Source organism: Rhea pennata, chromosome 1, assembly GCF_028389875.1.
Source record: "Rhea pennata isolate bPtePen1 chromosome 1, bPtePen1.pri, whole genome shotgun sequence".
NCBI lineage: Eukaryota > Metazoa > Chordata > Aves > Rheiformes > Rheidae > Rhea > Rhea pennata.
In genome coordinates this window covers 75,745,275-75,797,548 of record NC_084663.1, presented here as the reverse complement: position 1 = coordinate 75,797,548, position 52,274 = coordinate 75,745,275, and the positions used below count along the sequence as shown (strand labels likewise).

The following is a 52,274-nucleotide window of genomic DNA, read 5'->3' as shown; positions in this document are numbered from 1 at the left end:
AGGGAACAGTGCTAGTAGATTTAAGGGGCCCTTACGAACAAGTTGAGTCCTGCCTGGGTGTCTGACCTGTACCTCCAGCAGCCTCCCATTGGTGACCCTGCCTCACTGTTCCCGGGGCTCCCTGTGCAGCTTGCAGTGCAAGTCCTTAATTAAACTGATCCTGTTTAAACCCTTATGAACCTTGAGTGTCTCTCCCTGATGGTATCGGACCATCTCTTGTCTGCCTTGTGGTCACAAAGGGCGTATAGCATGCTGAACCAGAAAGTACAGATGTGATTAAGTCTGTTGACAAAAGGTGAGATCTGTCATTTGGCAGTGAGGTTAACAGTCAGCTGAGCATTGGGAGCAGTACAGCAGCCACCTGTTGCAGAATGGGCAGTAGATCCAAGATAGCAGCACACGGAGTGGTATTCTGCTGATACTTTCATGTAGGCATGTTATCTTGTTATCATATGACAGTATGCTCCACTGATTTTATATCTGTTGTAAAAGATATAAGCACTACAAACATGATTGATGACTATAGGTGTCACCATGACAGCTTTGAAAAGCATTAAGAGAAAAAAAAAGCCAAATTCTGACTGGCAGCAAAAAAAATCAATTACTGCCTTTTTCAGCTAACAGTAAGCCATTTCTGTAACATGGGAAGTTACCCTAACTATGCTTCAAGAAAGTTACAGCATCACTTTTATCAGACAGCATGTATCACGGGGGGACCGCTGGGACAGCGGGGCAGGACAGCTGCACGGGCTGGCACCTCACAGACAGTGCTGGAAGGCCAAGTTCTCTTCCTTGAGAGTGAGACTAGTGCTAGTGAGTTCAGCATTGCTGAAATTTTCTGCTTTCATTGCAAATACATATGTAAAGCGCACTAATAAAACTTAACAAGCACTTTGTCTGAGTAAGAACTGCATGGCTTAAGCACCATAAACTCATTTAAGCACATAAACTGATTGAAAACAATCAGGATAATATTCTGCAGTAATCTTCTCTTTATGGATTATCTTCTAATACCTATTTTTTAATGAGGGGTTCGCAGTGGTACCCCTGGGTTACTGCCCTGGGACCACCTGGATGTAGGCCGCAGAGGAAGGACGATCGCTCCCAAAAGCCTCACTCTGCGCCCTGGGAACTGTGGCAGCAATGCAGGAGCCGTAGGAGGTGGCCTCTGGTCCCTGCACCAGGAAATACTCCTGTTAGGCAGGAGTAGGAAAAAGTGGGGTAAGCTGGAGGCTTAAAACCACTGGATGCCTGGCTTTGTTTTACCATTAGTTAATGAGGTCTAAATGCATCCAGCCCACTTGGAGCTGCTTCTGTACCTCGGAGCCTTAGCTGTTCTTCATGCCAGTGGTTCTGACTATGCTTTAGCGTTACTCGGAGTTTATAAGCCTCAGGTCAAGCTGTCCCAAGACTTGCAGAGGCGCAACAACTCACCCAAACAGCCTGGAAGCACAGACAACTGGCCTGCAGCCAGAGCTCCCAACAAAAGTGAGGAGGAAGTGCAGCTAAGCACTGAGAAGGCACCTGCCCGTACTTGGCAAAAACGAGAATTATGTAAAGGTCACACCGCAGCAAGAGCACGTTCCCCTTACCTCTGGACAGGGCATGCTCAGTGTGGTTCTAATGAGCAAAGAAATGGAAATCTATCCCTACTTATTTGATTCATTTGGGGGAAAAAAGCTGAACTTTTTTTAAGGTAATAGTCTCCTTATGACTTAACTGTAAAATATTATATTTTCTGGGAACTTTCTCATTTTTATGAAGTCACCTGGCAGAAAAGAAGCAATTAGTTCAAATTACCACAAGTAAACAGTCCCAAACGTGAGACATTTGTTTCAGTGAGGAAAATGATGCAGCTGTCAAATTGCCAACAGCCTTTTAACTCAATATGGGCTGTGTAGAAGCATAGCATGTTGTGCATGGATAATATGCCACGATGTGCTGAGTCTATAGCAAAGGTAGAGAGGAAGGAAGGGTAGCACTGGGAACTTTTTGCCCAGTAGGCAAGATCCCTCTGAGGACTGGTACATGATCAAGCATTCACATTTTACCATACCAGCGCAAAAGCACTACCACAGCCCTCCTCTTCTTCCAGACCACACTACTAGTAAAAACATCCACAAACTCAGAGCACCATGGCAGAAACCCAACTAAGGAATGCTGGAAACGCAACTATTTTTTGATCTTGTGCTGTTTAATCTGATAGGTCTTCTTAGCAACATCCTAGTAAAGCCTTTACGCTGGCAAAGCATGGGAACACAACCAGAGCATATGGTGTGGCAGAAAGTCTCAGGCAGAGGAAGATTTGCCTGCCATTTACTATTCAGATATCCAATCTAAGGATTGCGCTAGATTCTCAAATGCAGAATGGTGAAGTCCAGTTGGAGCATGTAGGCACAATTTTTAACCTCTTTCTGTGTCTGGCCAAGTTGTAGTGACTCTTTGATATAAGACCTTCCTTCTGAGAGCTCTGTGATTACGAGGAGGGAGGGATTGCTGCTTTGGGTACTTACTCTGTATGGGACATCAGTCTGGCAATGCAGGACAGGGCAGCAAGCACAGAAGCATTTCTCGAAAAGGGCGTTCATGCTTGTTCTCCAAGGATCGAGCTCCGTTGATCTGGAGGCTTTCTTGACTAATTCCTGAGCCTAAACTCCTATTGCTAGCCCCTAACAGGGTCATCAAAAGATAGACACTGCAAATCCCATTCCCACATCTGCAGTCCAGGATCTTCACTGGCTGCCATTTAACTCCAAGTGTGTAAGATGCCCTGCTTGCCAGGCAAACTCTCTCCCACAGCAGGGCTGTGCCGTGCCCTGCTGTTACAAGGAACAGGAGGATCTGAAATGGGATCCTCGCTGGATCTGAGGACGGGCTGCCAGGAAAAGCCGTTTCTGCAGTCCCCAGAGCAGGTGTTCCCCACAGCGGCAGCTCCTGGGCAGCCAGAACAGCAAGCCCAGCAAAGCTGCACCACACCGTCAGTTCGTCCACCCGCTCATCCGGTGCTCGGGGTGGCTGAAAGGGACACGCTCCCCACTAGCTCCCCCCTCGCAGCGTTAAACCCAACCTGGGTTCAGAGCAGCACTACCCACAGAGTTTAGCGAGGCCTCCAGTTAACCTGGGTGAGGCTATTCCCGACTGAATCCGAGCAGGAATGGATTTTGTCAGGAATTTCTGAATGACCCAACAAAAATACCACGGAGCTGCCTCCCTGCTACGGGTGCTTGCAAAATATCACACCTCCCTTTTACACTGACCGATGGATGCATTATTGAAGAGAGACCTAGATGTTAGAAATTCACCTGTTAGATTTACCAAAAAAAAAAAAAAAAAAAAAGGAAAGGAAAAAATTGCTGCGCTTGCCACCGCCTGCAGTGCCCATTTTGGCTGGGACATTCCCAAAAAGCCCAGTAACAGCGAAACGCTGGAAAACCTGCACAAGTTGCTCAGAAGCCCTAAGCGTGGCTGGCAACACGCTAAGAATGCTATTAAATATATATATATATATATTAAAGGCAGAAGAACCCAGTACAGGCCGTGGGCGCCCACGGGCGCGCCCCCACCGTAACGGACCTACTCTTCCCCAGGGGGGTCACCCCGCCGTGAGCGGCGCGAAGCGGCCAACGGCCGCGCAACGGCCGCCCCGCGCGCGCCGCGGCAACGCCCCCCACGGCCCCACCCCGCCGCGCGCGCGCAGCGCCCGCCCCCCCCCCCCCCCCCCCCCACCCGGCATGCCCCGGTCCGCGCCCGGCCCGGCGGCCACAGAGGTAGCGGGGCTGCGCCATGTCCGGCGAGGGCGAAGGGGAGCTGTCGGCCTTCGTGGCCCTGCACGGCGCCGCGCTCCGTGCCTCGCGCGTCCCCGCGCGCTACTGGGAGAGCCTGTGCCGCAAGCTGCGCGGCGAGGTGGGTGGTCCCGCGCGCGCGCGCGCCCACGGCCGTCGGTTGGGGGCGGGTGAGCCTGGCGCGCGCCGCGCCCGTTGGGGGTTTCCCGCCACTGGGTTCCCTCCGCGGCCGTTGCCCCCGCGCTGGGCTGGCTGCGGGTCTGCGAGGGGAAGGCGCGGGGTGTCCCCGGGGGCGGCCCCTTCTCTTCCCCCGTGCTGGGGCGGGGCAGGTCGCTTCCCCCCCCCTTGCGAGCCGCCATGCGGGGCAGGGCCTGCTTTTCGGGCGAGCCGCCCTGTGGAGCGGGTCTGTTTTCTCCCACATGCTGCCGTCTGGCACAAGTGCCCCTTCTCATCCTGGGAAAGGAGGGGAGAAAAATAAAAACAAAAGGGGAGATTGCGTTAAAATGATGGAAGAACTCTGGGCTGGCTGGGTTACCAAAGCTGTGGTGAGGGGCTATAAAGATACTATGTGTACTGTGTGTGTATTTGCCGTTTATTATGGTGAGCACGAAGCTTGAAAGAGGGAAGTCCTGCTGGCTAGAAAACATGTATTTATTGGACAGAAAAAACGGATATATCATAAAGCCTTCAGCCTTTTTGCCAAAGAGAATTTAAGAAAAGTGGCAGCAGTGGTACTGAAGTCAAGATGTTGTCAGATGTTAACACATCATGATTTAGGTTGCTTTTATCTGGTCCTCTTTTCTTTTTCCTAACTCTCTACAATTCGATGCTGGTCTGTCCTGTTCTCAGTTGCTTATTACTGTGCAGAACGAACTCATTCAGCTTGTTTTGCACGTGCAAAAGTTATCTGCCTCAGACTGAGGTACACAGTGGCCAGTTTTCTGGGAGTACTTCTGGCTTGCTGGTTATCTCAGTTGTTCCTAATCTGAGCAAAAGCTGTTCAGCTGTCCCAGAGAGCAGAGACAGCGGTGGAAGAGTCTTCTGACTGTGTTTACAGCAGTGATAACACAAGCACCATTTTGTAGAGCATCTTGGCATGTCTGTGCTCTGTAGGTTTTTTAAATGGGCTAAATTCTGAGCAGCTTGTAAGTCTGTGTAAAACCACAGCTGTCAGTCCTAAAAAAGCAAATTTGGAGGCATTGCCCTTTGTGAAAATAGTTGAGTTCCTCTGCAGTAGTCCTGACCAGGCTGTGCACAAACCATCCTCTTGCGAGGGCTAGGTGGGTTTCACCTCAAGCCGAAACCAGAAGGACTCCCAACCTGCTCTGAAAGTCACAAAGGGATGAAGGATCTCTTTTTTTCCCCCATGTTTTTAGCAACCTTCTGCTTGTCATCTGGAGCCTGAGAAGGGAACTGGCAAGGGGATGGAGGAGGCCCTGGGGGAGGTGAGGAGAAAAAAGTTTGAGCAGGATATAGAGGAGACTGTAGCATAACACACATGCAAAAGTAGAAAGAAGATACATATCTAATTATTTGACCACTTTCCCCCCCCCCCCCACTGTAGTGCTGGGGCAGGAGACGAGACCAGTAAGTCGTGATACAATGTGATGGTCTGTGGCACATATATTGAAAACGTCTGAATTTATTTCCAGTGCTTTCTAACTGTTGGGTGCCTGGCACTGCAGTCTTACTATGTTTGTATTCCAGCTACTAGCATGACTGAAAAAATGTCCTCATCAACTCCAGCACTTACCTAATTACAAACCTTTTGTTATGCTATACCTCCCTCAGCAGGAATTGGTATAAATGACTTGCAACGGGGGATATCTGTTTCCTTGCTTAAATGAGAAAGCAAAAGAAGGAATAAATTGGAGCAGGATGAAAGAGGAGGAGGCATAAAGTTGGAAAACAAAAAAACTCAAAGTTGCAAGCTGTTACATTGCTGCATGTCAGTATTAGAAAGCTGAAGGCAGCTGGTAAACTGTGGAGCTAGGCTATAACGTAAAGCAGGCTTATGATTTGTGTGCTGTGGCCAAAATCCTTTCCTGGTGCCAACTTTGTCAGGGAGAGAAAGGAAGGAGAGGAGGGAAGAGAGGAGAGTGAGGAAACCTGTAGCTCTGATGCCTTTAGAGAAGCCAGGATGGGAGGCGTGCAGGGTGAAGCGAGTGTGCGCCCAGAGGTGGCAGAACGCACCTTTCGCTTGCAGCAGAGGCTGAGCCTGCTCTTGTGCTCAAGCGTGTGTGTGTGTGTGTGCAGAGAGAGATGTAATGACTTCAGTGTGCTTAGGAAGATAAATTAGGCTGCTGCTGATGCTTGTCTCTACTGCTGCAGCTTCTAGCCTTTGCCCCGGAGGAGGGCCAAAGGATATGGAGGAAACTGGGAAGTCCAGGGAAAATCAGTGAGGAGTGGGATAAGTTCTTGGGGAGGTAGATTCGGAGCTGCAGTACTTTACTTAGAACTGTATTATTTGGAGAGGCTGGAGGAGTGGCAATAAAGACAGCAAAGGAGATAATTGGGAAAAGATGAGCATGTTTTGGCAGTCTAGGTCAAGAATAACTGAAAAAATCCCCAGTGAAACACAGAGTTCCCTTGCTTCATGTATGAAGGTGGGAGGAATGAATTCTTCATTTGTCTTGACCTGTTAGCAAAGACAACATTCTCTAGCATTGTACAACTTGGAAAACTTGCATCCAGAATACAGATAAAATCTTCTCTCTTACATCAGTACCTCTGCAACCCAATCCAAGCAGCTGTTTTCCAACACACACACACACTCTTAGGCGCACATAGTGAATGTGCCCTCCCTCTTACGTGTATGCTGAAGCCCGCAAGAGAAGTGGAGGATTTGTTTTCATTCACCTGGAGATTTGCTGGAGCAGATTTCCTTTTAACATGATTGAAGCTTTCCTTAGCGTGATGGAAGCTGTGAATTAAATTGTATCACTAATTCAAAATATGGCCTATCTGCTAGATCAAGAAATAATGCTTAAAAAGAAAAAAACTTTTGCATTTCTCTGTTCAGTTTTCTCAGTTTCTCTGTTGGGGAGCAAACCTTTCAGAGTATCTGGCAAAAGCTGGCAAAATATATACAAGCATAATAGTTTATTAGGAGATCCTAAAATTCTATTTCCAGTATAGTGTGGGTTTTTTTCCTGCAGAAGGTTCGTCTAGTCTGGTTAGTAACCCATGCTTATGTGACTTACATAGTAAGCCTGGGAAATACAGTGCCTACATCTAATTTAATCCATAATAATTTTCCTATTGCAGGCACTTGTTACGTGATGTGGCCAGGCTACTGTGTTCTGCAGCCAGGTTTTTGTGGCTCTGAGATGGAGCTCACAAATGACTACTTACAGTGTCGTTCCAGTTAGAAATGGAGGCTTCTAATTAATCTTTAGAAGGAGTGCAGCATGATCAATACTAATAGCTTGTATTTTCCATTCAGAGAAGGTCAGGCTGTTGCTCACAAACCTTCAGAAAAGCATTTGGAAATGCGCCTAGCAGGAATTTGCTGAAGGTGCGTGTGCACGATGTAATTGTCATCGTGACATTGGCCTGCTCCATGTATCACACCCATTTCATACGGTAGGTTTGTTGCACAGGAATTGCACCTGAGTGTGGAGTTGCTTTTGCATGTCGAGGTGTTTACTGCCCCTCTGTTATGAGACTGTTAGAAAATCAGAGGCAGTAATTTTACTCAGCCATGTTTTACTTGCAATATTTTTGCCACCAAAAGGTTCACTGTCTTTGAGAGGTTATTATACATCTCCAGAAGCACTCTCTGGGGGAGTAGTAGAGCTCTGCCTGCTCTGCTTCAAGAAAAAGTTTATACCTTTTAAAATGGTGGTTTGAGCTTATCCAGCTGACTTTTGCCTTAAGCAGTTTATGACGCCTTCAAGCTGCTTGCTTAGTAGAGTCATAGGAGTGACAGCTTGTCTCAAAGGGTGGGAGGGAGAGAGCAGGACAGCAGTGTCTTCCACCCCACCCTGCTCCATCCCAAAGATGTTGCTGACTAGACGCTTCTACCCAACTCTCTACTGTAGTGTTTCTTATCAATTTGAATTTAGGGAACAAGAAAGAAACTGATAAAAATCATTTTGAAGGCAGCCTCGGGCTGCTGCTCTGAGAAGTGTGAATTGCTTCAGATGGGGAAATTTATTGACACCTGATTCACTTCAAGGTTGTCCTTTTTTTTAAGGGAGAGAGGAAATAATTTTTGGAACAATGCTGCAGAAAAAGTATTAAAGGAGAGATTACCTGCTAAATGCAACATGCCACCAATGTCAGTTGGAGGGAGAGACTGAAACATTGGCTTAGAGGATTTGGAGGCTGTTCTGCTTAAGTGTTCAGTTCACGTTTGGTGAAACATAAAACCAACAGCTTCCTTTAGTTGTTGAAGAACTTGATACAACATTCATTGTGGTGGTTTGGTAAACGAGTGGAGCCTGTGGCAAGGGAAGGTTAATCTCAAAGACAGCAGCTGCATATCTGTGCCCATCCAACTACTTAAAGTGTTAAGTATAAAAAACATACGAAGTGCTGCACTGTGTCAAGTGGCCTCCGATGAATCATACTCACAGCTTTATTTTCCTAAGGATTGCCAGTCATTTAGCTGCTGTTTGTCCTGCCAGCTAATGAGCCTGATTGGGAAAGCTGCTCTCGATCTAGCAGCAGGAGGAGCAAAACATCACTTGAGGGAGAAGTGGAACGTGTGTGCCCCAGTGCACTTTTTTACTGCCTGCCAATTTCCAGGATTAGCATGTGTGCGGTGAGCCACATCAGGAAGCAGATCCAGTGGAGAGCTAACCTGATGATGTGTGGGCAACCAAGCAGAGACTTACAAAAGTGTTTGTGGCCCCTGTTATAACAGCAAGAGGTTGTAATATTGCTTGCTGTTGCATAGTGGTATCCTGTTTGTTCTAGCAAAACTGAAAAAACTAGAAACAAATAAGAATTTCTAGCTATTTTGGTGCCTGATGAAGTGGGTGATATTAAGTTTATTTCTTAATTTTTTTAAAAATAGATGCATGCTTAATCTCCAGTGAGGTCGCTTTGCAAAAAATAATTTTCTTTACTCTATGAAAGGTGCATGTGTGGAGTTAGCCAACACATTGTGGGCATTTCCTTTTCCTATCCCCCAGCCCAAAGGAAAATACTACCCCTGTTCCTGAAAAGCAGATTTCAGGTATTTCTCCCTTTGAATCTGCACTGTGAGACTGTGCTGTAGCTTAAAATGTGAATTAGGTGTTTCTCCCTTCCTCTTGCTAACTGTCTTTTGGCAGCTATTTATTTTGACTAGCTTTTTTTTTTTTTTTTTTTTTTTTTTTTTACAAAAGGTGAATTATTTTCCTCACCCTCCTGCTGGAGTTTAGCAGAAATAATTATTCTGAAGCAACACTCACTTGGAAAGAACAAATAAAAGCTTGTTGCTACCTCTGTACTGTTACATCTACTAAGTTGTCAATGTACAGAAGTAGTAACTTGCACTAATGCAGCATCAGAGGTTACATATGCTCAGGCTTGATGTGAGGTTACATTTCTGTTTCTTTCCCCCTCTATACTACTTCCTAGTGAAATTGAGAAGTATGTTTTGGGGACATGACACCTCTACTGATTTGTCTGCATCTGCCTCATTACATAGTGTGTGAGTGACTTTCCAAATCTTTTTATAGGGAGTTATTTTTCGAAGTCTTTTGAAACTTCAGAATGCTTTTTTTCCTCCTCCTCCTCCTTTTTTTTTTTCAGAGCATAAATTGACCTTGAAATCACAAAAGTTGATGTGTTTCAGTAGCGTCTTAGTTTACAGAGAGTTTACAAGCCTTCCCTTTGGTGAGGTTTTGGGCAGAAAGGAAAGTTGTGTAGTGACCTACTGGATTTATAATCTGGATGTTACAACTAGAGTAGGAAAAATTGAGAACAAACCTCTTTTAGCATATTGATAGAGGTAAGTGCATAGATTTTAACTTGTAGCAGTGTAAGCAATCTCCAGATTCATCTAGAGATAAGTAAACATACGTATTTCCTTGAATAAGAGAGAAAGAGGGAAAACATACTGGGATTTCTTAATTGCTTCCAAACTCAGTTGATAAAAGCTCTTTTTCTTTTCTAAGGATCTTAGAATGATAGAATCAGTAAGGTTGGAAGGGACCTCTGGAGATCATCTAGTCCAACCTCCCTGCTCAGCAGGGTCACCTAGAGCATGTTAGACAGGGTTGCATCCAGGTGGGTCTTGAAGATCTCCAGAGAAGGAGACTCCACAACCTCTCTGGGCAACCTGGTCCAGGGCTCTGTCACTCTCACAGTGAAGAAATTCCCCCTCACGGTCAGGTGGAACTTCCTGTGGTTTGGTTTCTGGCCACTGCAGAGATTAATACATTTCAGCATAGTGTGGTGCCTGGGTAACAACTGGATTTGAGCTTTACATGCCATAATATGAGACTGTATTTTTGCAAGACTTAAATTGTTGATTTTAGTAAAGTTGAGCAAAGACTCTCTATATTCAGCTTTTAAAGAAAGGGTTAATAGGCTATCATCAGTAGACTCATTGGTACCAAAAAAAAAAAAAAAAAAAAAAAAAAAAAAAACAAATCTTCCTGCCAGTATTAACTGAAGAAATTTCCCAAGCAAACAGTTCTGTTAAAACATGGAAGAATTAATGCTATAATTGATTTATCTGTTAAGTTCAAAATGCCAAATGCTTATCGGATTGCAAATCAAAATTGTTTACAGGTGCCTTTCAATATTGAATTATGCTTGTCAGGATACTGCTTTAACTAACTGCATGGAATTCTGCACACTTCTAATATCAGGTGTTTGATGCTGGTGACTACTTCGGGATAATGCAGGTAGAAGAGGTGGAGGAGGAGGAAGAAGCTGATGAAGAAATGGAAGAACAGTTGAAAAAGAAACCAAATCCTGGAAACGAATCTTGTTTCAAAGTTATCATAACAAATGAGAATGGGCTTCAAGCCTCTGATCCAAATAGGTGAGCAGTGATTTCAGAACTACTGTTCTTTGAGTATAATAATCTTTGAGTATCCTCAGACCCTAGAATGATGGCACATACATGCAGTTTGCTTTAAAACTTGTTTGATCCCATTCAGAAATTCCATGTTTTTCTTTTCTTACTCTGAAAGATAGCTGCCTATTTCAATAAGCATAAATAATCTGCTTACAATGAGGCAGATGTTGCAAAGTGTACTTGTGGTGCAAGTTATTCCTTTGTAAACATGCAGGAGGGTGTTTAGAAATCAGTAAACTGACTGAGAAAATAGGCAAAGGGCAAACTTGAAACAAACTCCTCAGAGATAATACCAACATTTTGTATCTATGAGTCTGTGTGCTTGGAAAAAAGAATTGCACTCAACAAAGCTCTGATGGCGAGATGAAACTTAAACTCTTCTGGAGCTCTAAACATAGTTCTGCACAGTTCTATAAAATTTCTCATGCCAGATCTTTCATTTTTTTTAGATTTTTTTTGTTTAACTAAAGTTAGCCTTGATGAGTAAAAGCAGTGTAGATACCACCTTTATATACCAGCTTTAACCAAAGTCACTGTCTTCCTAAATCTGAGAACCAATTTAAATAATGAACTTTAAAGCATCTCCTGCAATAAGTATGGGCTTTCTTGCAGCATTCAGATGTGTACAGATGTAGGAGCAAAGTATCAGTGCACCCGTTTGCTAACTGGAATTTGGAACGAATTTCCAAAAGCCTTCCCTTTAGCTCCCTGGAGTCTTCAATTTCGACATTAAGTGGAATGAAATCTGAGATATGATAGTTGGTCAGGGATATTCTATGTACATGACAGGGGACTTATTTTTAACTTTATAAAGTATGTTTTGGTGTTTTCCCCTCTTCTCACCCCAAATGTACAATTCATTTTTTTTTCCTCCGGTTTACCTCAGTAAGAGGATAAAACCAAAATGCGGAAAACTGTTCTGTTTAAATAACTATGCTTTTGCTGTAAACATCATGCAACCTAAATGAGGGTTATACTTATTAAGGGAAGGCTTTCCAGTCATGTGTGGTTTTGTTTAGTTTTAGCTTGGCAATTCTTTTAAAACAATACATCTTTCTAAAAAGACCTGAGAGACAAACAAAAACAAAAAAAATATTTATTATTATTATTATTATTAAGTAGGCAAGGAGTATAGGCTTGTAATGATCAGATCTCTCCACCTAATTTTATGGATAACTGTAGATGTCACAGAGCTCGTCACTGATAAGATCTGTGAATATTTTTGCAAAATAGTATAGTGTTTTCCTTCTTCAGGCAAGAATTTCAAGTTGATGCAGTGGAAATAATGACCAAAGGGAAGAAACTCTCGTAACCTGGGACATTAAAGGGAGCTGGGGTTACAGAGTGCTCTGCTCTGTTTGTGCCTCATCTTCATGGAAATAGTAATTAATGTACAATACACTTTCTAGAACAAAAACAAAGTATAAATTAAGCCACAGTGTTATTGCTAGGAAGTTGTTCCTATCCTTCTGTGTCAGTGTACCCTCTAGGAGTTCCTTTGGGAGTAAGAAAAATAGTTGTCAAACTGTATACAAGGAAATGTAGCCCTTATTCATAGAATCATAAAATCAGTAAGGTTGGAAGGGACCTCTGGAGATCATCTAGTCCAACCTCCCTGCTCAGCAGGGTCACCTAGAGCATGTTAGACAGGGCTGCATCCAGGTGGGTCTTGAAGATCTCCAGAGAAGGAGACTCCACAACCTCTCTGGGCAACCTGGTCCAGGGCTCTGTCACTCTCAGTGAAGAAATTTCCCCTCGCCTTCAGGCAGAACTTGCTGTGCTTCAATTTCTGCCCATTGTCTCTTGTCCTGTCACACGGGACAACTGAAAAGAGTTTGTCCCCGTCCCCTTGACACCCTCCCTTCAGGTACTTATACACGTTGATAAGATCCCCCCTCAGTCTTCTCTTCCCCAGGCTGAAGAGGCCCAGCTCTCGCAGCCGTTCCTCATAGGGCAGATGCTCCAGCCCTCTGATCATCTTTGTAGCCCTACGCTGGACTCTCTCCAGTAGCTCCATGTCTCTCTTGTACTGGGGAACTTGCAGGAGCCTTTGGCTTTGTACATGTAAAAAAATATAGTATTGTAATGTTACTGAACTCTCTTTAAGCATTTTCCTGATCGACCACGCCTGGACATACCGTGTTGAACATGCCCGTCAGCAGCTGCTTCATGTACCCGGTTTACTTCACAGAATGGCAAATCTCATGGGAATTGACTTTCATGGAGAGGTCCCAGATGAGGGCAGTATTGAGCAAGTGTTGCAGGAAATGTGGAAATACAATCAGACCTACCAACTTTCTCAAGGGGTAAGTCCCTAAAGCTTAGTAATTAGGATGCTAAACAGTTCTAGCTAATGCTGCTGAAGACATTCCAATACATTGCTATTAATAAAAAGGTGTCTCTTTAATATAAAGAAGTTCCTTTACTGACATCTCAGAACAAACTTCTACTTGGAGGGAGAGCAAATGCCTTGCAGAGCTAAAATGCACAATGGTTTGCTACCAACTTTCTTATAAGAGAACTTAAAGAGTATTCCTCTTAGTTTTGAGGGTTTTTTTATTTTTGTTTTTTAATAAAGGCGAAGAGCATGATGCAAAGGAAGAGAGCTAAAAAGGGAAGATCAACTTGTGTGTTGTGGCTTTGGGCTTTTTTCCATCTCTTAAAACTTTCTCATATTGAAGGAAAAAATACCACTTGAATCAACTGTTTCACATAAAAGTGTGCCTGTCAGCAGCCATGCTCACAGCCTTCCTCATCTGTGTGGAGTGCTGCACATACCAACGGTGTGTTTCTGTTGTCAAATAACTTTGCTTTCTGGTTTGTATTTGGCAGTAGCTGATTGTCCACACCATGTAAATGTTAATTCACCCTCAAACTGCTTTGTTAAACTAGCTTCAAAACAGTGTTTCTGGGGATAGCTTATGCCAGGAGCTGCTGTCTGTAGGTAGTGTAGACAAGACCGCACCAGGTTTGTCTCCCTTTGCCCTACACAGTCTTACAGCACTGTCTTAACAGGTCTTGACCATCACATACCCATTGGTACATGTGTATATGCCATTTCTGAGGGAATGCAACTTTCAGTGGTCTGTTAAAAACTCTCTTGCAGGGGCTGTGACGTAGCCACTAGGCTATTTCAAGTGAAACCGTTGCAGAATGGACAGGGCCTGTCTGTTTTACCAGGAGTTAACTTTGAGTAGTGTGAGCATGACCAGCCTGCTCCACTTAGCCCTGGGCCCAAGATTGCTCCCTGCCCTGCAGTACACACCTTTATCAGTGTAGGTGTCAACTTACTTCTCCATAGTATCAGGCCAGAAAATTCCAGTGAAAGGGATTCATTGTGGCTGCTTTCTTTGTTCTTAGGTAAAAGGGAGATCTGAACAGTGCCTCTCATTCTTTCTACCCTGTGCCTTTGTTTCTCATCTTATTGTTATGAATAGCCCATGAATCATGTGGGATTACCCGGGTTACCAGTTGAAGAGTGCTTCCCTAGAAAATGATTAATTCAACCTGCAGCTGAACCTGGCTGTTCCTCTTTCTGACACTAGACTACTTGAATAGATTAAGTCAGTCGCAGCTCCTCCATTTCTGCATCTGTAAAAGATTGGCAGTAGTATTAGCAGGAAACTTGAACTTTATTCATACAGTCATTGTTTTATCATGATAAGTGTTGCAGGAAGATGTGGTTTGGTGATGCAGCCTCAACAGTCTCACAGCCAGCTCTTGCTCTGGGGGCAGGTTCTGTTCTTGTCCCATCCTACAGCTGTATACCTCAGACTCCTCACTGCAGGCTGGTACTGATAGAAACTGAAGGAAACCTAACTCTTAAAAAGCCTTCTGCTGGTTTAGCTCCCTGAACTGCCTTGTCTGGTGCAGTGGAAGTGGGTCTGGTAAGCAGTTGCAGTAGCCAAAGAAAGAAAATGGGAATGTGCAGCTGGGGTGGGAACAGGCTTGTCTGCCTTCACAGTGACTGGAGGCTAGGCTGGCTTAGCATCAGACTTGCCAAGACAGGAGAGTTATTCTGTACTTACCACCTGCTCGCAGTCTTGGCTGGAGTGGAAATTGGAGAAAAGTTGCAGGGTGTACTGCCAGCGCCTTCTGTCTTGCAGTGCTCTTCTAGCAATTGATATGAGCAGGATCGCTTCCCCTTTTACAGACTGCGGAGGAGAAGGTTCCTGTCTGGTACATTATGGATGAATTTGGATCACGTATTCAGCATTCAGATCAGCCTAGCTTTGCAACAGCACCTTTATTTTATATGCCTCAACAAATTGCTTACACTCTTCTCTGGCCTTTGAGAGACCTTGAAGCTGGTGGTAAGCATGTTTGTCATGTATGTTTCTTTTCATCACTACATCAGAAAATAGGTCGTATTCTTATAAATCATTGAGCTCTAAAATAGTCCTCACAGTACAACGAACATTTTAAGACTAAAATAACTTCATATTTGTTATTCTGTGGAATTAAAATATGGTTTCTAGTACCGCAATTTATACGAAATGGAGGCTTTTATCTACCCCAAAATCTTAGTGATGTTTTACTAGCAGAGAACTTGAATCTTGCATCGTTGTTCTAATATAACCATAGATTCAGACATCTGAGACTATTTTTTTAAAAACTTCCTCAAAACATCAGTTTGTAGTTTTAAGTCACAAAGCCACGTGTTTGAAGTTGGACAATGCCAGATTAACTGTTTGTTCCTGTAACCTTGTTTGGGGCCTCCCTTTATGTGCCCATCATGTAGAAAGGATACTAGTATTCAGCTATCTGACTAAACTGTCACAAGCTAGCTGGCTGGCCTCAGATTATATTTCACAACCCAAATAATACCATTTTTTAATGTAGTTCTTTTTAATTCTGCCTAACTTTGCATTTAAATCGCAAAAGTTGTGATATTATTCACCGTGAAGCTGTCATTTATATGATGTGGCAGAAGGAAGACTTTCAGTGGAAAATGAAAGGAAGGCAGTTTCTAACAGATTCTTATTTTGTCCCAGATGAAGTGACACGTGACTATGCTTACGGGGAAACTGATCGTTTAATCAGGAAGTGTGTCTTGTTACCATGGGTGCCTAGTGAAGTGTTGGACATCAACTGTTTTACTCCAGAGCCATCAGATGAGCATTACCAGGTATAATTTTAACAACTTTTTATTTCTCTCTTTTAAGAAGAGACAGCATCTGAAAATGTTGCAAATGTGCTGATTATGGGCTTCTTTTTTTTGGCTTAAAATTTTATAGGAGTATTAGGTATTAACTAAAAGCTAAATCATTTCAAATAAAGCCTGATCAGACAAGAAATAACTTATGCATAATATATAACTATTCCAAGACTGAAGCAACACAAACCATTTCTATTATGTTAGCTTATCTATTCCATTTCTTACTAGAGGCATGGTAATGTCTAATAAAACAACTTGCATTCATAAACACATGCTGCAAAGTACTACATATAAGGTAGTTATCTTCTAGTTAGAGATTGGAGACGTTATCTAATAGATTTACACAGTTGAAGCCGTTATTATAGCACTTCTTGTCAGTCTTGAATTACAGGAAGTTTTATCTTTATATTGTGAGTACTTGCAGTTTTCATCCTGGTTATGTATTTAATGTTGTGATTTAGAACCGGTAAACATTGGAACAGAGACTGCGTCTTTAGTTTGATGGCCCTGTTAGGGGGTCCTTGTCTGTTGTGTTTATTGCGGAAATTAATGCTGTTTGAAATCTCCTTTTCATGAGACAAATCTGTATTAGATCCTTTTTTAAGAAAAAATAAAGGAGCTTGATTCTTGATGCATAAGAGGATGCCGTACTACCTGCTAACAGCTTTCAAAGTGCAACTTTTAAAAATGTATGTATAGTGCCAGTAATCTTAATAATGGAGGATGGGCAAAAACTGCTGGATCCAGCTTATTGCTACCAATATCTAGTCAGAAAAGAAGTTAGCCTGCTTCTGCCAGATAAAGATATTCCTTGAAAATTCTTAGGCTGTTTTGCAACTTAAATCAATCTGATTTGTTGGGATTTTGCATTTTTGGAAGAGGAATAGATGAACTTCGCATTTGCAGATGAGGAACAACAGTGCACCCGCAGTTCTGGGCTTGCAGATCTTCTCTTGACAAAAGTGTCTGGATCTTAGATAAGGCAGTATTTTACATGGAGTTTAATTCTGTTTTGGAATGATCAGGTTTGATTAAAGAACTGTGTGTGGCAAATAAGTGAACAATATCCTCCTTTCCCTCCCACCTTAAGAATGTGCATCTTCTCAAAGCATTGTCTTTCTTGTCTCTTCCACTCACCTGTCCAGAAGAGACGACAGCGAAAACTTGATGCAAGTACCAACCAACCGAGCTTCCTTTGGTTCAAGAATGTTTAGCTGTAGATTAAAGTTGTAGGCTGGTGACAGACTGGGGAAAAATAGCTTAGTGCATAGCATAACCTTAAACACTGAAATGAGAAGTCTAGAATGAGATTCCATGTTGCTGAGATTTCTGCAGCCCGTATTTTTGTACGCACAAGAGCTGCGTGCACAGAAACATACACGCACTTCGGGGGTCTATTTGCAGCATTAACATGTGAACCAGCAATTTTGCAGAGAATTGCAATTTTGTGAAAATGTTACTAAATATGTGTGCAAGTCATAACCATTTCAAAATTAACTTTGCTGCTATCTCTTTGCAATGTCTGCAGCTCAGAATGTTTTACTACAATATGCAAATAACTACTAGTAGCTGAATCAGCTGTGTTGTTTTTACTTCTTTAACTTCTTCTACATTGTCATTAGAATAAGAAATGTAATTAGTTAACTTAGCTAATTTTCCTTTACATCTGAAAGGTGCTTGTGTTCTGCTTGGAAGACTCACAGAATTGTTACAGTGACACTATGGCTTAGCTTCTTTCGGATTTTGGTTCTATTGCTTATTTCTGTTCTTCAACACAAATCACAAAGGTTATAACTAAACAATACTATGGGTAGTGATTGAAGTAATGATTGCAGAAAGCAGTGTCAGAGGAGGTGATTCTTTTTGAAATGTCTGCAGTGGATGAAGCATCTCTTTTGGGACTAGAGTAGTTACTGTTCTGCAATAGCTACCTGAGTTCAAGGCACAGAAAAAAACAATAGTGAATCCTCTGGTAGTGTTCGGACAATTGTAATCTTATCCTCTTGAAGGCACAAGCTCCCTTCCTTTGTTCAGTGAATGCAGGAAGTATTTTGTACTTGCATTGTCCAGCCTGTCCTGGAAGGTGATGCCTAGGATCTTTGATCGAGATTTTGGTTTTGTTTATATTTTCCAGTAAGTATGATTTCATTCCCTGTAACAGGCTTAAAGGTGAAGGGGGATGTGTCTGGCTGGGTGGACATTTCACCACTGCAACTTCTGAGGACAACCTGCAGCAACTGGAACTTGGAGCTGGTGCAGAACTGCAGCTGCTCTGGCTTCCAGAGAGACACTTTTCCTATTCCAGACTTTCTGTAAGGAGCTGCTTTCTTTGACAGTGTATCACCAGTGAGCCAAATGTGATGTCTTTCCTTTTATCAGTCAGAGGAGTTGTAAAAGGTGGAGTGAGATTCTTTTTCAAGTGTGCTTACTACTAAGGACTAAAAAAAGCTGCCTGCTGATTTCTGCAGGAGCAGAGCTAGTTTCCAGTCTCCTATACAGTTTTCAGTATCTGTAATAGAACAAGGGTCAAGCCTCCATTTTGTGGCAATACAGTAACTTTGCCTTTTAGGGCACGCGATCATCTGTGGCTTGGTGTTTTGTTTTGTTTAAAGCTTTGAGAAACAGAGTTTTCTCAGGATTCTTGTACCATGTTGGTAAGCCTTCGTGTCTACTTCACCAGTGGGCTCTGTCTTCTGATTCCCTTCTACCTTTACTCTTATTTTGACTCTTCCGAGCAGTGTTTTACACACTTGAGAAGTTACACACTTCTCAAAATACAGTTCCAGTGGAGTTCCCTTGAGCCAAAGACAAGGGACTGGTCAGATGTATAGATGGACTGTCATTTTTACCACGTTTACAAATGCAACTGTACACATACATGAATGTATATAAAGAGATGAGGAATTGCAGAGAATGAACTGCGAATGATTTGCAATATCAGGAAATTTTAATAGGTTAATACTAATAAAAACACTTAGATGAACACTTTGTCATATTGAATATTTTACCTCTAACCTATTTTTAAAAGTTGGATTAATTATTTCTCAATCATTTCTTTCACAGACCTGATTATGCACCATTTAAAATTCAAGTTTGATGTAAATTGCTGTTCATGTCCCCTGAATATTGTGGTGTTTGACCCAAGGTTGCCCGTTTATTCCACCTAGTACTAACTTTCTGTGATTTCATTTTTCAGGCTATTTTAACAGAAAACAAGGAGAAACTGCCTATGGCAATAAAGCCATCGGTTTATGCTGAAGATAAAGTTTTCAAGTACGTATCTACAAACAAAATGCTTTCTTACCAAGGTAAGTACAGTAGTTGCAGTATGCTGATCAGTGTTTTTCCAGCTTTGAATGACAGAGGCAAGTTAAAATTGCATTTAAATATAGTCACTTACTTAAAATTCTGACTTACAAGTTCTTCCTGTTAGATTCTCCTTGTGAAATGAGTTGTCACTTACTGAATTTTTGTAAGGAGTTTAGATTTTTAAATAAGTGCCACCTTCTAGGTGAAAGAAAAGTTGCATAATGCTGTAGCGTTTGGCTTGTTTTCACTAGGGAGTGTAACTAAAGAATATAACAAGGACTTCAGTTCTGCAGTGTAGCGTGTACATCCACAGGGTACTCCGTGCTACTTTGTGTTGTGTGAAGATAGCAGACCATTTCTATTCCTGCAGGTGAGATTGCCAAACAAGAATTGTGTCAAAGCCTAGGATGTAGAAGGAATTCAGTCCTATTTTTCAAGTTTTAAGTTGGATGTGTACCTTACTGCAAGAGTGCAGTGGATGGTATGAAAATACTTCAGAAGAGAGCTGGAAGAATACTGCAAAGATAAGGGATTGTAAAGAATTTTGGATTGTGAGCAAAAACAGTGGCATGCATGGCTAGACCACCTTATTACTGGTTTTATTCTAGGAGAACCTGCAGTTACATTGCATGTGCTGTGAATCTTGCTCCATGGTGTTTGTAGTGTGACATTGAGATCTCCAAGTTATAGCATGCAACATTTTGCACAGCGGAAGAAATTAGATCAGTTGGGTTTACTCACACCCCAGCTTCTTGTATTGGAGTTTGTTACCCTCTAGATCACCTTTTTCTTGAGGGACAAAAAAAGGACTATTGAAAGTCTGGGGTCCCTTTCAGTTGAGAGGCATTTGTTGACTTGCTTAGTGATAGCCTAGACTTTGTTATGCAGTTGAAATCTTTGATTGCAAGACTGTGAGGATAAACAAAAGCTATTTTTTTCCTGCATTGTGCTTGCCTCTGTATTTTAGGTGAGAGACAAGTATATGCAGTCTAATACAGATTTAATAAAAACAGGGAGGACGTGGGGACATGCATGCTAGCTGGAGGATGTGGGGACATGCATGCTAGCTTGTCTTTCACTGCTGTCCCATTCTTGCAGTGCCTCTTCTTTTGCATTTCATATTTCAGGTGAATAGCATTCACCGTGGGAGAGGCAGGGAACACATGTGCCAGAGTCTCCGTACTCTGCTTCTGAGGAATGTTGTCAGCATCCTGGCCACAGGCACCTAAGGGATTTCCTTTCCTCCTGTTTACCAAAGTTCCTGTCTGGGGAGGAGAAAGAAGAGCAGCTTCTAACAGTCCTCAGGAGACCAAAAGGTCCTCCTGGTGTTCTGTGTTTCATCAGCTAGAGCTTTCTGCGGGACTGGGGTAGTATCTCAGAGCCAGTGTGGCCTAAGCAGGAGCTGCAGTGCTCGAGAGCTCTTAGCCTCCTTCAAAGTTTTAAAGGCTTTGAGGTTGTCACCACAGATAGGCAGATGGGGGTATGTAAAACTGGGTAGATGTGTGTAGCCCATAATGTATGTGCTCTGCTTTGTGTATTCCCAGTGTTTCAGAGGATTCGGAAGAGAAGATGAAATACACGAGGTTGCAAAGTTTAGAAGCTTGTGTCTGGGACAGATTTTTACACAGTCATCATCTTTCCAAGCTAAGACAGAGAGTGGGAGGATGAAATAAACTTTTAACCTAAATTCTAAAATATATGAGAGCAAGTATTTGTACTTCAATACAGCAAAATGATAGGTTAGAATAGGTCTTGTTTCATTAATGGTAACTCCCAAGGGAGACTGGAGTTTCCAGCTGTACTGGGTGTTGTCTTGGGGGTGGGAGGAGTAAGTAGATTTAAAAAAGCTAGTATCTCAAAGACAAAATTCAGATAAGTCCTTTTGGTTTGTATTAGATTTGATTATCTCTTTTCCTCTTGATGTTGTCTTTCATGTTGCTCTTCAGCTGTATCAGTCAGCTTTAAAGATGCCCAAAGAGCTGTTATGAGAAGACATCTCTTGTTTTGATCAGTCTTGTCAGCTCTACACTTCGGGAGTTGATTCTCATAACTGCCTCTTAGCACTGCGTGCTTTGAGTAAATTAAGTAACGTCTCTAACATTGTATTTTATCTTATTTGCACAACTCCACTGAATAGTATCTTCTTCTTTAATCCCTGATGCCTATTAGGGCTTCTGTGTGATGGGAGAAAAATCATTCAGAAAGTATAGTTAACTGCCCTCATTAATTCAGAGTGAATCATTGAAAATAGATGTTCCAAAATAGGTTAGTTAATACTGTAGTGTTGCCAGTAGAGGTTCTGTCATACACAAAGCTGCACCCTGGATTTGGTATATCTTTTTATCTGTTTTTCTACCTGTATTTTTAGGTACGTATGGAACATATAGCAATTTATTTAACCAATAACAAAGGTCTAAAGTCCGAGATCCTTTGTAGGAGAGCCAGCATGGCCCTTAAGGAACTGCTAAGAATTCACCCACTAGTTTTCAGATGCCTTTCCTTACAATGCGTGCTCTTCAGTGAAGAGCTCTGTTTTTTCCCAAGTGTATGCATAAATATTAATGTCTCTAAAGGAGTAGGGCTGTCACACTTGGTGGTAGTTGTTGGCAGTGAGATATGTTACTTATATATAGTGTTTGTATAAAATCATTAATAAAATCATTCTCAGAATTAAAACTTCTTCCTACCAGAGTCTTTGTGGCAAGACTTTTATGGTAATAGGATTGTTTGTAGAAAAAGAAGTAACTTAAAAACCTGAAGTGAGTGGAGTGGCCTTGTTTTCCTTGTAGTCTTCTGGCAGTACCAGGCAACTGTAGTGTATACCTTAACTGCCTTATTTCAGTGGGCCTCCTGCACTCAGCAACAAGACTGAGATTCTGTGTTCCTTTTGTTTCTTGCTTTCTTGCTGTGTTTTTGTGTGCTCTGTAAGCTAGTCTTAAGACATAAAACCCAGAGTGCTCTGGCACATCAATTTCAAGATGTTGTAGCAAGGTGACTGAGGTTAAGAAAGCAGGCTTTTTACTGGTAATGCGAGCAGCACCTCTGCAATTTTCTGTACAGCTATAAGCGGCTAAAATAAGAATGTCTTTCCAATAGTCTTTGGTAGCTGTATCTTACAGAAGAGATAACAATTCTGTGCATCTATAAAGGCACCCCAGTCTTCTGGCAGTGGGAGATTTTTTGAGAGAGAAATATTATTTTTTTTAGGAAGGAGTTTATTTTTAATGTTTCACGGGGGGAGAGGGGGAGGGGAGAGAAAAGACTATGGAGATCTTTCTTTAAGCCTGCTGTTCAGAATAACCAAATGCAGACCAATACTTATACTTCTGTGTGGTGTTGAGCTTTTCAGTGAATTAACACTAGGGGGAAAAACCATTTATGGATATGCAAGAGGAGGTGACCCATCTCTCGGTTGAATCTCAGATTAGCATAAAGTACATCCTGCTCATGTGCTGAGGTGAGTAGCTGTTTGGTGCCCAGCTGGCTGTGGAAGTCTATTGCTAAATGATGTATTTGGAAGCATGGTAAAGCATGAGGAAGAAAAAAGAATACCCTACCTTGATTAAATGATGCCTAGGGAGTGATATGGGATAAAGATTTACTGGAGTTAGCAGATGCTGCCTGGCTCTCTACAAGTTTCCTTCTATGCTACAAAAAGTCGAATGCCACTGCCTCAGATCTTTGTTGCAGCATGTTTAATATCATCACTTTTTCCTGATGGGAGGAAAGGGGTTTGCCATTGGGATTATGTTTACTTGGCTTTAGGCACCAATCAGTTTTGACATCTTAAGTTAAGGTTCAGCCACATAGTTGCTGTAGTTGGAAGAATTGTTTTGAGAACCATCATTTGATGAAACAGAGCTTTCAGAGGTATTTACTATAGCTGCAACTAGAGGTAGAGGAGGCTCTACATTTTTAACTCTCAGGGATCCCCTAGTGAGTTGCTGCTTCTGACTCCCGTAAAAACTTTTTTGTTGTTGCTTTTTTTTTAATTTTTCCTATAAGTACTTTAAAGGTCTCTGGCAGTTCATATGCAAAGGAGTCCTACCCATGACTGTTCATTGCCTGCAACATAACACTAATTATGAACCACGGTTTCAGTTCCTTCTTGGGGAAAGCAACTGTAACTGGACTATTTTTACAAATAACTAACCGAAGAGTTGCATAGCCTTAGCCCAAGCCTGACGATGGCTGTACTTCAGATCTTTAACATTGATACAGGTTTTACTTACCCAGTCACGATGTTTTTCAGAATGAGCGTAGTGGCTTCGATACTTGGTTATATTACTTTTTGCCTCTTCTCTGAGTTGGAAACCAGAGGCTGCTCACGAAGCCTAGAGTGGAATCTGGGAGCCTGAAGGCTGGCATGCTAGCACTGCACCGCAAAAGTTGTGCAGTAATGCTCATGAAATCTTTCCATACCTTGCTCAAGGGGCTTAATCACAGAAAGGAAAACAAACTAATGCCGCTTCCATTTGTTTGGTGGTTCCAACTTGTCAAATAGGTCCATTCTGTAGAACTGTTGATCCTCTTGCTACCAGAAGCTATCAGCTGGGTTTGGATCCAGCTACAAAAGGTCAGTGTTGGTGCAGGATGAGATCCTATATTGTAAGATGTGCTAGGAAGGGACTGAGCTAGGGCTGAATGAGAACTTAAGTTCTGGTACTTCTTATGTTGTATATGTTGCTGCATATGTGTTTGTGTGGGGATGTTGAATGCTTCAAGACTTTGTTGCAGTGTTGTACATCTTCAGTTCACCACTTAGAATTTGCTTCAGTGAGAATCAAAAGTTGCTTCAGTCCCATGGCTGTTTGGATAGCTTTTATGAAATTAGCTTGGTGGGTCTTGTACTGGGTCCTGCATCCAATTTGATAGTGCTTTGCCCTGGTGTTCATACTTGGAAGGAGAAGCTATGTACGGCAAAAAGAAATGCTGATAAGTCCATTTAGAGATGTTAAACCCACTCCACTGTAGCAGCGCGGAAAGATTGGTGACTTCTCAACAGGAATGTCAAGCTGACTCTCCTCATCTGCAGTGACTCCATCTGTTAGCCTTAGGCTCCCGTGTAAATAGTATAGCCAATGCAATATGTCGCACGTGGAGCTATGCAAAACACTTGTGGCAATACGCAAAACATCTTGCATGCTTTTCTGTTTAAAGAATATATTTTGCCTTGTGACTGTGCTGCTATTCTTACAGTTCTTAATTTCCAAGAAGCCTCCCTCAGGGGGAGTATATCTTCTGATTGGTTAGTCTCAGAGGAGGAAAGGAAAGTCACACAGCTGATAAGAATAGGATTGGAGAGGAGAAAGAATATAGTGGTCCCTCAAGGCAGGGGGAAAAAAGCTGATGCTTAGTCTGTTTAGATGTTCATTTACCCTGAGAACTGTTTTTCTATGTCGGTGTGATTTTCTGGGTCTTTGCTCTGAATTCTGAGCCAAGTGACCTCACTTTAAGCTGTAAAATCATAAAAATGCTCTGTATCGCTATCTGCTTATTTTGGTACGCCAGACAGCTAGGTCACTGAGGTACTTAGGGAAACTTCCTAACATCTTACCAACTTCTTACTTATGTTCTGTAATGTAAATTCAGGTTTGAGTTGGGTTTTGTGGGGAGAGGGGGGTATAATATTAACTCCGGAGTTAGGCATACTTTTCTATGCATATGTGCGTGTACTTTGTATGGTTTGATTGTTTGAAATATTTTTGAGTGTGTATGAAGCTCTGAATGAAAAGAGTCTTCTGAAGCTACTGAGTTACTAACTGACCAGTCTTTCTGTGTGTGTGACTGACAGCAGGGTGGGTGTTTATTTTGTTTTTGTGTTGGGAGATATGGGGAGGGGGCTTGTCTTTTGGAGGGGGCTCTTCTAGCAGTGGAGGTGTTTACATGGTATCTTAAGGAACTCGTGTTAGTTCTCCTCTGTCAGAAGCTTAGTCACTCTCTTTTGAATTGCTGTTCCTGTGAGAGTTGCAGGAATTAAACCATTCTTGAGATTTCTATTTCAAAATATGATTTTTTAAATTATTGTTATTTTTAATCTGTCTTCTATTTCAAATATTCATAGGGAGCTAAGAGGTTAGGGGATTTCCATAGATAGTATGTGTGGCTAAAACATAATTCCTTTAGGAAGCCAAGCTTTTTTTTTTTTAAAAAAAAAAAAGTGGAGGGGCACCATTTTATTCAAGCTACAGTCAGTCTCAGGAACCAAACTGGTGATTTTCTTCATGTGCTTTTTTTTCTTTTAGGGTTTTCACAGATGTTCAGCAGGTCCTCAACAACCTGACACATCCCCGCTTTGTATTCACAAACAATGAGGGAGAAGCAGACATCCTCTACAACTTCTCACACTTCAAAGACTATAGGTTGCAACTATTTCCCTGACGATGAAAATTCTTCTTTTTCTTTTTTTTTTCTTTCTTTTTCTTTTTTCCTGTTAAAGTTGTGTTCTAGAAGGCCTCTGTTTCCACCACTACCACCAACCTCTCTGTTTTGTAGGAAGCTAAGTGAGGAAAGGCCTCAGGTGATGCTGAATCAGTTCCCATGTGAGAACCTCCTGACTGTCAAAGATTGCCTGGCATCCATATCTAGACGAGCTGGAGGACCAGACGGACCAAGGTGGCTGCCTCGTACTTTTAACCTCCAAACAGAATTGCCCCAGTTCATCAGCTACTTTCAGCAACGTGAAAGAAGGTCGGTCATGTTTCTGTTCCCTTATGTTTCCTGCTTTCCTCAAAACCTAATGGCCTGTGTTTTGGGATTGGCAACTATTCTGACACCATGTAGCCACAGATTGGGCTTACTGCCTTCACTTCATGTTCACATGAATTTTGCCTGAAAAGTGTGAGGTCTATTTAGTTATTTTCTTTAAGGAGGGTAGTAAATCAATGTAGTTTGCAGTACAAAAACTTTGCTGTGGTTTTAACCCAAACTTCTGTGTGTTGTTTTCTGTCTAACCAAGATCTTACCAGTAGCAGTTAACAGATACAAAAGGTAAAAATGTATTTGTAACAAATGGTTAGTGGAGGCTTTTGCTTGTTTGTTTTTGTGGGAGGTATTTTTGTTGTGTGTGGGTCCAATACGCACACACATACCTCCCCTAAGGGAATCACTAACGGGTGTTCTCATTTTTAAGCCAGAGTGGAAATTGTTTAGGGTTAAAGTAGTTGGCTTCTGTGTGATTGTGAAAGTAGAAAGGAGGTGTAAGGTAAGCCTAAAGCAATAGTGGAGCTTTAGAGTTTCAAATTCACATTTCTCTTCCCCTCCTGCTGCTGCAGCTGCCTTGAAGGCTTGGTGGAAAGAAAGTTTTTTCTTTAGTAAGTGTAAGCATTAGGTACTGCTAGGGAAATCACCTCTTATACCTGGCATGAAGTGTTTTGACTGAAAGGGCGCATCCTTGGTTGCTTTTGCTTGTGCTGCTGTCTATCAGGAGTTTCATTTGGCCATTCTCTGCTCTAAGGGTTCTGTTCTTTTCAACTGGCATAACTGGGAGAGCACTGTCCTTCTCAGGCGTCCTTAGTCTGGGGTGTTTTAATTCCTGTTTAATATCAAGAACTTATCATGTATTTCAATGTGTAGGTGGGGAAAGTGAGGAAGGGATAGGAAACTTTAGTTAAAAACAAACAAAACAGACCCTCTAAAGTTACACTGATTTCAGCTCAGCTGTTTATCCTGAAACCCAAGCAGGTTTTTGGACTGCTTCCTTAAAGTAATTAAGGAAAGGAGGACATCAAGTGGCGCTATGTCTGTATTGAGAAAGATACATAGAATAAAGACCAGCATGTTATCTGTTTTCCTCGAGAATCCTTCAAGGAATATTGTGCGTTTGAGATAACTAGGTGCTAGCAAGTGAGAAGACGGTGTGCTCTCCTTTTCTTTCACGATGAACTCTTGAGATACATTGAATGATTCCTTCCCCAAGAGAGTTATGGTGTCATTTGAAGAGCATGTTTTGGAGATATATTAGGGAGTCAACTTAGAAACTTGCACAGCCTCCAGCCAGAATGTCCTCAGACACCTGGCAGAATGACATCTGCACTGTGACCTACACATGCTCATGGTGATACTGTCCGGTTGTTTGTCATCTTTGAAAGAGTCAAGTGTTCAAAAAGGAGATTAACAGTGAGGCCCTGACTGTAAAAATCAGTGAGAGCTACTGTTGCATTTCTGCTCCTTTGTACCCAGAATCTAGCGCTTCCAACTGTCAGTCAAAAATCTTTAGTTCTTGCATTGTAGCCCATAGCTTTATAAAGTATACAGATAAGGCAGTAAATGCATAGATCAGTTCAAGTGCGTGTTCGGATGGATGAATGAGATGGATCCTTACAGGCTTTGGTGCATGTTCTCTCTCTTTTTCAGAGGAGAAGACAATCACTGGATATGCAAACCGTGGAACTTGGCCAGAAGCCTGGACACCCACATCACCAACAACCTTAACAATATCATCAGGCACAGGGAAAGCAGTCCAAAGGTTAGAGAGCATGCCTTTGAGCGTGATTTAAAATGGGATAGTTGAAAAAAAAAAACGTATTCATGTAAGGAGGTTTGAAAATATGAGGAAGGAAATTAAGTTTTCTTCAAAACACATGCTGGCTATAAGCATGCTATTTCAATCAATTCTGAATTGATTTATATTAAAATCAGTCAGCTCCATTTGCTTCAATGGTGAAACACTGTGGAGGCAGTGTGGAAGATGCTTCTATTAGTACCATAAGGCATGGTATTTTCTAATTTTAAAAAAATAAATTTGCCCCAACAATAAGGAAGATACTCCAGTGTGTTGCTGCTTTAATGCAAATTCTTAAGAAATCTCAGTGGAAGATAAGTTCACGTTATCCTGTAGTTACTGTTGGCAGTACGTTTCACAACATTATTGCTTCTATCCCCAAGTTGATCATTATTACTGATCACAGCTCTGCTCAGTGGCACAGAGCATTGCTTTTGCCAGCAGTGATGAATCATGGAGTCTTTTTTAGGGCATCTGCAATATGCAGACATATATCATACTATCACCTAAGCGGCATTTCTGCTGATGTTGGACTGCATGCATTTTCTGGAATGTGGAAATGCACAGAGGTGCCTCTCAGTTCTAGTTCAAAACAAAGTTAATTTTGTATGTAACTTCTGTGACCTTATTGTGATTTTAAAAATGAGGGTGTTCTGGCCTTCCATCTTCCTCACCTCAGCACCAAAGGACTTTGATAAAAGGTTATCTCTTTGCATAATGTCATGTATTCATACACATTTCTGAAGCAAAGCTGAAATATATACAGAGATACGTTAAATCTAGTGACACTTTATTTTCATTTAGGTTGAATTATATTAACTGTAGGAGTTTTTATTTTTTATTGTAGGTAGTGTGCAAATATATTGAGAATCCAGTCTTGTTTCACCGAGATGATGTGGGAATGGTTAAATTTGACATCCGTTACATTGTATTGTTACGGTCCATAAAACCACTCAAGCTGTATGTCTATGATGTATTTTGGCTGCGCTTTTCAAATCGGTAATTACTTTCTTCTCCTCCTTGGGCTGAAGGGTCTTATAATTAATTCTGATGCCTTAGAAATTAAGGAATTGTTTTTATTGGCTAGGGCATTTTCGCTTGATGATTTGCATGACTACGAGAAGCATTTCACTGTCATGAACTATGCTCCTGGTGTAATACTAAAACAGGTAAGCAAATGATCCAAAACATTTCCCTGTCTTTCCATTGTTAAATAATCTTCCACTGCTGCCTCTGTGGTTGTTGCCCTATAATCTAATTTATATTTACTTAAATAAACACTCAGCGTGTTGAAAGTACCCTGAGCAAATATTTTCCTGGACTGCTTCTCCTGTGGACCCCTAATCACCTATGATACAAATTTACGTCTTCATCAACCCATGTTGATAGAAATCAATAAAAGAATTATTAAAATGGCAGCTAATCGTTTTCAAAGACTTTAGTGTATTTTTTTTATAGTAAGAAACTCTAGAACAAGGAAGGGGTTCCAGAGCTGTCAAATTCTCTATTTCTCTACCTGCAAAAACAGTTTGATGTTTGCTTTGGTTGGGAATGACTGAGTAATGTTTGTTACTAAACTGTTTTAGGTACATTGTGAAGAATTTGTTCCTCTGTTTGAAAAACAGTATCCAGAATATCCATGGACAACAGTACAAGTAAGTCAGCAATTCATCTTTCTCCTGTAAAGCATCTGTGTAATCGTTATTTCTCAGGATGTGCCTAACTGTGCTAAAGTGACTGATAGAAATAAGCACACTGGCTTACTCCTCAAGGGCTCCTGCGCTTCAGGGCTTACGCTGGCACGTGAGAGTGCAAAGGCTGCATTTGCACACTGCAGCCTATTTAAAAGATAACAAAAGATCAGCTGTCTCCTGTGGTGGGGATGGGGGAGGGGGGGGTTACTATACCACCAGTGTAATATCTTTGAACTCTCAAGTCCGGAACCTGGTCCCTATTTGTTAAATTCTGACTTTGGGAATGCAGAATTTCTAGGTGCTGCCCCAACCTCTTTCTCTTGGAGAGTTGACCTGAGCCCTGTCGCTGCCTTAATGACTGTTACATCAAAACAGATGGTTCTCTAATACAAAGGCATATTTTATGTCAAAGAAGTTCAATAATTTATACTGGAAGGCAGATGATTACTCTCTCTCTGCTCTTCAGTAATTCTTGAAAGAAAAAACTGAATGCAAAGAAATGATTCAGAAATGCACACAGAACTGTTGAATTCTTGCCTCTTTATTAGGAACCAGAACATGCAGAAGGAATGATAAAAGAGCACTTATTTCTGCCTATGCTTTCAAAAGTAAATAAATTGCTCAGCTGTGGGTAGACTACCATAAATCAATTTGTATTGGTTTTAGCTGCAAGTCCATATCCCAGAAAAGACACCCAGAGCACAACAGGTGTTGCAGCATTAGATTTAAGTTTTTACAAGCAGTAGAAGGGTAGACATGGGGGCAAAGGATAAAAGCCAGACTTGCAGGCTACCCAAAGATGTACTGTGTACAGTATACTAAGAATTACACCACTTTTCCATTTGCAGATAGAACAGTTCACTTCAGTATAGACTTCATGCTAAAAATTGCCCCTGGACATTCTTTCAGTCTTATTTCCCTTCATACTGGATATCTGATTGTTTCTGGAAATACCAGTGTAATATCTCCTTAAACTCTCCATGTCCTTACCACCATCAATAACCTTTTTAGGAGAGGCTAGCTGGGTAGAAGATTTTTCTTTGCTTTTGAGCTTTGTTTTGTATTGTAATGTAATTAAGAGGCAAAAAAAGTCGAAACTTTGGAGCCACACTGCCGGTATTCACAAAACTCTTCTGAGTTTTCCCTCTCCTCTATGCATAAGTGTAATACTGTACATAATGCCTGAGAAGGGATTTAATTCTAATATTAAATGCCCTATTTTCAGCATTTCTGTAGTATTTGTATTCTTCAAAAAAAAAAAAAAAGAAAACCGTGAATGTTGCCTAGTGCTAAGCACTTCCAGAGTGTTGGTCTTTGTCTAAATGCACACTTTGGAGCTGATGCTGGGTGGATTTTCATCTGTTGGCTAGTGTAATTTATGCAAGCACTTTAAAAAGCTTCGTGAATGAAATGATAAACATTTGTTGCTTTTATGGAACTTCTGTATCTCATTCAGATATCTTTTCCTCTCTTTAGGCAGATATTTTTAAGGCATTTGCTGAATTGTTTCAAGTTGCTTCAGCTAAACCTGCACCTCTTGGAATCTGTGATTATCCATCATCAAGAGCAATATATGCCATTGACTTGATGCTTAAATGGGACACCAGCAGAGATGGTGAGACACCTCTTTCCTTGAACACTGCATTCATTTTATTTCCATACCTTTTTTTGAATCTTACCTCTTGCCTGAATTCTTGCTGTTTTTCAAGCAGTGAGCTGTGTGATCTCAGTGCCTCCCCCTGACATCAAAGCATGTCTGGAGTTGCAGAGTTGTGGGATTAGAATCTGCTGCACAGCTTAATAACAATGTGAGGGGAGCTGCTAAGTGCACTCAGTCGTGTCCTTGCCTGCCTTGTGCCCCTGCAATTGCCATTCTTGGCAAACAATCAAGGCAGCAGTACAACAGTCTTGTCACTCTTACAACAGCAGATTTCCTTTCCAGTTTATGGGGAGAGAAGGTCTGAAATGTCTGTCTCTTTACAAAAACTTCAAAGACATCTTACTGTCTTACTAAACTCTGGCTTGGGCTGGTGCCTTCAGAAGGCATAGCTGCTTATTAAAGCAGGCAAGGGACCAGGTTCACCATTTCAGTGCTGTTGATGTTCTGTCACTGAGGACTGTCACTCAGTTGTTGCCAGGTTTACATGTGGCAAAGTCTGTGCGAGAAGGTGTATGTGAAGCTGCTTTCATATTAGTGCCACAGCATGGCTAACCTAGAGCCTTTCTTCCAACCAAAGTCTTGGAGAACTGGTAACAAAATTTGCAAGTTGAGGTGAATTATTTCTTACCGGGAGGCTCAAAAATGTAGTGTAAGCATGGCCCAGGCCAATCATCTACCTCTTGTAGGTAGAAAGCAGCAGAGACTTGAGACACGAGGACTTCCGGGGCAATATTCAACAGAACTGAGTGCACTCTTTTCCTGTGGTGCGCAGGATGTGAGAGAAGTTCATTCCTTGTACCTGTGATTGCTTGAGGTAGTGGCTAGATGCTGTGTGTTGGTTGGGTGCTGCCTGAGGTTGATTGTGTAACTACTGAATCACTTTCATGGAGCGAGGGGACTGCAGTAGGAGATCGCAAGAGTCTCATCTTAGAGTAGGTAGTGGTGGAGTGACTGGCATACTCCCTTGAGAAACAGGGGGTAAAGAATTGAGTCTCTCCTATCCAGATGAGGTGGAGCAAAGGTTTGAATGTGTCTGCTACATCCACATTGGATGCTCTGTGAGCTAGATAGTTACCTCTCCTGAGGTTGTCTTGAATGGGAGAGGTAGACCAAAGCAATTCGGCAATATTAATTCCAAGAGAAGGATTGTAGTAAAAGGAGCAAGCTCACCTTGCAGCCCTGGCTGAACAGGAGCTGTGTAAGTGTCCAGCCTTTTCAAGATCTTCAAGGCATCTATCATTTTTCACCCAGAAGCGCAGGGGGCATGGATGCCAATGTCATGACTGTAATCCTGTAGTCAGCCTATGGACAAATGGGTTAGCTGCTGCTCTGCAGAGCAGAGCACGGCTTACCAACATACCAGAAGTTAGTACCCTCAGCTGTGGTCTCAGTACCAGGCAGTAAATAAAATCTCTTGTTTGTCTTTGCACAGAATACATTCGATTCCTGTCTGAATTGCACTGATCAAGTTTTACAAGAAAGTTAAACTTTCTGACTTCCTTCTAGGAGTAAGATGAAGTGGCAGGTGGGACATACTTGTTGGAGTTTAAAGGAACCAGGACTGCTAGAACTAGAAAGGTAGATATGTAACAGTTTTAAGAAAGGAAGTTTGGAACCCAAAACATGAAAGGAAGAGGAAACCTTTTCTGAAAGATGTTTCAGATTACATCAAGTAAGACGGTTGTATGGATATCGCATAGCTGCAAATTCTCATTCTAAATGAGGCCTTGGATTAGTGTAGTGATTGCAGAATCTGTTGGATATGTTCTTTTCTGGGTAACAGTGGTAGACAAAACCTCCTTCACCACAAAAGCAAACATACTAAAACAAATAAAAAACTCACTCACTTGGGTCATAAAAGATGGCTGTTTTCAGCCATTTTACAGGCTCTCCGACTTAAAGACAAGTAGTGATTCAGGATGTAAATACAGCTTGTATTAAAAAGGCAATGTTTGTGTTCTCCCTTCCAGGGAAAAGAATTATGCAGCCTCAGATTCTGGAGGTGAACTTTAATCCTGACTGTGATAGAGCCTGCAAGTACCACCCTACGTTTTTTAATGATGTCTTCAGCACCCTGTTTCTGGACGAACTAGACAACTGCCATGTGACATGTATCGTCTAGGCACAGGAGGCCTGACTCCATTAATAATTTACTTTACAAGATAAGCTTAACAGCAATATTTATGTCAGTTCTATGAGCTGCTTACGCAAGTATCTTCCTATACTGGTAACCCAGGAAAAAAAAACTGTCGTATCAGAAGAATACGTGTATACCATACATAATCATTTTCTCTGTATTTCCCTTGTCTTGCTTAGTTTTATATCATCAATTTCTGTTGACCAAATGTCTTGTTTTATTGAATATGGGAGTCCAGAAAATAGAATGGTAACTGGAACATTTGATATGTTTCTCAGGTAGCCTAACTCATGCTTGCTGGGAAACATTGTACAGCTTCTCTCTATTAAAATTATAATTTACTGAATCATTTTGGAGTTAGTTTGCTTTAAAAAAAAAAAAAAAAAAAAAAAACTTTTGTTACACAAAGATCTAAAAATATTTTAGTGCATAGGTTGAGGTGAACCAAGGTATTTTAAGGTTGCATGTGTTAAGTTCAGCATGAATCAAATACATAAAGCTTGATTGCAAAAAAGGTATTTAGTTAAAGTCCTGATACTCCTGCAAAACCTACTCATCAGTTGCTGAAATCTGCATGTAAAGTCATTTGGTGATTGAAGTTAGCATTCTGTTGTAGTGTGATAGTTCTGAGTTCTCTGATTTAGCAAATGCTAAAACAAGGTGGGAAAGACAGATTTGTTAACTGTTGGGTATCTCATTCCCTTCTGCCTACACAAAGGTGAAGTATCTTTAAGGAGGAAAGCAAACTAACTTCATTAAATAAAATACTTTACAGACTCAGGTCAGATAACTGCTTTTGCTAAGAGAATAATACAGTATTTCAGTGCAGTGAACTACCAGGCTAAGGAGATGGAAGATTTGATGGCTCTTTTCATTTTTCAATAAAATGTTAGCGCCTAGGACAAATGGGTTGGGATTTAAAATAAATCATCTCTAATCTCCCCTCCCTCCTCAAATGAGAGTAAATTTATAAAGTAACATAAATATCGTCTAAAACTGCTGTGTACGCAGAAGTTACAAAATTTCTGTTGTCCATTAAATAGGCAGTATTTTTTTTTCTAGATGGTTGCAGCAATCAATCTGCTTTAGAGCAAGATGCAAATATAAAACTGTAAATGTTCTAAACCTTGCTTCTAGTATGCAATGAGTTATCCTTCATGTGCTCAGGAGGGGAGAGGGATGTTTTAGGCTAATTCAGGCACTTAATATGAGTACTTTAAAATTATCTTCTGCAGGCATCTACTTATTTTCACTTAGTGAAATGAGCTGGGGCGGGGGAAGTCTTGTGAAGGTTCAGTCACTGCATAGATGGGGCAGAAGAGAGGTGGACTGCACAGCCAGAAGCAGCACCAAAAGCCATATTCAAGTCTCCTGTTCATGAGTCAGAACTTTTAGACTCCTAATTTAAATTGCGGTTAAAGAAACAGGTTAACACTTGCTGTAGATGGTGTGACTATTCTACCTTTCTACAGAAAACCATTCAGCTGTGATGCAGAATATAGTAATAAGTGCTTGAGACTAGACATAAGAGGACGTATGGGCTGCTCAGCAGGTCTCTTTCTGGTTTCTAGGAGAGTAAAAGGCATTTCAGGTAACCTGCCTGCAAAGTAACTGGAAAGCAATAACAAAGTGACTGTGGGCCTAGAGAAAAGGCAAAGCTTTCCCTATCACAAAGGGAACAAGGATGTCGGATGTAGCAAACCAGGAGAATGACTTAAAGCAGCATATCTGCAGTGGACCACAAGCTGTGGGCAAAAATAGTTCTTCTTACACCCTTAGACAAAAAAAATATTTAATAGGACAGCAGCAGCAAGATCCAGGATGCTTAGTTCAGCCTGTGTCATAACATTGGCTGCCATAACCCTGAAGAGAAGAAACTTGTGTTTCTGTTTTTAAGCATCTGAAGTGAGAAGGCACAGGTGAGAGATGCCATGGTAGCTGCAGGGCCCATGCAGGCACTGCTGTATTTGGAAATGGGCAGCAGACCCATCTGTGGCCTGGCAGCTGCCTCCATGCTGCAGGTTTTGTGGTGATCTGGTGCTGTGCTGAGGGTCCAGGCAGGTGCCTCCATCCTACTGCTGGGCTAGTGCTGCTGGCAGTAACTCAGAGGAGTGTTCTGAGGGGTACTGAGTATTGGGATGCTCTCCGTTTCTGGCTGTGTGCATCAAATCTACTGTGGGTTTTTCTTTTTTGTTTTTTTTTTTTTCCTTTTTTGTTTTTTTTTTTTTTTTTGTTTTTTTTTCCTTTTTTGTCTTGCTTACTGCAATGGTGAGAGGAGATGAAGGGGCTATCTTCAAGGCTACAGCATCCTGCTGCCATTAGCAGCTTTCTCTTTAAAACTGTTTAAAAGCAATAAAAACAGAGAAGCAAATATAGTAAGTTATATGAAGTTTAATACATATAGCTGACCTTTAGATTATACTATGGTTTAAAGTGGGAAGGCACAAATTCTGAAAAAGATTTGATCTTAAGTATTTCCAGAATATAATGATTGAAGGACAAATACCTGGCAGCTCTAGCGGGATGAGTACTTCACCACACTAAAGCACTGTCTAGTGGTAAACATATAAAAGATTCAGGCCATAGTTATGTTTGTTGATTGTTGACTTCTACCTCTGAACATAGTGAAGTTGTAATTTGTGCTCATTTTTAGTTAAAATGCTGTTGTCATACAAACTGTAATGGTATAATATAGAAAAACTAGTATTTTTTTTAATCACTATCTTCTATTGTGCTATAAAACTCACCAAGGCATGCACCTTGTGACTTTGTGACTTGTCTAGTAAAGACACATTTGTTTTGAACAAGTACTGCTCTGTCAAATAGTAATTAGCAGTCACTTTGCCTAATAGCATTAAGTAGTTCAGCTAAAAACACAGGAAGGTGATTTTAGAAAACTTTAAAAAACATCTTTTGGCTGATCTCTCTCTCCTAAGAGAATTCTTTATTCAGCTTGTTTCTTGTTGCGATTGTCCTTCCAGATACGGTAGTTCAGCACAGAAGCCATGGTTAACCAAGCTAAATAAGGAACCATCAAATACGCTGCTGTTCTGTTGATGTTATACCAGGAAGCAGTTGTAGCTGTTGCTGTACCAGTGGTGAGTAGGAGAGTCACCAAACCCTGAAACACAGAAATGTCATTAGTACTCTACTTGTTGCATTTTCTTGACTAGACAGGATTTATATGGCTCTTTCTAAGTCGTTTGTATTGGCTCTGGCACTTGCTGGATCCTTCTGTGAGCTGTTGCCTGCTCTCAAAGCTAGCCTGACTTAGCGAGTTGAGTTGACTCACAGGAAGATCTAACAGGCACAAGAATGATCACAAAAACTCCATCTAGGAGCAGAGGAGGGAGAATAAAACCCCTTCCACCCCCTTTTTTCTGGCAGCAGGAAGACTATCACCCCTGTATGACTTTGAGCAAGTCACTTTGCTAGGTAACTTCCCCTCTTTCTGTCTGATACTGCCTGTAGAGATGTGGCATGGATGAATTAATGACAGATTGCAAAGTGTTCCACTGTTACAGCATTACTTGTTTATTTGGTGGACCAGGCAAATCATTTTTATTTTTATTGTTAATTTTTATCCTGGAGGCTATTTTTTTTCTCTGCAGACTACAGAAAATTAGTCTTATCTAATATGGTACCGATTAGCTGAGTAATGTTATGAAACATTCTTATTGCAGCTATTTACCGAAGAGGTACCTAGGAATTTTGCTAAAGCATAAGCGTTTACTCTTTTAGTTGCACAAAGCTCTTATCAAAAGGTGACAGAAAGAGTTACTTGAAATCTAAACATTTAATGATGCTTTAGATAGGTAAATTCTCTCAGGCAGTTGCAAGCATGCATTGAAGAGGATTTTCGATAACTACTGGCCAAGTCATATTCTATACCAATAATATGAATCTGGATTATTTTCAAGGAGGGAAAAAAATACAACCCCAAACTTACCGTAGCATCTTGTAAAAAAAAGCAGAAGTCTATGCTTAAGAAATTTGTTTTTCCACTTACCCATCCCATTTTGTGAGCTCCAAAAAATATGGGAGTCCATGCCCAGTTTAATGCCAGCTGCCCTGCATACAGACCCAGGGGAACCACAGACTTTTCGTTGAAGCCCCCCAGTTCCTTCCACACCAGGTAGGAGCCATATCTGAAGAAAGCAAACGTAAGATGTAATTCTGCACATTGGCTAGAAAGCAACTGCAGTCTTAGTCAGATGAAATTATTTCAGTGTCAGAAGTCTAAATGCATTTAGAAAAGAAGATCTCATATGCTGCAGACAGCAGTATGGAGAGAGGAGTTCCCCGTGTATCTAGAGCTCTCATTTCTAGGTGCAGAGAAGCAGATAACATACTGCATTTCAGTCTTTAAAGAGAATGGCATATTGAAATTGAAGCAAGTCTAGGGCTTGAATGGAAAAGGTAAGTCTCCAAATTGTGAAGAAACTGTAATTTCAATAATGGCAGATGATGCTTTAGAATAGAAAGAAACTGATTTTCAAATGGTTGAAATGAAGATATGGGAGAAACAGGAATTGAAGTGCTAATGAGCAAAATGAGTAGCAGCCCAAAAACAGGTAAGTATGGTGTGGACGGTGTTAGAGCATAAGGAATCCCATAATCAGATTTTGGAAGGGAGGAGACAAAGATGAGGGGAACAAAGATCTTAGGATTTCCAAGGAAAAAAATAACAGCAAGGAGCACTCTTCCTGTCTATGGGATCCTGGCTACTGAAGGATCTTCCAGCCAGGTTGGAAGATTCTGAACAGATGATCTTCATGCCACCAGATAGTCTACTGGAGGGGTCCCTGAACAAAAGCTGCCGAAGAAGAGAATCCTTTGTACTTGAGAGGTTTACTAAGGCAAGGTTTATTTTTGCACTTAAGAAGCCTGAATACAGCAGGGAGCAGTCAGTTTTGTTCTGCTCATTTGACTTTGACTTTAGGTATTAGCTAGATTTCAATCCAGATGACTATCCAGCCCTTCCAAGAGACCGTACACTGCCCTGGATAAAATGCCAATATCCTGAATTATATCCACGTTTCAGTATTTGTACCCAGAGTACAGACTCCATCTTGGTAGCAATGTGAACTGAACTCTGTACTGTGCTGGACAGCAGGGGGCTCAGACGGATGTCACGGTGGAGCAAAGATGGAGGCCAGTTTTTAAGCATTCTGTGTTCTAGTAGCAAACATCTGTATGCATATTTGCATAAGTTTGTCTCCGCTCATGTGTCTGCAAACAGTATTTTTTTCCCCCCATTTGGCTTGGTTGATGACCCAAGATTGCTTCCTGACCATTTCTTTCATAAGAACTAAGCCAGACAGCGTTGGCAGTTTGATTGCACGAAGTAGATGGTTTGGGAAAGAAAGAAAAAAGGATGAGAAACTTCACATTTTCTCTTCCTAAAAGGCATCAAATCTGCTCCTAAGTGATTTAAAGAGCTCCAGTATGTGCTTATGGTTATTCACAGATCTAACTTTCACTTCGGAACAAGATCATGATGTACAAGTCTGCTAAGGAAACTAAATGTCAGAAAGACCATCATGTAAGCTTATTATTTTTGAGTTATTTCTTGCTTTTAATGTATTGATTCTAAAGGAATGAGATGTCTTGATCATTTCAAGGAATGTGAGTGCATGATGGTTTACAGAAGGAAAGGACTGGTTATAAGCACTGAGGAAAAAGACTCGGATTCTATACATTCGGTACATAACCTAGAGCACCCACCTCTGAATACACTGATATTGTGATACTGTCAAAGTAAATGACCAGTTGTCACACCTGGATTTTTAAAATGTTTAGCTTGATATCCAGGTTTATGATGAGGAATCCATAGCCACTGGGGATTATGAACTGAGCAATGTGAAGGAAACCCTTCAAGGAAAGGCAACGAGCTCTTGTCTCATTGATAAAAGGCATCTTTTTTTGAATCATAGGACAACAGTGCTCTGATTCCAGTATTAACTCCCTGAATATACAAGAGGGAAGAAGATTTTTTAAAAAAAATACTCTGTAGAAGAGGAGAAAGACTACAGACAGAAAAGGGGGCACAGCACATGAGGCTGCGGAAACTACAAAGCTTTTCTTGAAAGACAAGGAAACCAAGAGGAGAGAAAGTGTGGGAGAGAAACTTTAGCATTCAGATACGTTTTCAGATACACTGTATCACTGCTGTATTTTATATCAGACTGCGCTATTTAAGATAACCAGCAGGGTGACTATGTAATCTCAACTTGGAAAAGAGTTGATCTCTCCGAAACTTTCTTTGGTTAAGCCAGTGCTATACACGAGGTAGGAATCACTTAAAGTGCAGTGGCATAATGGAAGAAATGGCAGTGGCAGGATATAAAATGCATACTGTGGCCCCAAAATAATTACTATTGGTTTAGCAGTATTAATGAAGAAGTGTGGGAGGGAAACAAACCACCACTTTGTGCTTGGCACTGCACCAGCCTCTGTTCAGGATCTAATAGCAGTGTGCCACTGCGCTCTCTGACACTGCTCAATAGGAGTTAATAATAAAAACATGTTATGTTGGGAGAGGGGAACTGCTAATTCTGGAGTAGTCTGTGAGGAATATTATAACTGCACAAACATGCAACAACAATCTCCAAGGACAACCTACCTCTATAAATGATTTTGCTACATCTTATTAAAAGTAACAGCTGCCAGAATATAGTAATATTAAATGTTTAAGCTACCTGTAGGAATAGTATTTGGCCTCATGATATCCTGTTCATTTGACAGTAATCGCTGTATTGTCAAGTATTTTAAACTAGTTAAATAAGGCAGGCACTGGTTTCACACATTTAGAGTTTTAGAGCCTGGCAGTTTTATTTCAAAATATATTTCATATATTTGTTTTGATTTTGGCTGCTTTTAACTGAGCTCTGTCAGAACAGTTCCATCCCAATCCCCCTTTTTTTTTAATTTTAAAATTACTAAGGGACATACGTAGAAGAGATCTCAGGGCTGCCTGGCTCCATCCCTGCACAACTTGGCATGTCTCCCCCTCAGAATGAATGAGGAAAGCTAATTAATGTAATTAATGGCAGCTTTTCAAACTCCTGCTTTTGATGTACATGCAAAGCAGTGTCCTATCAAACCTACGCACAACTCCCAAAACATGTTTCTACCTGCTGAACAGGTAGCGTGACACAGTTTCTTACACATAGAGAGCCACGGGAATACAATAATACAGTTTCTGATCCAGCACAGTACAATAAGCAACTTAAGGTAAGTGCCTTAATACAATGTGAAAAGCATACCCCATGGATGTATAGAGAGTTCCCCAAACAGGTGCAAACACCCAGTTAGGTGGACGCCAGGATGGCTTCTGTAGAGATTCATACCACACTGGGATCTCCTTTTTGGTTATCTTGCCTCCTAAGAATCCTCCTGTGTGGGGCAAGAGTGTGAAACCCACTGCTGGGACCCAGCCTGGTACTGCCTCCATTGAGATGGTGAACCTGAAACAAGCACAAACATGTTGATTGGCAAATTGATTTTAAAATTAAGCTAAAAAAATCAAAAAAAATCAATTTTTCACAGATTTTAAAAATACACAAAAATGTAGGGTCTGATCCACAGCCTAGTCTTGTCACTAAGACTGCAGCCTGCAGGAACCTATCACCATTTTTTTTTTTTTTTTTGGAGGCCTTCAGTTCCCTCTAAGCCTTGTGCAGTATACTCCATTAAGAAATTTGTATTGCTGTATTCACCAAAATGGCATGGTCTCAGTGGAATGGTCAAGGGCAAGGAAAGAGCGTGTGCTTACCTGCCTGCAAGCAAAATAATTTACGTAGACCCTGTATGCATTTTTAGCCTCAAAGGATGCGGAGGATGATCAGTGGCTAGTAAGACTGAGCTGGTAAGTTACAGACATTTGAGAAGCCGCTTCAGAGAACAGTACAGAGAGGATAGGCCCCGAAATGATGTTTTGCTAAACAAGGAAGGAGATCTCAGTGGATAAGTGGGTACGCCAGTGGCTTCTTCATGAAGTATTCAGTCAATTGCCACAATCTTGACTGGCAAGCCCATGAAGTGTACTCAGTTAAATCTGCCTACAGAAACAGGACTAAGTAGGTTCCTTGTTCTGGTAGGCTGAACTGGTTTAGTTTGAGCACAGGCTGCAGTAAAAAGGGTAAGCAAGAAAGCAGGAACAATCTCCATAGCAAGCTTTCTGGCCAAAATCCAAAGGCTACAGAGCAGCCGTGTTTAGCTTGCTAAAGTGTGAGCAGATTAGAGGTATGATGGAAAGGGCAGAACCACAACGCTTTATTTTTCAAACATAGAGTAGCCAGATACACCCAGTTCCTGTTCCTCTGTTATGCAGCAGGGAGAGAGGGCAGGATGGAGTCATAGAAGATACTGCAACAGCCCAGTGAAAGAAAGGGGGAAAAGCAACTGTGAAAGCTGCAGCAGGAGCAAATGCCACATTTTGGAGCAACCAGCATGTCAGAAGAAAGTGTCTGGAGCTCTTGCCTTGCCCTGTGATTAAAAGCTTTTGCTGGTGTGGTTACGTCTGCTGGGATGAGGAAGCAGGAAGTGGAGACAAGGAAATCACACTTTTAACAGCTGTACTTAAACCAGCAGGAAATCGCTCTGGTGCTGTGGATTTCTGTTTGGAGATCAGGTACAAGCTCAGCCGGCAAGAAGGCCCTCTTACATTGCGATTTTTGTCTCTCTACTCAGGGGTCTGTCCCTACAGCCACCCAGTTCATAAAAGAGATTTTGGTGGCTGAGACCATAAGCCAGATTGTACGGGGTCAAAAGGAAATCCTGGTGATAGAAGCAGGGCGAGATTTTGAAGGCAAAACAGAGTCTGGAGGGACTGGAAAAGCACGCAGGCTCGCAAGGCATAAACAAGAAGGGGCAAGCAGGCCTGCCTGGGGAGAGCCGCGGGAGGGGAGCGAGCAGGCACGCACAAGAAGAGACAGCAAACAAAGTGATGGGACAGTCAAAAAGGGAACAGAAGAACAAGCAGAGGAAAAAACTGAACCGAGGTCGGGGAGAAGAGGAGGAGGGAAGATAAAGCGCTGGTCTTCTGGAAAGGTATCTGTTAGGTCTTGGGGGTGGAAGGAGGACAGCGAGGGAGGGAGGCAGAAGGCTGCAGAGCTCGTTACTGTAGTTGCTGCTGCCGCGCGTCCTGCCTCGGCTCTTCTGCGCTCTGTTTGGCCGGGGCGCAGAGAAATGACCGCCTTCCCCTCGGCCTAGGTTTGCAGCGTTACTTTCCCGAGGGAGCAGCCAGCTCCGCTCCTTGTCGCAAACACAGACAGCACCACAGCCTTTGCATCAGGGGGAAATCCTGTGTATGTGCAGGAACCACCAGGTGTAAGGGGAACAGGAGCTCCCAGCACAGTGAGCCTCTCTGGCCACCTTCAGCTGGCAATTCCCAAGGGATTAATTTAGCAAATTAAAGCAACTAAGCTTTTTAAGCTCTTTTTTAAAAAAAAAAAAAAAAAAAAAAAGACCTTGCCATTTTTCACCCTGCTGCCTTTGCTGCCATTGCAGACAGATGCTAGGCTCCGTTTTTACCCGTGCTGGTCACTGTCACTGTAAAATGCCGATAAATTAAAAAAAAAAAAAAAAAAAAAACATAAGGACCCAAAGGATGGGACAGGTATCTAGTTTATACTGGGTTATTGTTTTTTATGCTTTGTTTGCACATACTCACATCAGAGTAGTTTCTAGTATGTATTAAACAACTGGACTTTGTCAGGTGTTGTTTCTTCTGTGCACTTCTCCCCAGGAAAGAAAGTCTTTTCAGAAAGTGTTTTGCTCTCTGAAAGTGCTAAATACTAAAAAATACTCTTCTGTAGCAGTCATTAGCACATAAATGACGTAGAGGCGAGTCTGTCCCTCTGCATGTTGGAGAAGGAACACTGGAAGCAGCATGAAGCAAATCAGGCAGGAAAACAGAATTGGGTAAGGCAAAAAGCAGGGGAACAGGACGTTGAAGCTGTGCATGAACAGGAAAAGAGAACAAATTAAAGTGAAGAGACTAGACACACTGGCTTGAACTGAATGTTGACATCCCATTCTTGTGGCTACTATTACTACTAATTATATAGTCTTGTTTTCCAGTGGTATTTCTCAGTATTTTGCAATGCTTGGCAAGTCCTATCTCTTGCATTGTACCAAGAAGAAAGCGGTAGAGGCACACGTACAAAGGCATGCAGCAGTATCAAAATATGCTGGCAGGCTCTGCTTAGTAGACAACAGCTGTTGGCAGTGGGAATTCCTGTATTTAATTCCCAAGAAATTAAATAATAGTATCAATATCTTATTAAAAATGGGGGGCAAAGCTAACTCAGAGAGCAGCACTAATGTGTCCATCTTTCTCTGGCTACTTGCTGCAGGTCTTGCACAAGAGAGAAAATAAAAGACAAGGATGCACTGGAGATTCCTCTTAAAAAGTCAGCAACAAAAGTAATGAGAAATGTTCAGAAGAAAAGACGCAATCTATAAAATCTCAGCGTGAGGGTGAGAGAGCAAGAAGAGAAAAATAGTTAGGGGCCTGCCTGATACATCCTGGATCTCAGAAAAGCTTGTGCAAATACATTTCAGCTGCGACCTTTCACCACATGCCGACTCACAACCCAGCCTTGCCTTCACCCTACTGCTCACTCAGTGCTGTTTACTAAGGCCCAGGACATTTTTTTGAAAGCAGTGTAGTCACAAGAGTATATAAAAGACTGACAGCCCTGACTTTCTTTTAGTGGAGTATTTTATCCAGTGTAACTTTAATTACAGGTTTAGGTTCATAGGTTTAGGCCTGTAAAGCTTGTAAGTTTGTATGTTTAACGATGATGGGACAACTAAGATTATTTTTTTTGCAGTGAGTAATATTATGGTATTGTTTATAACCACCTAGGGAATTAAGGGCTTTAATTTTTTGATGATTTCAGAAGCAAATCTGGGGACAAATGAAAGTTCAAAGCTACTCTTAAGTCAGCTGAGGTTATGGGAAGGATGAAAGGATACAACAGAAAGGACCTCACAGCATCCTTCAGCCGCTTGCTTTGGAGGCTTACAAATGCGCAGGGGCTACATTTGGAAATATCAGACTTTTAAGATAAATCATTTTCCTTTACTAGTTTGTTTTGTTTGATGCGCGTGCTGCCTTTTTAGCAAGTGCTGCGTTTCTTACCACCAAATAATTTCAAGTATTTGCACCAGTGCCTCTGGCTGCATCTGTGTTACTCAAGCTACAAATAATTACTATGTTCCCAGTCACAACCCAGCTCAGTTTCAGGGCGAGAGCCAGTTGCATAATGTTCTTGCACCCCAGTTTCCCCACTACAGAAACCTGGATGTGTGTGCTGGACGGCACCTGCAGCAGGCAATCTTAACACTGCTCCCAAAAGCTACCACAGTTGGAAATCTTTTCACCCCACACTCACTTAACTTGCTCATTCCTGGTTCCACCTCCTATCTCTGCCCTGCAACATTCCCTTCATCATGCGGCCCACTATCTGCCTAGCCCCCGTCTGACCTCTGGCAATTTCAGCAGTGCGGTGTGAGGGCTGCAGCAGGCCAGTTTGTGTTACAAACATGTTAAAGTACTTTCTCTGGGTATTCAGAATAGTCAGCTTCCACAAGGACGACACCAGCTACATAAGCTAACAGGAGGAGGAAGTGTAACACATAGAAAATCAGACGTAAGCTTTCCTTGTTCGTGCCCCCTTCACGGCACACAAAAACGAGGTGCAGGAGGAGACTAGATGCAGCATGGCAGGTGGAGGGGGTTTGCCTCAACCGGGTGAAAAATGAACTAAAACACTCTTAGCTTCCCCAGGCCCTCCTGGGCTAGGGAGCCAGGCTCTGAAAGCAAGACGGGGACCTTCCCCCTCGCAAGCCCATGTATCCCTGGAAAACGTTCAGGCTGCTGGAAGAAGAGGGAAAGAAAGGACGGCTGCTTTCCTTGCATGGGCTTTTTTATCCCTGTTCTGATAAACACCCAGCTAATCCCTTCCTTGTGCAACTCGGTGCTGGCTACCACATTGCATGGGGTTTAAATGGTAGATATCGCATTAAAAAACATGGAGGGAAACACCTTGGCAAGGCTAAAATACCCAAGGAGTTTGGGAATGGCTAGTCCTGGTCATTTTGAGGTAGAAACTTGAGAAAGCACTAATGGAGAGTAAGGGAGTCTCCAAGACATACTCTCTCCCTCTCATCCTCTACTGTATATTTTTTGAGAGCAGATAATTTTCCACCCAGGTATGAGAGGCACCATGGTAATTTTCCAGGAAGAAAAGGCTTCTTCACAGATAGCTGTCAGAAGAATTAAAAGAATACATATTTCATTTGTACTGATAAACCATTTACATGTCTGCTGTGGCTCTATAACTCATGGGAAACTGCGACACTGAACACAAAGTTATGAAACAGTCCATAACACAGAATACAGCTACCTGAAAAAAGCAATCTTAATCTTTGTTATATTATTCTTGACAAAAAGCTATAACATTATTAGGTATATCTTTCAGAAATACAGGAGTTTTTAAATCCTTGTTATAAATAGAATTTATAAATAATATGTATTTACATAGATTTTATTTATACAATATAAATGTAACAAAAATGTGTATATTTATAATTGTATTTATAAATAAAAATAAAACTGATGGTATTATTTTAAGGATATAATGTAATATCAGTATATTCATCATGTTTAGAGACATCATAAATCACACTCTCCCAGTTACACTTCTTTTAAAACAGCAGTGTGCAACCTGAGCAATTAAACCTATGATTTACTGAAGTGACCAGCTTCACATACAGTGAATAGAAATGTAAAACCAAATCGTTCCAAGTTATGGTTGTTTCCTGCTTGATCTCTTCCAATGTATGCTGGTATAAAAACTTTGGCAGTTGGCACATCTTAAAGCCAAAACATCCTTCTGACCATCCGTCCCAGAGAGCTACCTTGTGCCCTGCTGTGGACTTTTCTTCTCATCAGTCCTCCCTCTGGAAATGTCATCAGTGCCTATTCTTAAAACATCTGTGTTACTCCACATGCTGTCCAGCCTGGCTCTCGTCAGACTGACAAACTTCTGACACAGTAGTAATAATAATAATTAATAGTATTTTCTCATTCACTCTCCTTTTGAGTTGGCCTGAATGAAAAGCCAGCAGCATTTCTTGCTGTTCTCATCCATTTTTTATTCTGCTGGCTTGGATTAATACAGTTTCTTTTATTAAACTGCTCTGTGAAGACTGACTCACGGCTTGGTACTGTTTTATAACCCTAAGTGCCGCAAAACCATTGCACAACTCCAGCTTTGGCATGGCGACTCTTACTTTTCGTTCAATAGTCCCGGCACTGGGGGCTGCAATTAACACGCTACGTTTGGCCCTAAGTTGTCTCTTAAGCATTACCTGGAAACACGGAAAGGCGAGCCCGTTCCTGTACCCCTAAGGGAGCGCCCGACTAGGAGCAAGAGCAACTTCCAGCGACACTGAAGGCTGAAGGACAACGCCTCCAGGTAAGCACCTTTCTGAAGTACCCACTGCTCGACGGGAGACGTCGGCAGAAGGCGCGGGGTCGAGGGACGGCAGGCACCCTCGGCGCCAGGAGGGAGGCCGCAAGCGTGCCCAGGTCCTGCCGCAACGGGACACCGCAAAATCCACGGGCCCGGAGACCCCGTGATCCCGTTAATCCCTGCTTTACTTCCTTTCTTTTAAATTCGTGGGCTCACCTGGCATTAATCCTCTCTCTCTGTCGGAGTTCGAACTGTTCCAGTCCAAACTTCACTAACAGAAATATTTTATATATATATATACACACACACACACGTATAAACACACACACAATACATGTATATATGTATAATATATACTCATTTATATGTGTGCATATGTATGTGTGTATATGCACATATGCCTATATATGTATATATATATAAAACTACAACCGAATATGCCTAAAGTGTTTACTATCCCATGCCTAGCGCTTGCAGCCCATCCCCGCTCTTTCTTGTGGGATGTTATATATTGATATATGTATGTCATACACATATATTTATGCACATACATGCGCATAAACTATGTATATATGACATATAAATACACACAGATTTAATCTGAACTTTTATACATTATATAACACATACAAAAGTTAAGAGTAAATAAGACCACTGTTAGTCACGTCACTGTTAGCCCGCGGAAAGTCCCCTCTCAAACGCTTCTGCGGCTCCCTGCGGCCCATCCCGCCGCCGCCGCCGCCGCCGCCGCCGCCGGGGCTGCGAGCGCGGCCCGGTGGGCCGGGGCCGGGGCCGCTCCCCCCCCCGGCTCCCCCCGCCGGGGCGCGAGGCCGCCGCGCGCCCGGCCGTTACCTGCGCTCCCGCGCCGCGCTGCCCGTCGCGCCTCTCTGCCGGGGGCGGGGCGGGGCGGAGCGGGGCGGAGCGGGCGGCGGCGGGACCCAGGGGCGGGGGCCGCCCGGGGGGCGGGGCACGCGGCCGCCGCGGGCGGGGGCGGAGCCTGGCGCCGCGCCGGGGACGGGGGCGGGGCCGCGGCGAGGCGGGGGCCGCGGGGGCGCCACGTGCGGCGGCGGCGGCGGCGGCGGCCGGAGCGCGGGGGGGCAGAGCGGCGGGCGGCGCCCGGGCCCGCGCGGTTCCCCTGGCAACGCGGGGCGCGGCGGCGGGCGGCCATGGGCGGCTGGGCCGCGGCGCCATGGCGGCTTGGTGGCTGCAGCGGGCGCGGCGGCCTCCGCGGCGCACTCAGGCGGCGGGGCAGCTGCCGTGCCGACGGTGGGGACCGGGCGGGGAGCCTGAGCGACCTGCTGCGGAACTCGGCGGGGGCCGCGGAGCGGGAGGCGGCGGCGGCGAAGCAGCGGCGGCCCCCGCGGGAGGGCACGGTGCTGCTGTTCCCCGGGCAGGGCAGCCAGTTCGTGGGGATGGGCCGCGGGCTGCTGCGCTACCCCAGCGTGCGGCGCATGTTCCACGTGGCCGAGACGGTGCTGGGCTACGACCTGCTCTCGCTGTGCCTGCGGGGGCCGCGGGCCGAGCTGGACCGCACCCGCCACTGCCAGCCCGCCGTCTTCGTCGCCTCCCTGGCCGCCGTGGAGAGGCTCAGCCACCGGCAGCCTAACGTGAGCGGGCCGGGCCGGGCCGGGCGGGGGCCGGGCCGCGCCTCGGGGGAGGCCTGAGCCGGGCCCCGTTGTCTCCGTGCAGGTGCTGGAGAGCTGCGTGGCCGCCGCCGGGTTCAGCGTGGGCGAGTTCGCGGCGCTGGTGTTCGCCGGAGCTCTGGACTTCGCCCAAGGTGCTGGGGAGACGCCGGCGGGACGCGCTGCCCCTGCCGCCCCTTCCCTCCAGCCCGCCTTCTGCGGCGGGGAGCAGAGGCGCTAGTCCCGCTCTTGCTCCCGCGCTCTCCTCGCCCTCCTGCGCGCGGCGTGTCCCTCGCGTGGGGCGCGTAAGGAGGGGACGCGCCGGCGCCTCCCTGCACGCGGCTGCGGAGTGCGTCGAGAAGCGCTTGCCGAGACCCGCGCTCACCTGGCCTTCCTGCTTGTGCCTTCCCCCCCCCTCCTTCCTTCCTTTTTTTTTTCTCCTTCTTTAGCGCTGTATGCGGTGAAAGTGCGCGCCGAAGCCATGCAAAAGGCCTCGGAAGCGGTTCCCAGTGGGATGTTATCGGTTATTGGCAGCCCGGCGGCAAATTACAAATTTGCCTGCTCGGAAGCTCGTAAGCACTGCAAGTCGCTGGGCATAGAAAACCCCGTGTGCGAGATTTCAAACTACTTGTTCCCAGACAGCAGAGTCATTGCAGGACACATGCAGGTATAACTTGGGGATTAATACCCGTTTCATTGCATTTAACGTTTCTTAAAAAAAAAAAAAAAAAAAAAACTCTGCTTTTGTCATACTGTGCAGCTGTTTACCTGCACAGCCTCAGTTGGGCCAAGCAGAAGTATTTGATTTTTGGTGTTTTTTCAGTCTGTGCCTAGTTGTCCTAGTTGTTGGGTAGCGGAAAAGATTTTTTTTTTCAGCACAGTAAGACTGGCAAGGTTGTTCTTGTGGGGTGAATGAGCAAAACTTTGTCATGTAAGTAAGACTGTTGCTCTTCTCTCTTTCTTGTAGGCTTTGGAGTACTTGCAGGAGAATGCCCGAAAATATTATTTTACACGTACAAAAATGCTTCCAGTCAGCGGTGCTTTTCATACAAGACTTATGGAACCAGCAGTAGAGCCCCTGGCTGAAGTCCTAAAATCCATTGAGATTCAGAAACCACTTATCTGTGTCTATTCTAACGTTGATAGCAAAAAGTACATGCACTCAGATCACATTAAAAAGCTACTAGTCAAGCAGGTTGTTTCCCCTGTCATGTGGGAACAGACCATGCATTCTGTATATGAAAGAAAGCAAGGAACAGAGTTTCCTTACACTTACGAAGTGGGGCCTGGGAAACAACTAGGATCAATTCTCAAAAAATGCAATTTAAAGGCCTGGAGACAATATGAACATATAGATGCTTCAGAAGATGAAGAAGCAGTGGAAAGTTAAATAACTTTTTGAGAAAAACCCATGTGGCTTGTTGTTTTTTTCTCCTTAGTTTAAAAATAAATTACTGTTCCCAAAACAGGAAGTCTTAAATATTAATGGCTTCTCATGGTGAAAAGAGCACCACATACATAATTGCAGTGCGTATTTGCCTTCCCCACGTGACTGCTCACGTGGCTCTGATGTGGAATAGGAAAGCAGCTTGCGAAATTTGGCTTTTCCCTCTGTGTCATGACTGCAAAATGCCAATAAACCTGCCAATTAACATTCTGTTTGGCCTTAATGCTGCCAGCAACTTTTTTTTCCCTTCTTTTATGTGTCTGTGTGTGTGTGTGTATTTAAATTGAAGTCAGTAGGTTTTGCTCTCTTTTGCAAGGATCTTCTGCATGAATATCAGTGTAGAACTGGACTGTGTGATTGCATTTCTGGATTATGGAGTGCTCTTTACTAGAGGCAAAGGTTCATTTAGTTAAGCCATTGGATTGTTAAAACTTTCAGTACATTTTTGTTTCTAATTTCTAAGCTGATTGACTCGTGGGACGAGCACGTGTGTACAATTCTTTTATTTGTCCTGTACAGCTGGTTACCAGTTGAGTAAGGCAAAAGATAGAAGGAATAAGGTTTCCTTAAAGGTAAACTATAAATAAAAATTTTTTTGGTATTTTTTTAGTGCTGTGAGGTGTATGATTACTGGAATATAATCCACAAATGGAAGGAGGTGACTTTCCCTCCAGTTGTTTAGTGTTCTACTGGCTGAGCAAAGAAAGAAGTGTTTCACTAAATGAATGAACTTACCCAAATTTCTCCACTTCTAAAGTGATGCAGGTCAGCACTGGAAATTTTCAGGGTTTTTTTAGGAGGGCGCCTTTATATGGGATTAACTCTGTAGTAACAATGTGTCAAGGAGAATTTGAATATTAGTGTTTCGATTCTTTATATTCACAGCTGTGAAATAAGGAAAAGACTTAGACAATAGTATCTGTTAGGGGATTATGTACAAACAAGCACACATGAGTGACCAGAAGCTCCAAACTAAACCATTAGTTCTGTCTTCTTTTTTCTCATGTAACATTTAAAACCCTTTTAATAGCAGGAGGACACTAATTTTCCACAGTTTGTTTTAAACCAACTGGATGTATATGAGAAGTTCTGGATATTTTACTTTAAAGAAACTAAATATCCATACAGCTCTTCAATAATTTACTATCAAATGCAAATTAAACTGCAATTACAGTGTTAAGCATCTAATAATTTCACATTTCTGAAAGGGAAAGTGAATTAAACAATACTGGTCTGAGCTATGATTGATTATTGGAGTGTATTACTGAACAGTTCTTTTGTGAAACTGATCCTACCTTTTAATACAAATTCCACTTTTGGCATGTATAAATATAACTATTAGTAAAATACAGAAAGACTTGCCAGCTTAATCATCGGACAGGCTGCCAGTTAAATGTTGAGGTTACTGTTTAGAAAATAATTTCAGTGAAGGCTTTGTTACAGATAACATGTAATCATTCAGTAAAGCAGAGCAACTTTATCACTAGATGGTCGCAACAGCTCAACTGAATCACGCCTTTTATTACTAACACTGAATTACATACTGTGCTATAAGCATCTGACTACAGACCTCTTGGTCTTTTAAGACCAGATGTAGTATCAGTGACTTTAAAACTATCTTTTATAATAGTTGGAAGTGAGTCTGACAATTGCTGTCGTTAATTCTTAGTATAGCATTTTATAATTTCTGGTCTGTTTTGTTCTTTTTTTTATATATTTAACAATTTCTAGGAACTTTGAAGAGCTATGTTCTGTTACACTGTTTTTTACCATGTACATATTCTTACTCATCTCACTTTACTGCACACTTTACCTGGACTGAAACTCTTTGGGAGAAACTTGATTTAAAATAAATAAATAAATAAAAATCTCTGTCAGCAAATGCAGAATACTGAAGTAATGTTTGTATCCCAAGAGTGTCACACTTGGGTAGGCCCTGCAGCCACTGTGCTGTTCTTTGTTTCTTTTCTGTGGAGTGTTTGGCTTAAGCCTAAAGAGCAAGCTCTTGCTAAGGTTTTTCTCAGCAGCTCTTTTCTGAGCACTGTATGATAAGAGTATGCTACTACCTGGCTTCCGTTTTTATGCTGATATTACAATTTATATAAATGAAAAAGTATGAGGGACATCTTCATACTTTTCTATCAACAGTATTCAGTGCTTTCTTTCATGTAGCATCTGGTAGTACGATATGGCTGTAAATAAAAGAAAGGATGTCTCGTGTTGTAAAACCTGCCTGTGGCTAGGTGGAGAACAGCATGTGGAGTAATTAAGGATATTGGACCTTATTATTCTTATCTGAATTTCTTGTACGTGCTTACTGATCTACTCCTCCTGTTTCTGGAAACCCAAGCTTTGAGTTGTGAAAGTACAGTGAAGTCAGTACGGTTCCCTCAACTAGGAAAAAGCAGAAACAGGATGTGAAAAAAATCAGGTGCTGTAAACTGTCACATG

The 52,274-nt window shown here is 42.5% G+C and overlaps 3 protein-coding genes across 5 annotated transcripts; 2 read left to right on the top strand and 1 right to left on the bottom strand.

Moving 5' to 3' along the window:
- The first annotated feature begins 3,733 nt into the window (after positions 1-3,733).
- TTLL12 (tubulin tyrosine ligase like 12) lies at positions 3,734-33,610 on the top strand. Of its 3 annotated transcripts, none has more exons than XM_062592295.1 (14): positions 3,734-3,903; positions 10,628-10,767; positions 12,911-13,109; positions 14,957-15,116; positions 15,798-15,931; positions 19,158-19,234; positions 25,516-25,632; positions 25,766-25,960; positions 27,626-27,737; positions 28,621-28,772; positions 28,861-28,942; positions 29,360-29,428; positions 30,944-31,082; positions 33,098-33,610. In XM_062592295.1, exons 1-14 carry the CDS (start codon positions 3,784-3,786, stop codon positions 33,247-33,249), a joined length of 1,848 nt encoding a protein of 615 aa, XP_062448279.1. In that variant the 5' UTR covers positions 3,734-3,783; the 3' UTR covers positions 33,250-33,610. The 3 variants fall into 3 exon arrangements, with proteins under 3 accessions (XP_062448279.1, XP_062448269.1, XP_062448288.1); XM_062592285.1 differs by having other exon boundaries at positions 10,592-10,767; XM_062592304.1 differs by lacking the exon at positions 25,516-25,632 and having other exon boundaries at positions 10,592-10,767.
- A 2,030-nt stretch (positions 33,611-35,640) lies between these two features.
- Positions 35,641-47,684, bottom strand: TSPO (translocator protein). Its single transcript, XM_062592318.1, has 4 exons — positions 47,607-47,684; positions 40,533-40,733; positions 37,274-37,412; positions 35,641-36,385 (listed from the first exon to the last, which is right to left on the bottom strand). The coding sequence occupies exons 2-4, from the start codon at positions 40,718-40,720 to the stop codon at positions 36,209-36,211; spliced, it is 504 nt and encodes a 167-aa protein (XP_062448302.1). The 5' UTR covers positions 40,721-40,733; positions 47,607-47,684; the 3' UTR covers positions 35,641-36,208.
- A 236-nt stretch (positions 47,685-47,920) lies between these two features.
- On the top strand, positions 47,921-50,424 carry MCAT (malonyl-CoA-acyl carrier protein transacylase). The gene is made up of 4 exons (XM_062592260.1): positions 47,921-48,361; positions 48,444-48,531; positions 48,826-49,043; positions 49,344-50,424. Exons 1-4 carry the CDS (start codon positions 47,921-47,923, stop codon positions 49,764-49,766), a joined length of 1,170 nt encoding a protein of 389 aa, XP_062448244.1. The 3' UTR covers positions 49,767-50,424.
- The last annotated feature ends 1,850 nt before the right edge of the window (positions 50,425-52,274 follow it).

Coding starts and splice junctions, on each gene's coding strand:
- TTLL12 (XM_062592285.1), top strand. CDS start 3,784: ATGTCCGGCGAGGGCGAAGGGGAGCTGTCGGCCTTCGTGGCCCTGCAC. Junction 13,110..14,956: donor CCTACCAACTTTCTCAAGGG/GTAAGTCCCTAA, acceptor CCCCTTTTACAG/ACTGCGGAGGAGAAGGTTCC. Junction 15,932..19,157: donor CATCAGATGAGCATTACCAG/GTATAATTTTAA, acceptor TTCATTTTTCAG/GCTATTTTAACAGAAAACAA.
- MCAT (XM_062592260.1), top strand. CDS start 47,921: ATGGGCGGCTGGGCCGCGGCGCCATGGCGGCTTGGTGGCTGCAGCGGG. Junction 48,362..48,443: donor TCAGCCACCGGCAGCCTAAC/GTGAGCGGGCCG, acceptor GTCTCCGTGCAG/GTGCTGGAGAGCTGCGTGGC. Junction 48,532..48,825: donor AGCTCTGGACTTCGCCCAAG/GTGCTGGGGAGA, acceptor CTCCTTCTTTAG/CGCTGTATGCGGTGAAAGTG.
- TSPO (XM_062592318.1), bottom strand. CDS start 40,720: ATGGAGGCAGTACCAGGCTGGGTCCCAGCAGTGGGTTTCACACTCTTG. Junction 37,413..40,532: donor ACTCTCTATACATCCATGGG/GTATGCTTTTCA, acceptor TGCTTTCTTCAG/ATATGGCTCCTACCTGGTGT. Junction 36,386..37,273: donor GAGCTCACAAAATGGGATGG/GTAAGTGGAAAA, acceptor TCTGTGTTTCAG/GGTTTGGTGACTCTCCTACT.